A 72,089-nucleotide genomic window follows, 5' to 3' on the forward strand; every position below is an offset into this window, starting at 1 on the left:
TACTGTTGGCCACAGTCCATTGATCCAGCCTGTCCAGATCCCTCCGCAAACCTCCATATCCTTCAGCAGATCAACACTCACAGCCAGCTTGGTGTCTGCAAATTTACTGAGGGTGCACTCAATCCCCTCATCCAGATCATCAATGAGGACATTAAACAACACTGGCTCTAACACTGAGCCCTGAGGTACGCCACTAGTGACAGGTTGCCAGCTAGATGTGATGCCATTTACCACAACTCTTTGGTCTCTGCCATCCAGCCCAGCAAAGAATACACCTATCCAGGCCCTGAGCAGCCAGTTTCTCCAGGATAACACCATGGGAGACAGTGTCAAATGCTTTACTAAAGTCCAAGTAGACAATGTCCACAGCCCTTCCCTCATGAACCAGGTAGGTCACATTGTCGTAGAAGGAGATCAGGTTGGTCAAGCAGGACCTGCCCTTCATGAAGCCGTACTGACTAGGCCTGATCCTGAGGTTAACCATGTGGCAGTTTATGATCTAAAGAGCGAGAGAAGCTCTGAAGTTCACATCGTATTGTTAGTGTCGAGTGTTTTTTTTTTGCTGTGGATGTATTGAGTGCTCCTCTGAAGTTAAGAAACTATATTAAAAATTACTATTCGGTTCTTCTGTATTTCAGAATTTTGGCTTGGTTGGGAGGGAGGTAGCAGAATTCTTGTCACTTTCTTGTGCTGATATCGGCTCTGATGCAAGGACCAGCACAGTTGGGACTGAATTCCCATTGTCTGCAGGCTCAGAAGAGATCAATGATATTCAGTTACGCTAGGCTGAAGACACTGCAGTTTGTTCTATGATGTATATGTCACTTTTCATTAATTCTGAGAGACCTGCTACTTTAGAATCCAGGGTAAACAGAGTCATGTATTGGATTAGATCTCTGCCGTGAATAAATTTAGTTCCCAGCAAGTATAAAAAATGAGCAAGGCCAAAACCCCTCAGAGCAGAAAATGTCACAGTGATTGCTAATACATTACTTTATTAGGCAGAGAAATGCCTAATAAAACCCCTATTAGGATGTCATACCTGCTTATTACTGAATTCTCTAGAAAGTTTATTTGATATGCCCAAGCCAATTATCAAAGTCCTGGTGATAAGAAGCAGCTCACTGGGCCTGAATATATCAGATCAGAATGACTAAATTGTGGGAATTCATGGGCTTTGAATAATTAACTTGACTCTTTGTAGAAAGCACACACCTTGGAAACTAATTTCCTGTTTGGACAAAGCAATTTGTCCTTGTGTTGCCTTTGAAAAGTAAACTGTTTGACTGTGAGGCTATTCTCATCTTCTTTTTATTCATCTCTGAGCTTTCTTCCTCATTTTCTCTTGTTACATTTTGCGTTGCTGCTCTTGCACTGACAAAGCTCTGATCTTGCTAAAAACTGAAATGTGAGATTGTGTCATTTCCCACCAAATGGAGCAGGTGTATCCTATCTGCATTAGTTTTGTGGCACATGGCCTTTTTCCCCTCCATGATGCTGATTATGTTTAAAGAAAAGCTTTGCACTGGACCAATAACAGAAATAAACAGCTGCTGGTATGCACAGGGGGTACAGCTGACTTCACAGGAGGGAGCTGTGAAAGAAGCTCCTGCATTCCCTGGGTGAAAACCTGACTGTACTCAAATTAACGTCAAACCCTTGCTGATACCTGTGAGACTGGGATTGCATCGTTTGGATCACAGGTATGTTTCTGTTCCTGGTGGGTCACCCTTGACAAGAAAAACATTTACTATGTGACTGCTTGGTTGAAGGGAATGGTTTCCAGTCTGCTCCCTAGTGAACTCTTATGTCCAAATTTCAGAAATCACTATTGTGTTTGCCAGTTTCAGTGTAAGAATTATGCTTGGAGGCCGACCAGTTTTTTCGTCTTTGGTCTTCCCCTCTTAGAATTAAAGAATAATAAGGCTGCCAATGACAAATTTTAGTACTCGGCCTCTCCATTTACAGGTCACTCAGATCATGCTTGAGGGAAACAAGGAGGACTGCAAAGTGTCTTGACTGTACAACAACCTCCTTGCCTGTGACCGCGTGACCATCACTTGTAACCCATGGGCTCTTTGGTCTCTTGGTTTCCTTAAATGTGGAGAAGTCTGTGTTTTGAATAGACCTGACTGATTCAAATGCAGGAAAGAGCAATAATGTTTGCAGGTGAGGATTTATCTCTTACAGTCAGAACAGTCGCACATCCTTACAGAAAGAAATGTTAGTGCATTACAGGCTTTTGCTCAGATTGTTTTCTGAAATCATAACGTACCTCAGTGTATTCTGAGCTGTCCCTAGTGGGAGATTACCATAGCACTATTCCTCTGTTCTGTTATTTTGGAAGACACATTTTTCCTTAAGTCCTGATGGAATACATTATGAATAGGAGCTAATAAATCTCTGGTGCCAGCACTGTGCCTCTGGGAAATGCTAGATGTGCTTGTCATTCCAAACACTTCCTCAGCTCCCTGGTTCCCTTGTACTCTGTGAAATTCAACAGGCATCCTTCTTTGCCACCTCAGTGATGATACTTTCAAGACAATGAGCATGGCCTTCCACAGCCTTTCTTTAAGATTTTCATTAAGATTTTCAGCTCTAGTTTTGATTAAAAAGAGACAAGGGAGATGTAAAGATATCTTAAAGCACTTTATTTGGTTTGTTCTGGACCTTACCTGTAGTTATTGTGGTTTAAAATTTTCTCAAATTACGTTAAACTATGGGAAAAGTTTACTGTTGCTAAGGATAAGATGGCGTCCAGATTGCCTGTACCAGAACTCATACAGTAGACATAACTATAACATTATGTTCTGTAGCACATCCCTCAAAATTGCAAGCAACCAGGGAAAACCCCTAGGTGTAGTTTGGTCCACAAAAAAACCTGCTTTGTAAGAAAAGGCATGCTCCTAATAAGGTATGGCTAAAGGAGACTGTTTACAACACAAGCACAAATCATCACCCTCAGTGTGAGCAGGGAATTTGTCCACTGCTCAAAATGTCCTTCCCAAAACTGTTGTTTCCACACTGCTACAGGCTGGACAGACTGAAACCCACCTCCTTTTCTTATGCTGCTTTTAGAAGCACTGTTAACAGTTGCTGTGAATAATGAGTCTAGATAAATCTTGTTCCTTTCAGATCTTGAGGTTCCTTCTCTAAAATCTTGACTGGTGTGAGTGGGGTCTCACAGTTTATCATTATAATTCTGTCTTACTATTTAGGAAGGTTTAACAGAAAGTAATAAGTATTTCTTTCTATAGGGGAAAATGGTAAAATTTGCAAAATATTCAGTGGTTGTGCCAAAAGTTATCTGTGAAAAACATCACATGAACTTCAGGGACCATTGGTAAATTAAGCAGGAACAGTATCTTTTGCCTTGTTTTGTTTTGCTTTGGATGTGAAATGAAGTTCATCCAAAACACATCAAAACATATGGGATTTATCCATGCATCTGATCCTTTTAATGGAAATCTCTTTTCTCACACCAAGTTGTAGAAAACTAATGTATCCAAGGAAACTATATCTTGAAGAGTTCTGTTCCTCTTTCAGTCCTCAGTCATAGATAAGTGGTGCTGCGAGAGTACACTGGTAAGGCATCAGTGTTATGTTTGCCCTAATAAAAATTTTTTACCTTGTCTGCAGCTGCTGGAAAAGGTCAGCAAAAGTAATAATGCAAATTAATTTTTTGCATGATCACAGAATCATGGAACAGTTTGGGTTGGAAGGGGTGTTTGAGATCATCTAGTTCTGACCATCCTGCCATGACGAAGGACACCTTCCACTAGATCAGGTTCCTCGAAGTCCTGTCTGACCTGGCCTCAAACACTTCCAGAATGGGGCATCCGCAACTTCTCTGGGCAACCTGCGCCAGTGCCTCACCGCCCTCATAATGAAGACCTTCTTCTTTGTCTCTAACCTAAATCTACCCTTTTTCAGTTCAAAGCCATTCCCACTTTGTGTCTTGTCACTACATGCCCTTGTAAAAAGTCCCCCTACAGATTTCTTGTATGCCCCCGTTGTTTTCCTCAAAGGTCTCCCTAGAGTCTTCTCCTCTCCAGGCTGAATAAGCTCAACTCAGCCTGTCAGCAGCTCTCTCAGACTGTTAAGGTGTGGTGCTGGATAATGTTTATGCCACGTCTGCTGTGCAAAACCAAACTTTTGAAAACAGTGCTTTGAATCAGAGCAGAGCAATCACATATAAAACTTTCTCACCATTGAAGCTGCTGAGCATTTGATTGGTGGTGCTGAAGTTATTTATTCAACTAAATCAAAACCTTCATTTTCCATGGAACAAAATCATTCTTCATTTTTTTTATCGTATCCTGTATATGAAATAAATATAAAAGAAGCTTCAAAAATTAACTGAGATTTTTCAACTGAAATGTATCAAAAACTTTATTCCAGGCTTTTTCAAAGACATATATTTTCTTCATTGATTAATAGTTCTTGAATATTTATAGGTGGTTTTTTTTCCCCCTTTGAGAAATATTTCAATAGAGAAAAACACCTGATTTTAATCGTGAATGTCTGATAAATTACTTTATAGCAGAAGTAGTTATGTTCAAAAAGGGAAAGAAAAATGCTGAAATAAATTTTGCATCTGATGTTAGCTTTGTGGCCAGCTTCTAGACAAGCCTTGTTTTTGTGTGAATACAAGTCCTGTTTTTGTTTAAATGGGATAAAATTTACATGTTTTAAGATTCTTTAGTAAGCAGTAAGTTTCAAAAAAAACAGTATTGTTGTAATTAGACATATATTTGTGCTTAATAGAAGCTCCTTCTCAGCTTTATTTACTGATAGTAAATTTAAATAAATAGACTTTTGCGTAGCTTGCTTAATTGATCCCTTATTTTCATTATAATTTTTAAAATCAGCTCTTCAACGTAGTGTGGTGAGTAGGGTCGCTTTCAGAACTATATGAATTTTACTCATTTCCGGGAAAAAAATGTATCTGTAGGCTTTTATATTAACAGTCTGACTCTGGATCTAACCCCAGTGTGTCTCTGCTTTCCTTTTTTGCTGCATAGGCCAAAAAGACCAAGTTGAGTAAAGGGAAAGAGAGATTGACAATATGAAGTTTTTAGATTTCTACTCTGATATCTTGGTTTGGGTGCATTTTTACATTTGCTTTGTGCTAGCAGGCATGATTATTTAAATGATTATTTAAGTGAGAATATCACAGTGAATAAAAACTTACATGACTTGAACATAGAAGATGACCCAGAAATTACCAGCCAAAACTGTCTGGTAAATTATGACAGCTGTCTGAGGACAAATGTTATGAAACTGAGACGATAAAATGGTTTTGCAAATTTTTTCCTGGTTGCAGTAGCAAGAAAACCCAAACAAACAAACAAACAAACCAACCACAGGGTTGGGAGGTTTGTTTGTTTGTTGTTTTTTTTTCTTTATTTCTTTTTTATCCCTTTCCCTTTCTGTTTATCTACTATTGATGACTCAAAGAATGAGTTTTTGATATGGAAGTCTTTCTGAGCTGCCTGGTTTTCATTCTGTTTTGTGGGTTGATTTTTTTTTGTTTCTTTGTTTGTTTTGTTTAGAAGGAAGAAACCCCTTGAATTGAACTTTTATAGAGCAGAATTCTGGTTTACAGAAAGCATTTCCATGCCAGGAAAATTAAAACCCAGCCTCTAATGTATTTTGTCCAGCTCCAGCGGCTGTGTGGCTCTGGGACTTTTCCACTGGGATGGTGACAGGCTGAGTGCTTTGTTTCTCAGCAGAAGTTGTGTGTGCCCTCCATAGCTCAATATACCTGAATTAAACCTATAATGTTGACTTTGTACTCCAAATATCAACACAGTGAAACCTACCTTTTCCCTCATGTAAATGAATTTCTGCCAATTTCACCAGAAAGCTGTGAATTGTTCTATAAAGACAAAGCCAGAGACATTTCAGATGTTTTTACCTTTTGAAAATTCAAGGCTTTGTAGGAACTCCGTGTTTGTGACAAGATCCAAAGTCCCATGAGTTTTGTACAGTTACTGGTTTTGCTGCCAATATGTTTAAACGCCTCCAGATTGCAAGTATTTTCAGGCTTTTTAGTGTTCTGTCCCTATACCACCTGAATAACTAGACCTAATCTAGTGTGCCATATGGAGCATAGGCTGCCTCATCAGAGGGAAGGTGGATTTAGGTTGAAGACAGTGTGAAGACAGCTTATAGATGTGCTTCTAGGTTGTAAGGGCTTTTGCTATGAAGAAAAGTTATAAAAGGATTTTTTTTAATGACTTGACAAGGCAACACTCTCCAGTACAGTCAGCAGTGCTTGAATATTGCTGGGGATGAGAAAAGGCTGATATACGTAAGAGTGAATAATAGCAAAAGACATATTTTAGGAAGGAGGAAATAAGACACTGTATCAGCAGGAGATGGTTCATGTATTGCGGCCATTGTAAAGCAAGTGAGTCGCCCAAACAAATGAGGTCAGGTGAAGGTCTGCCTCCAGCAGTGAGATCAACATGGAGCTGCATCTTTGTGTTGGATTTATGTGGCAAGGTTTTGGCATAGAGGGGACAAAAAGGTGGCTTCTGTAAGAAGCAGCCAGAAGCTTCCTCCGTGTTTGATAGAGCCAATGTCAGCCAGTGCCAAGATGGACCAGCTGCTGGCCAAGGATGAGCCCATCAGCTTGATGGTGGGAGCACCTCTGGGATAACAGAGTTAAGAAGGGGGGGAAAAAAACCCTGTGCAGCTGCTGCTGCAGAAAGGTATGAGAATATGTGAATAAAAGAATCAAAAATTTCATTAACCAAAAAGAAGAGGAAAGTAAAAATGAGGAAAAAAGTCAAACATTGTCATAACACAGTTGTGCTATTTTTTAAGCTTCTATAAAAAATAACCCTAGGACCTCGGGGCTGGTATCAGATTAGATTGCAGAGAACACTTACTTGTTCTTTTTTAAAAAAATTCTGGGTATAAATGCTTATAATGGAGGCTATATTTAGCTGTCAAATAATGTTGTTAATAATAATAAAAATGTAGGATAATTTAGGTTGGAAAAGACCATTAAGATCATCAAGTCCAACCATTAGCCTAGCACTGCCAAGTTCACCACTAAAGCATATTCATAAGTAACACATCTGCACATCTTTTAAATACCCCCAAGGATGGTGACTCCACCACTTCCCTTGGTAGCCTGTTCCAGTTCTTGATTATCCTTTCAGTAAAGAAATTTTTCCTAATATCCAATAAAAACAACTTAAGACCATTTCGTCTCATTCTATCACTTGTCACTTGGGGGAAGAAACCAACAGCTACCTCACTGCAATCTCTTTTCAGATAGCTGCAGGGAGCAATGAGGTCTCAAGATGTTAGAAGAGAAGAAAATTTGGTATAATTTTCATGAACTTGGTGTTTTTTAGGTAAAAAATAAAAAAACAGTTTCCAATAAGAGGGTAATTTGAGAAGGAATGTAGTCTAATCCTTGTGGAAATTGAAATATTAATGTCCAGTACTGCCTGCTGCTTTCTGACTGTACTTCAGCAACCTTGATCCATTTGGAAGGTGCACTCTATCCCACCTTCCATGTCACTGACAAAGATGTTAAACAGCACTAGTCTCAGTACTGACCCCTGGGGAGCACCACTTGTGACTGGTCTTCCCTTGGGCATTGAGATGTTGACCACAACTTTCTGAGAGCAACCATCAAGCCAATTCTGTACTGCCACAGAGTGGTCCACCCATCAAATCCATACCTCTCCTGTTTAGAGACAAGGACAGTGTCAAATGCTTTGCCTAAGTCCAGGTATATAATTTCAGTTTCTCTTATCTCATCCACCAACACTGTGGTCCTATTACAGGCCACCAGATTTGTCAGGCACAATTTGCCCTTGCTGAAGCCATCTGGTTCTTCATCATGTTCTGTGATGATTATTTTTTTGCCTCTCTTTGGACTAGAAAACTACGTATCTGTGTGACTTGGGCTGGCTTATGGCCATAAATAATAAGACACTACAAAAATAACATCAACGTCTAGAGGTAACTCTGGTTAGACATAGTGTCCTATTGAAAACTTAAAGCAACATAGAAATTGTCATGAATATGGAAATGCATATATATTTTACATTTGTTTACATTAATACAATATTCTGATCTTTGAAACTATTTTGTATGTCTCCGAACAAGAAAGCTGTGAGTTTAGTATTTTCTTTTTTATTTTTTTTAATATCTTTCCCTACTAAACTGTTAAATTCCCACCTCTTTCTCTGTCCTTTTTTCACTGAAGTATGTCAAAGCAGTTGCAGTCTGGTGACACAAGATATAATAAGTTTTAGGATTGCAGCTTGCCTGAAAACACATCCTTTCCTCCTTCTCTCTTTCTTTTTTACAGGAAGTTTTACCTTCAGTGACCTGAACAAATTCTCCTTTAGAAGCAACGTTAATTTTATATTCTGCAGATAATTCTTCTGTGTGCATGCCAGTGTTTGTGCACTCACATGCATACTGCATTCAAGTCACCGCTCTTTTCCCTATGATTCTTTCCCAATCTTTCTTGTGAAGAGGATATAAATGACTTCTAGATTAAAATACAGTTATTACCTTTTGATGTAATGGCTCAGATTAAAAGCACTCGAATATAGCCAAGTTGCAATAGACACAGGTGGAAAAACTTCATCACTCTTGTGCTGTCTTTAAAGGTAATGATTAATGTACCATTGCAGGATGATACAAATTCCCCTAGATTACTTTTTAAATTATTGTGCATGCTTTATGACTTACTGTTTGCCAGATATCTCTGAACATTTCATCCAGATATCTCTGAACATTTCATTTAAGGATCAGAGAAGAATTAAAGCATTTTCTTTTTCTTCACAGCAAGGCTTAGAAAATAATAAATAAAAATTAAAAGGGGTGGGATAGGGGAAGATGGATGACTCATTCTGGCCTGAAATTAAGCACCTGGAATCACATCAATCACTTGCCATTGAAGCTCACAGAGACTTAAACACCCAATTACTGGAAAACAGATTCAAGGAATAAATAAAGATATTTACTGCATGTAGTGCTGTATCTGGACATAGGGCCCTATGTTGTTAGATTTGCTGGCATGTTTTCAAATGGATCTTCTCATGCAACAGAAGTCACACTGACACAAACAGAAGGAATAAAATGTGTATGCTGTTTGTTTTTTTAATGCTAATTTTCTGGCCATTATTGATGTGACAGTGGAGTCCACTGATGACTGGAGCCCATTTCCTTGGGGAATGCAGGTCTCTTTTCCCAGAATCTGTTTGTAAAACAAACCAGCCGGGATAATGCAGCTCCTCTGGGAAGGATGGAGTTTTGAACTTTGGATTTTCAGTCTGCTTTGGTGAAACTGGCTAGTAATCCTGTCCTAGCACTGACAGAAACATTAAGAGATGTTTTTTACTCTTTGTTTCTGTGGTATTTTGCTCCTGTCGAGGTTTCTACCTTTGTTGCAGGACATGGAATAGAAGTAAAAGGACAACTTGTGAAGGTAATGGCTTTAAGAAAAAGAGTTGTAAAGAGACTGTCTTGAAAATTATATATTTTTTTTTTAATTGATATTTTACAGGATGTATTTCTAATGTTTAGTGGGGGAACTGAACAGTTAAGTTACTGGCACTGTATGTCCCAGAAGAATCAGGTTTCACAGCTTCAGAAAGCTTAAGTCACTGTGTAGCTGCCCATTAATGCTCAAATTATAGCAACTATTACTGCCATATTCACTACTGCCACATGAAGAATTACCACTCCTCTCTGCCACCCAAGATTATTTAAAAATTGTTTTGGTGTAGAACGAAAAAAAGAAAAAAACAAACAATATTTTTATACTTAGTTTTAAAAGGTTGCTTCTTATGAAGAACATAAAATTTAAAAAATATATTTTGTCATGCAACATTTGCCTCGTGCAGTGGAGGTGAAATTACATATCCACAATATTTTGTTTACTATTGTCCTTCAGTGTTAAGGTATGGCATCTTATGTATGACTCCTGTGATACCAGTGGTGAGTCTGAAAAGAGAAAATAAATCACTAAAAGTGCTATAAACTGTATGCTGAAGCCATATTGGGTGAAAAAACTTTCACTGAGAAGAAGCAGCAATTTTAATTTCAAAATCAGGAAATTGTTACTTGAGTAAGTGCCAGATTTTTTTCTTTTTTTTTTTGACTAAAAGGTTTTGTTTTTTGTTTGTGGGCTTTTTCTTTTTTTTTTCATTTTGCTGTCCTTTGACTTTTCCTCTTTGATTCACTTTGTCAGTTAGTTCCCAGTGTGACTGATACAGGGAAAAAAAAAGTGGAGGTACCAATAGATATTTCTTTTGCTTTTCCTTTCTTATTAGAACTTAGTTTTCCACATTTCCTAAAATTTCAAGTGGCTGTTCAAGCATGAGAATGTACATACACATGGGTACACATATGCAAGAGCAAACACACACACACACACACAAACACGTATGTGCGCACACAAGTATGCAAACACAAACAAATAGCTTCTCATAAATGGGAGGGAAAAACTGGCTTAATTTTGCAGATGTAAATGTGTAGATCATCTGATATGCAGATCATGTAATAAAGCTGTTCTGCTTAGCTCTAATTCCATCAGGATCATTTACATTTTGAAGGATAGGAAGAATGAATTGAAGATCAAAATCATCAGTCTTATTTGGCTTCATCCAAGATTTATGGCAGTTGCTTTCAAGGGCAACTAAGACCAGCTACAGAATTCATATCCATATCGCTTTCTTTCTTCTCTTTCAATATTTTATAAATGTTACAGGCAAAGTCAGCCTCTGGAGACTTTAAAATTAAACATTCTTTTCCCTTCTGGTACTCCTGACACTTCAGGAAGATCTTCTGTGTTTAGCAGCTTTCCTGACATCATCCCTCTATGCTTCTTACTTTTTTCTATAGTCTTAAAGTTTTAAATATATTTTTTTCTTGTCTGCTTACCAATCAGGATTATGGTACTTAGATTTTTCCAGTGTTTCACATTGGAAAACATTATGGTTTTGTTTAGATTATTAATGATACAGTATCCATTCCTATTGGCTTTTTACTCAAATTCATTTTTTGAAAAAATATTTCAGTCAGATCTGTCAAATAAAGAACATAGCCAGTTTAATTATGGACATGCAAGACTGAAATAAAGGAGTTATTCTCTGGATGTATAAGAAGGAAAATGCTTTTTCTGTGATGTCCTTGTACATAAATAAGATTCTTTGATTTCTTTTAGATTCTTTGATTAAATTTGACAGCAACAAATATGTCTCCCATTCATATGATAAAGGAGGACAATACATGTGAGGCTGATACAGTAACTCTCAAATTATCCTGAAGATCAAGAACACTGTGTAAGAATCGATAAAGCAAATTAATTTTCTGCTTGTAAGTTGTTCTAAACTTTTTTTATTTGTAGCAGTTTCTCTGAAATTCCAAGGTTGGGCAAGTTTTTGGAATAATGTTTATTAAACTGGTCAGCACCATACTCAGAATGGCAAGAGGTTTATGTAGTAATGCTTAGGAGACTTTGGAATTAGTTGAGTGAAACATGCTGTTCATAACCCCTAGTCATTCCATCAGCCTTCTTGAACTGAATGAGAGAAATCTATTATGCACAATTGAAGGAGAATAAAAGTATGGGGTAACTTAGCATTAAGTCTCACATTCACTGTCTTAGATTCTGATGTCCATTCACTATTTCATCCAAGCTTAGAAGTGTTTTTCACTGCCTTGCTCAAGAACAGAAATCTTTTCGAGCTGGCATAAACCAATAGGAGGAGCTACTTTCTCTCAGGTGATAAAAAACCCTAAGGTGATTCAAAAACTTTTGAATCCCTACAAGGGGTTGGAACTATTGTTATGTTGACAATGCATGGTCTATTGTACTAGTAGTCATCATAATTCTTGTAAGAATGGATGATGTTTGGTTTTTCTGAGTTGGCTGTGTCAGCCAGGATATTAAGATAAAAAGTTAGTTAAGATCAAAATAAAACAAAGAGACAGACTAGAAATACACTATGTGGCTAAGGAAAAATTATATTGGTAGGACATTAGGTAGGGCAGCCAATAAAATGACTTAATTATATCTACAATATATTCCTAATAGATGTTACAATAATAACTGTGATATTAACATTTCCAGTTATTCCCGTTGCCTTACTGGGAATAAGCATTCTTCAGGATCTATATCTTGCCAACCCTATTTTAAGTAGGTCTTTTCAAGAACTGCTAGGGCTTGGTGTGTTCTCCGCAGATTCCCTAGATCTCAGAACGTTAATGGATTGTCACAGGGAAACTTTTTTCTTTCATTATCCTGCAGGGATTTGCCTTGTAACCCTTTGGGGGAGACATAGGAACAACTTTTCTACATTAAACAGCTTGACATACAGCTTTAACTCCAAATTCATATGATGTAACCTGTAGGACACTCACAGAGGGGTCAGTCCTTTCAAGGGAATCTGCTAGACCTATTTTTAGATTTGCCACCTGAAGGGAGTAGAATTACTTAAGATTCTGGAAATGTTATATAAACAAATCAGATTAAGCAGAAAGAAAACAGAATTTTTTTAGTTTTGCCTAGGTTGTCAATCTTACCTTTTGGGAAGTCCACAGAAACAGGTGAATGGAAATGAACAGAAAAATTCCAACCAGGATCATATCTAGTTTGATACGTAAAATGCTCTGTCACTAATTGTAATTGTGTTAGGAAGCTGGGGGAAGCTTCATACATTAGTGGATAATTATTTTGTTCCTTCTGTGTTCATAGACTGTACATGTGAGAAGTGTGTCTGGTGCGTGGGTGATACAGACACTAGGTGGAAAGATAAGGAAAAGCTAGGAATGGTGGTTTAGTGTTGGGGTCCAGTCAGAAAAAGAAAACCATATGTCATGGTTTAAACCCTAGCCAGACAGCTTGTTCAGTGACTGGTGCCGGGCTGAGAGCAATCGAGGCCCCCCCCCACCCCCTGAGGCTCTCCCCTTCCCCGCTCCCGGAGGAATGGGGAGGAGGATTGAAAGAGTGCAACTCCCACGGGTTGAGACAAGAACAGTCCAGCAACCAATGTACAACACAAACCACCACCGCTACCACCAACGACAACAATGATAAGAGAAAATAACAAGGGAAGAGAATACGATACCACTGGCCAAGAAACGAGTCCCACCCAGAAACCCGTGTCCTTCTGTGTAACTCCCAGTTACCCCCCACCCCGGCCATGACGTGCTGTGGTATGGAATACCTCTTTGGCTAGCCTGGGTCAGGCGCCCCGTCTCTGCTTCCTCCCGGCTTCCCCTCCTCCCTGGCAGAGCATGAGCCTCACAAAGTCCTTGGTCAGGGTAAGCATCACTTAGCAACAACCGAAAACATCGGCTTCACCAACACTGTTCCCAGGCTGGAAGTCAAAACACAGCACTGCACCAGCTACCACGAAAGAGAAACATGACTGTTACTGCTGAACCCAGGACACCATATTAATAAAAAATTGCAGACAGTGGAAGGCACAGAGTACCTAAGACTCTCAAGTACTAAAGCCATGGAAAACATTTGCTCAGATCTTCTTGTCTTCTACTGATGTGGTTTTACAAACTGTTCTAAATGTTTTGGAGCTTTATAACAGTTTATAAGGATTTAATGAGAAAATGAACATGGGCTGGCAGTGTGCGCTTGCAGCCCAGAAAGCCAACCGTATCCTGGGCTGCATCAAAAGGAGCGTGACCAGCAGGTCAAAGGAGGTGATCCTGCCCCTCTACTCTGCTCTTGTGAGACCTCACCTGGAGTATTGTGTGCAGTTCTGGTGTCCTCAACATAAAAAGGACATGGAGCTGTTGGAACAAGACCAGAGAAGGGCCACGAGGATGATCAGGGGACTGGAGCACCTCCCATATGAAGACAGGCTGAGGAAGTTGGGTCTGTTCAACCTGGAGAAGAGAAGGCTGTGTGGAGACCTCATAGCAGCCTTCCAGTATCTGAAGGGGGCCTATAGGGATGCTGGAGAAGGACTTTTCATTAGAGACTGCAGAGACAGGACAAGGGGTAATGGGTTAAAACTTAAACAGGGGAAGTTTAGATTGGGTATAAGAAGGAAATTCTTTCCTGTTAGGGTGGTGAGGCACCGGGATAGGTTGCTCAGGGAGGTTGTGACTGCTCCATCCCTGGCAGTGTTCAAGACCAGGTTGGATGAGGCCTTGGGTGATATGATTTAGTGTGAGGTGTTCCTGCCCACAGCAGGGGGGTCGGAACTAGATGATCTTAAGGTCCTTTCCAACCCTAATTATTCTATGATTCTATGACTCTATGATTGCTCTCAAAGTCATTGTCTAGTCTTACAATGCAGAGAACATTGCTCCAGTTAAGTTTCTTTACCAAGCCACTCAGATACATCAGGTTTGGAAAATAAACAGGGAAAGTGAAGGTATAAATTGAGGGATGAATAGGTGACATTATGGAAAGAATACACTGTCAAGAGCAGAACAACGGGAAAGAAGTGGAAAGAACTGTGAGAAGAAAATACCAGGGGGAGAAAAGTTAATTCAGTTATTCTGCCAAAACCAGATCTCAGCAGAAACATTACCATATGATTAGAAAGATCCTGCTTTTCCGTCCCAGCCTTACCTTGTTTTGATAAGAAATAGGTATCTGACAAAACATACTTAAGCTTTTGCTTCCTTTACTAAGAGGTGCTAACAGAGACCTTGCTTTGTGCTTGTTGAAAAGTGAGATTTTTCATTGGTGGTAGCTGCAGAGCTAAACACTCAAGGACCAAACAGTTTTGAAAAACTATAAACTGGAGAAATTGCAGGTAAAAAAAGAGAAGTAAAATAACTGAGTCCCTTTCATATTTTGAATCTGCTGATTTTGATGGTATAGATTACGTTTCAGCTCTTACTTCTGAGGAAAGAGATGACGTAGTTAAACTTCATTATTTACCCCCATGTAGCAGTGGTTGAAGAAGAAGGTCCCCTAATACTTACAAATTGGAGAGCTACCTGAAAATATATCTAGTTTCTGCCTATAGTCTGCTGTGCAAGAAAAATTGCATAGTATGCAAAAGACAATCAGTGTAGTAAGATCCTCTGACCATGGTAAAATGCTAATTCTTTCTGTGTTGACTTTTTCAGACACCATATGGGTTATTCTATTCTATAGTTTGGCAAGTTGGATAAAGGGGAGAATGAATTCCTTTCAATTTCCATACATAACAGGTATCTGAAAAGCCTTTAAATCTTTGGTTATCTAATATGCCGCCCCCAGAACAGGCTTATTTTTCAGAGACTGCAGAAGACCTGCACTCAGGCATTTTCCACTGTGATTCATATTTCTGTGGATGAACTGTAGGTATTAATTTGGAAAATAATCCCCTTACAACATTGTCTGGCATGATGTGAAAATTGCATAAAAGGTGCTTTTTATAAAAAAGGTTAAATGCCCACAGTGACCAAGACAGGAACAATCCGCTGAGTGGAAAAGAGAACTGGTAAAATTAAAATGATTAAGCAAAGATGATTTTACATAAGAGTACCTGCCTCAAGTCTCCAAGGCAAGTATAAAGGCTATATTAGTGAATTCCTCATTAGAGGGACTCCACAGAGGGAGGGAGGTGGGACATATCTTTCGAAGATCTGTTTGGATGTGAAATGTTCTACACAGCAGTGCAGTCACTGTTTGGTTTCAATGAGTCACATTTCAAGAATTAGTTGCAGGAATTTTTCACAACATAACTTGAGGTAATGAATGTGGTGGAAAACAAAAATATCATTAAACATTTGTAGAAATTTCCACTGAAGAAAAAGTAGTTCATGTTTATTGAGGAAAAGAGAAGTAAATCAATATAGATCATCTACTTTGCCGTTGAATCCAGTTCTGTATTGTCTACCATTCTAGCAGCATAGCAGATTAAGAGAATGGGAATTTAAATTGAGAAAGTAACTACAGCTTATTGTTTGTAACAGTCAAAGGTTCCATTAAAAAATAACTAGAAACTTTGTCATATTCAGTTGCACAACATTATTAAAACATATGAATGATTTCATCACATGAATATTTCCTTACCACTTTCAAACTATGGTATCTTTGAATTCCATTTTTGCTGATATATAACTTAGCTGATGATTCAGAGTATGTTGTTGTGAACATAAACTGAAATAAAAGAATTCTAGACATATCTAAGACAAGCATATCCTATGAATGAAGACTATATCTTACTTTTTCAAGTAAAGAATGGATTATGACTTTGCTTCGATAAACAAAAGTGGTTAATGTTTTGATATCACACAAAACTAAATTCTGGATGGTCTATGCAGAAAGCATTCATCTTCTGTTATCACAAACACTCAACTAATTTGACTTAGAATCTAAGATGAAACTTACAAAAATTTATTATTTTTGATAGGAGACCATCCATTTAGTACAGTTAACAATAAATGTATGGCTTTGATGTATAAGCTCACCTATAATATGTATATACACTTTCTATCAGAACAGAATCCCATTACAGGTCTCACTTTGCCCCTTTAGAAAGGTACTTCATTATGTGAAATATGCAGTTTCCTTCAGTTTGAGGAATAGATTTTTACGCAGAATCTGTGAATGTCAAACAAGGACAAAAAGTTTATTTCATTAGAAATTTTCTCCTGACTCTTTCAGAAACTGTGCGTGTTCTCTGAAAGTCCTTCCAGGCCCTTTAGGAAGATGTCTCGAGCATATTTGTTATATCCCCTTGATTGCATTTAGGTGCTCAGAAACCTTCATGCCGAGTGCTGTGTGAGATAGGCAGTCAACATAATAAATGAGATTGCACGATAGTGGCATCTGCTACATTTAAGAGTCTGTCAGTGTTTCCACAGCACTCTGTGGTATATCCACTGACACGCTGATGTGTCGTTGAAAAACATATCACTTCAGGGCATCATAGTCGCCCTAGCATATGCAATGAGTACACTGCACAGCCTAAGAAGCAGACAAAAATCTTCACCCAGCAACACTATTGTGGAGTAAGCTGTTAGAGCTCATGGTGGAATTCATTTTGAGGAGACATGATCTGTGATCATACTTCTGAAAATATAAAAGCAATACATGCTCACAATGCCAAACTGGGATATTTTGTAGAAAGGTATGACTTTTTAAACATGGATTTCTTTGCTCTCACATAACAATGGATTTGCCAAGTTAATTTAAATGCAGAATTTCTAACTTTTTTTCTTCACCAAAAATAATCCAGAATAAGTCAATGTAAATAACTTTGTTAATTGTGCACCATAATGTGGCATTTAAATGCACTGAAGTCTGAAAGGAGGAGGTTAAGCAATGCCATATATACTGTGTGGTATTGAAAGGAATAATCAAAATCTAGTAAAAATGAACTACACCACAAATAAGCATAACTTGGTGACTTCAATGTGAGATTTGCCTAAGTAAATATTTGAAGGACAGATTTCTTTTCCATGAATATATTATTAGAAAGCATTTTGATACCTATCTATGGTACCCAAAGGAAACATAAGGTGGTTGTTGTATAAAATAATTTTAAAAATATTTATTTATATATATTTATATATATTTACAGACCAGTCAGTCTCATCTCCGTGCCTGGCAAAATCTTGGAGCAGATTCTCCTGGAAGGCATGCTAAGGCACATGAAAATCAACAAGGTGCTTGGTGACAGCCAGCATGGCTTCACTAAGGGGAAATCCTGCCTGACCAATTTGGTGGCCTTCTATGATGGGGCTACAGAACTGATGGACAGGGGTAGAGCTGTTGATGTCATCTACCTGGACTTGTGTAACGCGTTTGACACTGTCCCACATGACATCCTTGTCTCTAAATTGGAACAGCATCAATTTGATGGATGGACCACTTGGTGAATAAAGAACTGGCTGGATGGCCGCACTCGAAGAGTTGTCGTCAATGGTTCAATGTCCGGCTGGAGACCAGTAATAAGTGTTGTCCCTCGGGGATCAGTGTTGGTTCCGGTCTTGTTTAACATCTTCGTCACTGACATGGACAGTGGGATTGAGTGTGCCCTCAGCAAGTTTGCCAATGCCACCAAGCTGTGTGGTTCAGTTGATACCCTGGAGGGAAGGAATGCCATCCAGAGGGACCTTGACATGCTTGTGAGGTGGGCTGATGGCAGCCTTATGAAGTTTGACCATGCCAAGTGCAAGGTCCTACACCTGGGTCGGAGCAATCCCAGGCACAGCTACAGGTTGGGCAGAGAAGAGATTCAGAGCAGCCCTGTGGAGAATGACTTGGGGGTGTTGGTCGATGAGAAAATGAACATGAGCAGGCAGCGTGCGCTTGCAGCCCAGAAAGCTGCATCAAAAAGAGCGTGGCCAGCAGGTCGAAGGAGGTGATCCTGCCCCTCTACTCTGCTCTTGTGAGACCTCACCTGGAGTATTGTGTGCAGTTCTGGTGTCCTCAACATAAAAAGGACGTGGAACTGATGGAACAAGTCCAGAGAAGGGCCACGAGGATGATCAGGGGACTGGAGCACCTCCTGTATGAAGACAGGCTGAGGAAGTTGGGTCTGTTCAGCCTGGAGAAGAGAAGGCTGTGTGGAGACCTCATAGCAGCCTTCCAGTATCTGAAGGGGGCCTATAGGGATGCTGGAGAAGGACTCTTCATTAGAGACTGTAGAGATAGGACAAGGGGTAATGGGTTAAAACTTAAACAGGGGAAGTTTAGATTGGGTATAAGAAGGAAATTCTTTCCTGTTAGGGTGGCGAGGCACTGGAATAGGTTGCCCTGGGAGGTTGTGACTGCTCCATCCCTGGCAGTGTTCAAGACCAGGTTGGACGAGGCCTTGGGTGATATGGTTTAGTGTGAGGTGTCCCTTCCCATGGGAGGGGGGGTTGGAACTAGATGATCTTAAGGTCCTTTCCAACTCTAACTATTCTATGATTCTATGATTCTATATAGCTTAATTATTTTAATAATCACACATGTATAATTTTATATAGATATATTACTTCCTCCTTGATGTAAATGTGGGGACAAATATAACTAGGGCTGCTTAGAACCTGAAATGAAATCAGTGTTTCTCAGTGCTCTAACCAAAAGGCTTAGCACAGTGGACCTCACATTACAGTTTGTATTTCTTCTACTATATTGCACTTTATTTGAATTATTAAACTGTTATCTCAAAGCACGTGTTTTACTTCTTACAATTCTTTTCCCCATCCCACTGTAAGGCTGAGTGAGCAAGCAGCTCCGTGGTACTTAGTTGGTATCTGGAGTTAAACAATGACAAGCTCTCTTGGACTCAGAGTGATGATTTTGTGGCTTTTTCTTTTTTTTTGGTTTTAAATGACCTGTTGAAAACTGCCACTATATCACATATACAAACCAGAAGCAGTGAAGGGCACACAGATAATGAGCTGCATGGGATATTACTCTGGCAAAATAGCACTGAGGAAAGAACACCAGAAAACAGTATGCAGGACTTTTTCGTTATTTTCTGTCTTTCAAATACTGGCCAGTTTTGGAGGAAATTATTTCTTTGATTGCCAAGTAATCAAGTTTCTCTTTGGAGGAATGAAAATGCAGCTGGTAATTGCCCTTCTTTTCTCCAGGTGTTTGAATTCTGGATCTTTGCACTAAGAAGGTAGCTTCTTTTCACTCTTTCTCATCATTGTGGACTAGTCATGTGACTCAGAGAGAAACTTCATACAGTAACTTTGTTCAAGGAGATGGATGAGCTCACAAGTTTGATTTTGCTGTGCCAATGAATTCCAGTTCATATTTCTTTTTGGGTGAAGTTGCCTTTTATTTTATTTTATTTTATTTTATTTTATTTTATTTTATTTTATTTTATTTTATTTTATTTTATTTTATTTTATTTTATTTTATATATATATATATATTTGTTAAGCTGATCAAGCAGTTCAGGCAAAAATAATTCATGTATATATGATAGATTTAGAGAACCTTTCATTGGCTCTGAGCTCCATTAATGTTTTTCTGTCATCACTATAGCAACATTTCTCAGTTTTTGTTTACTGCATTTGTATTTCTCTAGTACCAGGCAGAAAGAGAAAATACAGATTTCACTTGGTTGTGATTCATGAAAACATTCAAAATCTCAAGTTCCCTTTCCTGAAAGCTGGAGCATACAGACCAGCACCCTATCAGTCTAGGACAAGCTGTAAGGTTACGAGTGTTTGATAATGTTTTAATGGAAAGAGTTAAGTTTTTCATTGTCACTAAACATGAAGTCATTGTGTTGCTGTGGTAGGCTTCTTTGGTTTTTGTGTCTTCTGTGACTTACATGCCTGTACTATTGCAAAGCCGTAATGGGCTGCAAAATAAAAATTAATGACCTGAGTTTTAAATATTTTTTTAAATAACTGTTATAAAATCAAATATTACCTGGACCATGCTTGGTTTTCTGTCACTTTCTGGTGTATTTTGAACATCATTAATCTGGATGTATAAGTCTTTGAATCAAAACTAGTGAGTACACACATGAATGACAAGAGAATTGTGCCCTACCAGAGTAATTTGAGCAACGTACTTCACAACCATTTAACTTGACAACATAGGTTAGAAAATAACTGCTAAATCCATTTTGTATGTTGAGGAGCTCGGGTGCAGGTTAAAGGTCACTTTTTTCCTCACAGTAAGAGTTTATTCAAGAACCCACTCTTACTCTCCTACGTCCTTATATTAAGCTCTGACAATTCCATCCTCTTCACTTTTATCTGGTGAGCACACATTTGCCAATCAGTTTTTCTTTTCCCTTTTCTCCTTCTTAACCTTTCCAAAGTGCTGATCCCAGGATAGCTGTATCCATGTATGTGCCAGCAATTTGAATGGGAAACAAAGCCTCCTTGTAAAACACTGTGCTGTCCTGAACCCAACAGAGCACTCAAGCAGGCACTTAAATTTAATCAAGTGCTTGGACATACTTTGGAAATTTAGTGTGTCAATTGATAAGCACACAGAATTCCTACTTATGTAGCTAAATACCACTTTCCTTTTCCAGTGTGCAATTTCTTTTTGAAGGTGCTAATCTGAGGCTGATTAGGACATCCAAACATAAATATTTGGAGACAGGAGAGAAATCTTTATAAAATAGCGTGCAAGTTAACAAAAATATGCAATTTGTGAGATTATAACTTTAAAATACTCTTATTATTGCAGATTTTATTATTCTGGAGGTTCTAAGCATTGTACAATGATGTGGTGGGTTATCCTTTTTTGGCCACCAGATGCCTACCTTGCTGCTCTCTGTCACTCCCACTCACCAGGACAAGGGCAGAAAATACAAATAAAAATATGTACAGGGAGATCACTTGCCAATTATGTTCATGGGAAAAAACAAGCTTGACTTGGGAAAATTATTTTACTTTATTCCCAGTTAAATGAAGTGGGATAATGAGAAATAAGAATGACCTTCAAAAAATTTCACTCCACCCTCTTCCTTCTTTCTAGGTTTAAGTTCATTTCCAATTTTCTCTACCTCTTCGCCTCCAGCAGCTAAGGGGAAAGTGAATGGGGGTGGTGGTCAGTTCACCGCAAGTTGGTTTTGCTGCTCCTTCCTCCTCAGGGCAGGACTCCTCACACTCTTCCCTGATCCTGCGTGGGGTCCCTCCCACAGGAGACAGCCCTCCATGAACTTCTTCAATGTGAGTCCTTCCCATAGGTTCCAGTGTGGGTCCCTTCCATGGGGTACGTTCTTCAGGAACAGACTGCTCCAGCGTAGGTTCCCTGAGGGTCACAAGTCCTGCAGCAAACCTGCTCCAGTGCGGGCTCCTCTCTCAATGGGCTCCAGTTTTCTCCTTTAGGCTGTGGCCCCTTAATGCAGTATGGGGTCTTTCACAGGTTACAGGTGACTATCTGCTCCACCGTTGTCCTCCACGGCCTGTAGGGGGACAACTTATATCACTGAGGTCTTCTCCAGGGATTGAATCTCTGCTCCAGTGGCTGAAACACATCCTCCTCCTCCTTCTTCAGTATGACCTTGCTGTTTGCAGGGATTTTTTTTTTTCACGTATTTCAATAACCTCTCTTCCAGCTGCTGCTTTGTGGCAGTTTTTACCCTTTCTTAAATATACCATCACAGAGGCGCTACTAACGCTGATGGGCTCAGATTCTGCCAGCAGGGGGTTCATCTTGGAGCCAGCTAGCAATGGTTCCATCTGACATGGGGACAGCTCCTGATCTCTTCTCATAGAAGCCATCTCTGCATTCCCCCTGCCAGTACTGAAACCATGCTACATAAGCCCAGTGAAATAACAGGAGTCAGAACTCGACCAAAAAGCATAAAATCACACACACAGAAAAGAAAAATAAAAAAAACCCACCAAAACCAAACAACAAAAAAAAAAAGAGGAAAAACATCTGATAGTTCATATGTATTCTCATTTTTGTGTAAATACTCCAGAAACTGCCTTAAATATTATTTTTCCAAGATACCTGTGGAGAAGAAGATTGTTCTCATCTGAAACACATCTAATTTACTCAGGGCACCCCTTACCTATAGAGTGAGTCATAAACCTTTCTTTTGGTGTTGGATAGAGGGTGGTTGCCACTGTTAAAATCAGCTATTTTCTTTATAAATTGCTATGTTTATCATAAGTGGCTGATTTTAACTTTCCCTCAGCAATCTTTATTTGAAACATTAGTTTTAGCAAATAATTCAGTCAATCCATTTTTCTGCTATGAAAATAGCACAGGGGCAACAGAAAATGTTACTAAATTGTGATTAAAAACGTGACTATCACTTGATTGCTGTCAAGTTTCTGCTTTTTTTTTTTATGGGATAAAGCAAGTCATATTTGGCATGGGTCTACATGCATAATGTACAACAATTCACAATGTTACTGTTAATACAGGAGTTCATCTTCCCTTTTAGCTGTATTTTTGTTCATAGAAAATTCTAACTTTACAAAAAAGGCATTTCAAAATGATGGTATCATTGACACTGGATTTGAGGAACTAATCATAATATTTACACACAGAATTTAAAATAAATGGAGTGGCTTTTCAGAGTTAGTAGCTAGAGAAGGTTTGGTTTGATGTAGACATCTCTTAATTCTGACCTAGAAATTTCCCCAGATGCTCAGAGCCTGTGTGGACAACAGTACTTGGAATAAAGAGAGGAAAAATCTGATTCATTAAGTAGCCTATGTACTGCAACAGCTGCATTAATCAGAGCACATAAGCCATACCCCTACATGTAGTGTTACTCTAATTGAGTGTTGCTATATTTGACCTGACAGTCTGGATCCACAATGTCTGGCAAGAGTCTGGAGGCTCCTGATACGTGTGATATGTGATATGCGGTATGTGTGACACAGGTATTTTGTGGTTAAAATAGCCCAAAGTCAAGGAAATTAAATAAGAACAGCATAAGTCTTACTTTTATGGCATGACTGAAAGAATTGTTTTTGCAGATCTTTGTAGGTTGTCAGTCCTGTGGTAGCCAATTTGATCATATCTGCAGCTCACCCAAGTTGGTACAAAGTCTTGAACATACAGGCAGGGTGGAGCCTAGAATGACTTGATTATCTGGCTCAGATAATTTCTTTTATTGACATTAATTTTAGTTCAAGCTGTGCCATCTTATAACAAAAGTTTGTATTGGCTTTAGCAGTGATCTTGTGTAAGAAAAGAAATAGGACTGAGGTTTTTGTAACGTATAAACAATTTCCTTCCCATAAACACACACACACACAGACTCAAACACACACACATACACACATCTGTGTGTCTTCTTCTTCCCTGTAGAGATGAATTATAGATTCGCTCTGTTATTTTAGATAACCTTGACAAGAATGTACAAAAGGGACCTTACTTTCTTCTCAGAAGGCAAACTCACTCAGCAGTCTTGGCTTTAATCATTGGTAGCACTAGGTTACTAGTGGGTCACTGTGGCTAAATGCATTTTACAAATGACTATATTTTATCTACAGGGAGACCTAAAGATTTTATGACAGCAGACTCTCTTCTTTCTGGAACATAAATATTCACCCCAAATTTATAAAACCAGAATCATAAAAGAATGGGGGGTTGCATTTATTTATTATTTAGCAGAAGACATTTTTATGAGGTAATAAACTCCTTTTTAGCCAAAGGTGTATTGTACAGACAGACCCTGTTGATGGCAAACACTAAAACAAGAAATAGCTTAAACCCATTAAACTAAGATAATTATCAACTGTAAATCAATGCTATAACATCAAAAGGGACCATTTAATGCATAAAGGACAGAAAGGGCAAAAAGTTGCAAGGAGAAGAGCGTAACATTTGAAAAAGTCAATAAAATTCATTTAGAAGCAAAAAAGCTCTGTCTAACTGTAATTCTGTTGTGTTCTCTCCTTTCACTCCTGCATTTGAAAAATGTGACCATTTGTTTGCTCTAGATTTTGCAATTGCTGTAAGCATCTGCATGTCTGTAGTCAGTTTATTTTGTAGGTCCATTATGTCCTGCACCGTGCACTATAAACTCTGACTCAAAATCTGTCCAGGTCAGTAGAAAGATTATTCTTGACTCTAATAAGCTTTAAAGAGGCAGTTTTTCATTAGGGCTAGTGCTTATTTTATTACTCTGGAAAGCAAGAGCAAAATGGCCAAGTGTCTGAGCTGTACAGCTGTTCCCTTTTGCTTTGGTTAAAAGCAGTAAAGGGCAGTGGAGAGAAAACAAATAGATGTTGCATATGTAAGAACTAAATTGGCTTTGATCTCCAGTGCTACCTCTGCTCTGCGAGGCATACCCATGTCTGTATTTGACTGTTGGCCCCTGGGAAGGATGGAGCTGACCCCCAGAGGAAAGGCAACACAGCACTGAGTTGCTTCATCTGGTTGAAAAGGAATGAAAACATAAAACTTGGAGTCATGAAACTGGACACTAAATGAGCCAGAATTTCCTAAAACAGAAAGGGAAGATCAAAAGGCTGTATAGCAGTAAAATCATGGCAGAGATGCAAACTCTGCTGAACCTAGCAGGCAGATGGCTATGGCCTATGAAATGTGTAAAAAACCATAAAAATTACACTCAGCACAAAAATTCTGAGCCTTCCAGTGATTCCAGGTTGCTGGGAGTCATCAAAGTATTCATAGCACAGGGATAATATGGCTTCATTCACAGCTTTATTCCACATAAATCTTCAGAATCAAGCATAAAATAAAGTTTCCCTTGCTCAGTCACCAAAATCTTGTAGTTATGAACTCATTTTAAAGTCATTGAATTTATCTGCACTGTTAAAATATTTCTAAGTTACCCAAAACTATTAATGGACCTCCATTTAATCTACTAAAACATTTGCTATCATAATTTTGAGACAGTTTATGTATCTTCTGTGGTTTTATTGAACAGAAAATAGTACATCAAGAGGAAGGTGGAACCTATTTCTGCATAACTGCAAAGGAAAGCCTCTAAAGGCATGAAAGGTTCACAAGCAAGCTTTGCCATTGGTGGGATTTGTGACTTTGCTTGCTTTGATTTTATCTATGCGAATTTTAAATCTCTATTCTGAAGGGAATATGGCACTTTGATACAATGGAGTGAATTCATGTTTTGAACTTTACACATTCAACTCAAACACCCCAAGCAACAGACTATCATATGCTATTGCTTTCTTCCACAGTATGCCTACAGGTCACAATTATAGGTCAAACTTCTCTAGATAGCTAACAGTTATTGAACAAATAGTTGTCCCCTTTTCTGAATTTGAGTAAATCAGAGCTTAAACCATAGAATGGTTTGGCTTGGAAGGGACATTTAAAGATCATCTAGTCAACCCCACAGCAATAAGCAGGGCTATCTTCAACTACATCAGGTTGCTCAGATCCCCATCCAACCTTCCAGCGATGGAGTGCCACCTCTCTGGGCAACCTGTTCCAATATTTCAGTACACTCATCATAAAAAAAATTCTACTTTATATCTTTCAGGGCTATGAGCACACATTGCTGGCACATGTCCAGCTTTTCATCCACCAGTTCCCCACCCTTAGGGTTACTCTCAATCCCTTCATCCCCTAACCAGTACTGATACTGGGGATTACCTTGACCCAGGTGGCTGGACCTTGCACTTGGCCTTGTTGACCCTCATTACGTACATATGGGCCAAATTCTCCAGCTTTCCCAGGTCCTTCTGGATAGCATATTGTCCCTCAGGTGTGTCAACTGCACCGCATAGCTTGGTGTTGTTTGTAAACTTGCTGAGGGGGTAGAGCACTTACATCCACCACGTTACTCTGCTGCTTGCTACAGGGCATTATCCACCTCAGGTAAATGAGGCAGCTGTCTCTGTGGTACCCATATTATGGGGTACTCTGTGTGAATAACAGCCAAAGGTGCAATGCTTGCTGCAACATGTTGCATGTCACTGGCCTTCCTAAGAGCAATACTGGAGCAAGAATCTGCGTGGCAATTTTGGTGGGATTATTTACAAACCAATACTTTTTTTTTCTGCTCTGATTAAGTTGCTCAGAGTTTTGCTTTTAAAAAGTATTTTTTTCCTAGTTGACAGTAAAATAATAGGTTACTTCTTTGAGTATTATAGCCTTTTGGCCTTACTTAGAGCTACCTCTGAACCCCGTGTGACTGGGCTCTCATCAAAAACTCCTCAAAGAAGTGCTTAGGGCATTACTGGAGGCTAAAATCATATGGTGCCAGGAGTAACTGTGATGTTTACCTGTGAAATTAGAGTGTTTACACTTAGGATGAGCTATAACATTCTGAATAAAAGAAAGATGCAAAGCTTTCAGTGCTATTGGTCTCAGGTGTGTGCTGCCCTTACAAGGGAAGTAAGGACTGACATCGCTTCTGTTACATCAGGTTGCAGGCTATTAACATTGCAGAAAGTAGTGTGGATAGAGAAAGTAGTGATACTTTTTAAATGGCTTTTTATTATCATTGGCTTCCAACACCCCAACAAAAGTACCCACAGAAAAAGGCTATGAGAAGTGAACCGTAGAGTCAGAATGGACTGTTGTTCTCACAGGAGGCTAAAATCATATGATGCCAGAAGTAACTTTGTGATGCTTACCTGTGAAATTAGCATAGTGTAAGGGCTACCATACTACCTAGTTCAGATAGGAAATGGTAGCCTAACTATGGGGGAGGAAAATTCACCCATCTCAAAATTGAGGCAGCTGCTGCTTGGGTGGTTCCCATAGCTGGGGTAATTTAAAGACAGCTCTGATGACTTGACATAAGGAAGGAGTCTCTAAATGTATAGGTACCTAATGAAGATTGCATCTTCCTTTCTTGTCTGCTTTAGTGGCAGTGTGTAGAGCTTATGGAAAAGTGTGGAACTAGACCTATTGATTTTCTGTTTTCTTGGAAAACAAGGTAATAAACAATGGATTAGCTGAAGAAACAAAATTTGCTATTGTTACAGTTTTGATATGTTATGTAGGAGAAGAGGGTGAGGGCTTAATGAGAAATAAAATAAATATTAAAATAATCCTTGAAGGAAAAAGAGAGAAGACTCATGGGAAAGGTTTAAAACTCTTCAAATAAAAATTAAATTTTTATTAAGTTAGCCAGTTACTTCAATATTATTTAAGGATTAGTTGCTGAAATGCTTAAAAATTAAGCAATGAGTATGTATCTGTTACATTTAGAATTCTGTTTTCCCAGCTGTATGTTGTAAAGCTATAATTCAGATGGGATATTTTAGTGATATGAGATACAGGCACACAGGCCAAGTAATTTGATCAAGTCACTAATACCCATGGGTGGAATTGAAAGGAAACAGCTCCTGACAACCTGGATCTCTTCATTTTCCTGCAAGCTTGCTGCCCTTCTCCAGCAATGGGTGACTCCTGAGGCTTAAAGAGAGATAAAATCATCTACAGGATAAACACTACCTGTTCTAGAGTACTATGCTGTATTTTTTAAATTAATTTCTTTCTTCTTTTTAACAGTAAGAACTACATATTGTTGTCAGTTTGTACCTATTCCTAGTAACCCTGGTGGGAGATAGTATGGGGTTTTCTGATGGTAATTCCTTACACAGCTGTGGTATTTTTGTGACTGCCTGTCGTCCCGTGGCAGTCTTGGTTTCTGTGTAGAGGTATCAGCTTGTCCCGATGAATGATACATGACATATTATGCAGCCTCTTGATCTTTCTTCCTACCTTGTGCTGTGAAGTGCTTTAAGATAAGCAGTGTTACCTGTTCTTAGTTTTCGAGTACTGCACTTCTGAGAGATTCAAGAATATTTTTAGATTCCTGCTAATGTAATTATGATGCTTTTCATCTGCACAATATAATCATATAATATTATGAATCTCTAATCCTGTTAATCACTTTGCTCTATTGCCTGTAGCTTATTCGCCTCCCTCGTTGTCATTGTATCTTATCTTATCTTAATCTCTGCATTAGGAGATGGAACAGAACATTTAGTTGACTGAAGACAAATTAGATACCCATCAATATCAGAAGTAATTTAATAATATTCTATTTATATGAAAAAAAAATAAAAAAGGAAAACAAAATCATTAATCCTAGCCTAATTTGATGTTAATGCTGACCAGGAATTTCCCATAGGTTCCTTGCTTTTTTCTTGTGACATGTGGTTTTGGAAGAAAAGTTTGATGTTGTCAAGACTTGATGTTTTCTGAACAGTTGGGACAAAAGCTATAAATTTTTAACGCAAGTGTCTAGTCATAAGGACTGTGAACAAGAAAAATATGAATATATGATTTGGGGGCATCTTAACAGCCTGATATAAAGAAATGAAAGATATAAAATTATTCTTAGTATTATGACTGTTTCTCTTTCCTCAGTTATCATACATACTGTATTCTACCTTACATACAAAATTGTATGTGTGCTTTTGGTGAATCCTTATATTTTATGTAATGAAAACTGGTCCTTGGAATTATTTATGACCATTTTTGTCCTGAATTCCAGAGCATAGTTCAATGTTGCTGCAATTTGCTGTTTGAAACAGTTGTATCTACCTGGTGAGTGAATACTCCATGTGCTCCAGAGTCATATTGGTTAAAACAGACTTTGTAAATTTGCAGTAGATGTGGTTTTATATTTTGATAGTCACAGTGGGTGATGTTTAAAACTTCCAGATAGAAAGAGGTTTACCAAACACTGTATGCAAGTTGGATAGTACTCTAGCTAATTTATATGTGGTGGCTCTGTGCAGCTTGGAATCAGTTCATCGGGGAAACAAGGAAATAACCTCCTCCTATCCCCACTTCCATTCCCTACCCCTGACAAGGGAAAACAGGTCTGTCCAGTTCTTCCTGGGAAAAATAAAAATATAGTTTCTGTTTTGCACCATATAATCAGATTGTGATATCAAATTCACACTTCATGGAAAGAACATAAGGGCATTTTGGATACCACAGGGACCTTTATCTTCTCCAGCCTGAAGAAAATGATGCTTTTATTATCTTTTGAAATAGCTCATCTTTCTTATGTAGCAAAGCATTTACTTTTCTCCTCAAAACGACATGCAAGTTCCCAGGGAAGCAGTCATACTGCAAAAACAGGCTGCACTGCATACGATAGATATGATACCAATCATGGCTTGATAGGACCTTAAAGAGAGAAAAATGAACTGGAAAGCGTACTGTATGCTAATGCTTGACAGCAGAAACCCCCACTGTGACCCTATTTGGGGTTTTTGAATCATATACCGTGCATCTCTGATGACAAAGTATGTTAAGGAAATGTTAAGCTTCTCTGGTTGTGCATTCAGAAGTTCAGAAATGTAGAAGGCTGGTATTGCAACCTTGATTCTTTCCATCTATACTTGTTCACTGTAACACACATCTAATTTTAGGTTTACACAATATTTCTTAAAAATGTCAGCAGATCTACTACCTTTCTAAAATCTCAGGTACACATTGTACTCGTAGTTTTTAGTAATATGTTTTCCATTCTGGATTATTCATCCATTTAGGTTTTGTCACTACAGCATAGTATAGCTGTAATATATTCTTGCATTGTCTTTTGTGTTTGTGGCCAATTTTAAAAAGAAGTCTGGAACATTCTTTTCCCAACTTGTGGGCTGCTTTAATTTACTGCAAACTAATATAAGCAGTTTTGAAGTTATGGTTAATTTACTGCTATGTGTTAAGAACATACTGTCTCTAACATGCAAACCTGTTTCAGGTCCTGCAAGGAAGGATCTGCTTATGAACGTCTATGTCAAAATAAATATTTCTGGGGTCATTGCAGTGTTTTTATAGTCCATACATATTGCTACATGTTATGTGAAGTTTCTACCTCACACTCTCAACTAAAGAACTGGCATTTTTCTGACATAAGTGTTTATTAATGATTTCAGGTGTGGTTAGGTGTGCAATACATAAATATATGTAATAATAGTAACAATAACAATATATTGTTACCTCAGTCATGATGATAAATAAAAATAAAGGCTTTGTCATCAGACTGCACTCGCAATGGTTTATTTTCTAAAACATCCCAAAAGATGCTTGTCTTTAATCCCTTCCCAGATAAGATTCTCCCAACATCTTCTAACACCATACTGGAGTGTTGTTTGGCGTTGGTGAGAAGGAGCTGCTGGGAAGCAGCTTGGACACTTTTTTTGGTTTGTATGAGTGGGTCCTTATGGCTCCTGGCCTAACTTGTGAGGTTTGGCGAACAGAAGGAAAATGCCATCTAATTATAGGTTGATGTTTTTATCGACTTGAAAAAAATAGGCTTTTTGCACTTGATAGACCTGGAATCAAAAAAGACATCTTTTCCCTACAGGGCTTTTTAGCATAAGATTTCACACATATGTCTGCTATCTTCAATGATATTTGCAAAGACAAGGGAAATCAATTTCAATTCAAAATTCCATTCTTATTGCTACTGGGGAGAAGGACTAAATTTCTTCCTGGAGTTTGTGGCCCCTCTCATGAGGGGCATATGGTTGTTCCCCTAACAAAAGACATAGTTAAAAAGACATAGTTTCAGACCATTCTGAGGTCTGAAAGACATCTATTTGCTGGTAGTCATACTGTCTTTGTAAAGGTTGGTCATTTTTAGCTGTTAGTTTTAACATAGTTCTTTGCTACGCACTCAGTTTTCTCCCCAGCCTGGAGCTTTTATAAAAAGCAGCTTGAGACTTGTGTCACTTGGCCCTATGACTGTTATGAGATGACACTTGCCTGTGCTGTGGAAGAGCTGCTTTTCTTCTAGTTTTGTGGCTGCTGATGTTTAGCACTGAAATAGCAAAAGTAGTAATAGTATAACTCCCCTTTCCTGTGTAAAGATGATTTTTCCTGCACAGAAAAGCTTGAAATATGGCCACCTGCTGTAGGAGCAATGCTTAGTATTAGCTTTCATACTGAAGTGAGCCCCCAGGTCCCTAAATGAATTGCCATTACTAAAGGCAGTACTACTAAAGGCAGTACTATTTCCCTATGTGTGACATTAAATCAGGTGATGAATCAGGTACTCCTTCTGCAGCTGAATTCTGTTTGCATTTACTTGCTGTTCCCTGTTTCATCTCCTAATCTTATCGAATGATTCCTGTGCTTGCTCCATTTCTGAAATGTGTCACTTTTTCCTATCTTTTCCGTGGTCTTTCCATTTCTTTGCATTGATCATTTTGTTGTGGAAATTGACAAGTTGCTGGAAGAAGAATCTTCTTGAGGAAGTGCTCTGCATGCTGTAACTTAGTGCTGAAGTAGGTTTTCCCATTTACCACCTCAAGCTTCACCTCACATCCACATCAGTGTACAGGCATTACTCTCCTGTCACAGCACACAGAAGTGAAACCTTGCTTAAATCCCAAGGAGTATCTGTAAAATTTGTCATTATCAGTACAGCAGTGAATATATTAGGAAGCTTCTAAAAATTCTTATGTGTGGAACAGATGGTTTATATCAGGAAGTATTTATTATTGCTTCCTTATAATGGTCAGATCTATTCTTTGTTTTTAATATGAGTAATTATCTTGTATATCTCCATATAACTATTGCGTTGGAAATGGTAACCATTGTTAATTTATGGTGGTCATCTTTGTCACATTATTGACTAGACAGCATCCAAGAGCAGGGTCTCAAGGTGTTGAACATGGGGTAAACTGAGGCTAAATGTCCCTATCTTGCAAGTCCAATTGTGCCTGAGTCCTAGGCTGTCCTCTGGTTTGAATAAGCCTCATCCAAATATGACACCAGCTGACATAAACCAAAGTAACGGGACTCCTCTGCAGTTTAGAGAAGTCTCTTGGTTTTGAATTACTGGTAGAGAGAAAATCTCATCAGCTCTGGAGAATTCATTAGCCTGAAGTGACAGGTCCTAGTTTTGCATAAGTAAGGCTATTAAGGAAACGCCGAAATTGCCAGAGTTAGACTGTTAGCATAAAGCCAGAATATTAGAAAATAAATAAAAAATTAAAGAACCCAGAGTGCTTAAGACACCATGAAAGTCCTGTAGCGTGTTGATCAGAGGTTGAATCTAGCTAGTCTAAGGAATGCAGATTAAGGTAAAACATGGAGATGCAGTACCTTGAGCAGAGCATCATTGCTGCCGGCTCTTAATATATTGAGGGTAAACTATTTGTTTTCATTTAAATCCTGCTTTTTGTCTGTATAATTTGGATGGGTTTTTAGTTCACAATGGACTTTAACCTGTAGTATACTCTTGGGAGTTTTGCTAACTCTTATAATGACCTGCAATGCTTTTCTCTACCACACTGGAGTTCTTTACATGCCACCTGTGTTTAGCGTTTTCAAGACCAGCCACTGCTCAGGAACTGCTTTGTTATGTCCACAAAGGTGTATCCACAAGGTACCTTTTTGTGCTATCATGAAGATGTCCTGGGTTCATCTGTAAGTTATTTTTCTCCTTAGTAGCTGGTGCAGTGCTGTGTTTTTGACTTTAGTCTGAGAACAACGCTGATAACACACCAATGTTTTTAGTGGTTGCTAAGTAATGCTTAGTCTGATCAAAGACTTTTCAGTCTCATGCTCTACCAGTGAGGAGGGGCATGGGAATCTGGGAGGAAGCAGAGACAGGACACCTGACCCAAACTAGCCAGAGGGGTATTCCATATCACAGTGCATCGTGCCCAGTATATAAATGGGGAGAGTTACTCGAAAAGCCCAGATTGCTGCTTGGGTCGGGCTGGGTATTGGTGAGGGCGTGGGGAGCAATTGCATCTTGCATCAGTTGTGTTTTTTTTACTTTCCCCTTTTAGTTTTATATTCTCTTCCTTTGTTATTTCCTTATCATCATTATTATTGGTGGTAGCAGTAGCAGTTTTCTATTATGGCTTAGTTACCCGACTGTTCTTCTCTCAAACCATGGGATTTACATTCCATTAATTCTCCTCCCCATCCCTCTGGGAGTGGAAGGGAGGGAAAAAAGAAGGGGGGAGTGAGCAAGCCGCTGTGTGGTTCTGAGCTGCCAACTGGGCTTGAACCATGACAGAAGACCTGCAGAAAGACATGATACATTATTTACCAAAAGAATAGCACTTGTTCTGACAACAAAGTGACAGAAGAGGCAGGATACAATGACTGGAGTGTTCCTGGGTATAAAAACCAGAAAAGGCTAGGCTGTGCCCTGAAAATCTTAGAGTCTTAAGGCAGATAACAGACAAATTGTGGCAGCAAGGGAGATTTATGCATTTCATAGATGCAGAAATGATGCCCAGAGCAAGATAATAATTTGTTCAAAAGAGTATTTAGAAAGCTGGAAATCTGACTTATGCACAGGATCTTTTCTTCCGCTGTGGTTTCCATTTCTGCTTGGACCATTTCTTCAGAAGTACAGATGTTTTCCTGAGTTTTCTGCAGGTGTTCAAGTCATGAAGGTATTGTTCAAATAATCTGAAATTTTATCATCTTTCTTCATTGTGACTATTGACCAATAAATAATGAGACCTTTTGATATCTTTATTCTATGAAACTATTCTGTGCTTAAATAGCAACAGTTTTAGCAGATAGACTGAGTCTTACTGTTGGTCATAAGTTCCTTGGGCAGTGATGTTACCATTTGGGCCTTTTTTCAGGAGTATAAAAAATCTGCAACTTCAGTTAGAGAACATGAAGATGAAATGTCTCTAAACCCCAATTTCTCCAAAGAAGACCTCTGGCCACCAGTGTAGAATTTGCCTTTTTGCAGCTTTTGCTCCAGATGCCCCACTGTCAGAAAGTGACAGACTTTAAAGCATACTAATTGGAAGGACAGCTGTCTTTTAAAGACTGTGGGAAGATGGGGTTGGAGGAAGGGAGTCCTGCAAAGAGCTAAAGGTTACTTTCTACCTATTTCTTTATAGTCTATGGTTCAAGACCATGTGTTGGAAGGACAGTTCTGTAGCAATACAAGGTTATGTGTCATGAGCATTTGGCATAACAGTCCAAGTATTGTTACTTCGTATTGTTTGAAATGGCAAAGACTGCACCACGTATCAGTAGCCTCATAATACATAATGATGTGCCCTGAAAAGGAGTGGAAAATTTGAATCTCTTGACTAGTGTTCTCTTTTCTAAGTGCATCAGGTTTCATTGTTTCAGATGCATGGAAATTAACATCCAATGCCTCCTGCAGGTTGTCTTCATGTACACTAGTTCACTGAGCACATCTGTGCATGGAATTTGTAAGTCATGCTCACACTGAAAGTAGCTTTTCACCTTTGTTGCCAGTTATGAAAAAGGAATCATGCAGCTCCCACAGCTGTATTGCAGTGTTGTTAAAAGACCACTGTTCGTAATAAAAAAAATCCCTCAGAGAAAGGGAGAAGCTTTCTTTCCCCAGACTCGGGGAGCATGAAACAGCATCTGAAGCAGTTTCATTTGACCATGAGTTTTGTTTTATTTCTGTCATAACAGAGAAGTAATAGTTCCCTAAGGTACATCACAGCTTTAAGGTTTACAATCCAGTCTCTGCAAGGTTGAGCTGTGACATTGATGTCAGATGGTGTCCACTAAATTGCTGTCAACATTAGCACATTTGTGAATTATCTGTTGCTTTTGGAGGCAGGCAACAGAAGCTTTGATATGTTCTGAAGTCCAGCTACTACACTGGCAACGTTTTCTTTGGTTTATTTGTCTATTTTTAGTGAATGAAAGGTCACCACTTGGTAGTTCAATTTCATAATGCAGTCAGCAAATACATTACTCTTCTTTCTCTCTCTCTCCTTTTCTTTCTCTCACTCCTTCTCACTTTTTAAAACACCAATCTGATCTGGGTAGTAACTCACACACCCATAAGAAATGTCTTGTTCACAGCCCAGCTGAAGGGGTAACATCAATCAATCACTTTCTCTGTACTTCTAAGTTAGCAAAGAGGTAGGCATGCATGCGTAAAAATGAATAATGCCCAATTTAGGGTGCTCATCCTAGACCCTACTCTCATTATTTTTTAGCCCACCTGCAGGCTACCCGACAGAGATGGCTTATTTGTGCTGTGGTTACAACAAAGTTATAGCTCTGTACAGTTTCAGATCTCTTGTGGTATTTAAATAATGTAGACAATGGAAATAATATTAATAATCCTACTAATTAAGGAATAAACTGTGCAGAGATTTAATGGCTGAAAATGTGCTCAGAAAGCTTGTCATGAAACTGGGTCTTGATGCCAAATTTCCTTAACCCTGTGGTGTATTCTTGGAGAAAAATCATGCTTTTCTCCTATGTCACCATAATGTAAAGTGAGAAACAAAGCTGCATTGAGTCAGAGTTTCATCCTGCTGCCCTTCCCTGGCAATTTTTTAAAAACATTACAGAAAATCATGAAATGTGATGTATTTGTTGCTATGCCTACTTTCTTCAACATTGCTGATAAATGAAGGCCATTTTAAAATAATTTTTTGCTTGTTTGGGTGCAGACTTTCCTCATGTGCAAAATATTCAAAGTGTTTGAACTGACTTTAACTACCAGAGTAAAAAAAATTCAAGAAATCCACTGTAGTCTAGTGTGCTGTGCAGAGCTGCCACATCATTCACCTCCTTGGTACCTCTTTTCCTTTTCTCTGTGCATCTCGCTTGACTTCATCATGGTTTACAGGATCATGTATACTTATTTTACAATAAGGTGGTAACTAAGAGTTTAACAAGAAGCTAGATCATTTTCAGGGAGTTTATAAAAAGGGTAAAAAGTTGTGTATTTTTCAGTTTTCAAATATACTGCAAGAGACAGTAATTTTTTATTTTTGAAGCACACTAGGTTCAAGATAAACAAATCTGGTTATTTTCCTTTCCTTCACACCACAGTCTTTGCCTATAGGCATCTGGGATGCTGGAGAGGGACTCTTCATCAGGGACTGAAGTTATAAGACAAGGAGTAATCAGTTCAAACTCAAACAGGACAAGTTCAGGTTATGTATAAGGAAGAAGATCTTCACTGTGAGGTTGGTGAGGCACTGAACAGGTTGTTCAAAGAAGTGGTAAATGTTCCATCCCTGGCAGTGTTCAAGACCAGGCTGGACAGAACTTTGGGTGACATCATTTAGTGTGAAACATCTCTGCCCGTGGCAGGGGGGTTGGAACTTGATGATCTTAAGGTCCTTTCCAGTCCTAACTGTTCTATGATTCTGGGATTGACTGAGAAGCTGAAGGTCTGATCCTGTAGTCTGATGCATTCTTACATCTCTCCCTGGCTGCACAATACACAGCATCAAGAAAGATTAATCTCTTAATTCTTTACTGTTTCAGGAAGGTTCACTTCTCAGGTACATTAGTGTAATTTTGACAGCTGAATTGCTCAGAACTTAGTCTTCTCCATAAAAGTCAGCCCAATTTACCTCTTTCCTCAATACTTCAATATTTCAGGCTTAAATGTATGAGACCATCCTTGGCTTTGGTGTGTGGTTTTTTTTTTTTTTTAAGCTAATAAACAAGAATTAGCCACATTATAGGTATTTTCTGTGTTTGGCTTCACAGAAACGTTTTGTTTGATAGCAAAGAAGGTACAGATAACATATTTCTAACTGTGCAAAACGTACCTAGTATGTGGAAGTAACTGTGCAGAAGAAGAATCTCGAAGTCTGTTTCAGAAACTGGGGTAAGCATTATGGAAACCACAATCACATGGCAATTTTTCCTGCATGTCAGAATGTAACTATGAGTACTTTATCTTCTTGATGAAATCACCATTTATAAGACATTTTTCATCAAAACTGTATGAATGGTAGTTGATCACTGCAAATGACTTTGTCATTAGGACCATAGCTTTAGTATTTTTCTTTCTTTTTCAGTATTAAAACTGCTTTGGAAGGCAGTGTAGAGGAGCCTGGATGAATCAATAAGTGATTAAACTCAACTTTACATAGATACATGCATTTGCAAAAGCTCCATACATTGGTTTCTTTGTTAAATTATTTTTAACAATGAAGGAAACATTCATCAGAGTCAAAAAAAATACCACAAAATATTCTAAAATATGAGTCAAAACACCTCTGGAAATAAATGCAAACTAATCTTTGTTTCCAAGAAGGAATCCCACAGGGGAATTTTGCATTGATTTTGGACTGACAACTTGATGTTAAGGGGTAACACACACGCCAATTACGTATAAGAATAATTTATTCCATTATAGTTGGCATTGTGGAAGTATCTAGATGCCTACAAAAATGAAATTGTGCCATACCCAACTCCAAAACTACCTGAAAATTGTCCTTTTATTTGGTCTAAAATTTCTCAATATAATTAGACTAGTTTTTCTTGTTACTCTATGTTATACAAATGGCAACACAGCAATTTAGGGCAAAGCCTATTTCAAGATTTGTATAATCAACAGTAGTAGTGCACTCCGGTTATTTTGTTTTGAAACCAGAAGAGGTAGATCTTTTCTCTCTAGAAGACCAAAGAATGGATATCAAAACCTGAAAAGCTCATGCTGAATTTCTGCATATTGAATTTCTATCAGGCTTTCTTATGGAAAGTACTTCAGTGGTACTGCAAGCATGGGTCAAAAGGTCCTGTAAAATTTTTGCTTACCTATCACTGGAGCCTGGAGATAGGAATTTCTTTACCTTCCTGGTGTGTGCATTGTCCATGCATTATCAAAAGTTACTAAAATGCCTGCGAATATTTGAGAATGTGTGATCTAGCAAAGATAGCAGTAGTCAGTACTGAATATGTGAGATTTGATTCAGTGATAACTTGGATGTGTACTGTAGGACTGCATTTTTTCCTGTATATCTGATATGAACCATTGTGCTTGTTTTAGCTTATTTGTCAGTGGTCTGATATCAGTTGAATCTTTCTGATATAAAATTAGCACTGTTGTCCAGGTAGAATATTGGAGCAGATCCCAAGCTTATGTAAATTTCTTCATAAAACAGCCACACAAATTTGTAGAGGTTTTTAAAGGTACCTAACACCTTTCCAAGAGCTAAAGCTGATCTCTGTCTTCTCACCTTTTCTTATAAAGCTCTAGGTGTACCTTGCACTACCAAAATCCCAGTCAGTTTAGCACCACTAATAGCGTAAACATGAGTTTCTCCACAAGTCCATTTCAGTATTTGCTGTTTCTGAGAACATAGTAATGTGAAAGGATAAGATTTCGCTTGTCTTTTCCATCACTGTTAGCAAGGATTTTTTAAAGGTTAAGAGATTCAACTTCTGTTTGACTGCATGTGTGGACAGAACTGAGTGTAGGTAGAACACATTAAACTTTATAGCATTCAGGTTGCCTTCTGCACATTGATAGAAATGAATAATAGATGGATCATTTTGAATGATATGTTTGGATCAACTTGCCTCAACATCACATAAAAATTTTAATTTATTTTTTAATTTTAAAACTGCATTTCATGAAATTTCCACTACTACAACGTGAAGAAGCAGGCAATTCAGCTGGGCAAAAACCAAAACCAATCACCTGAGCTTATATCAGAGTCACCTTTCACTCTTTGTAATGAAGAGTTGGGCTGGGGAAGGTATGCTTTGCATTTCAGTTTTTTTTTTAAGCACAAATAGAGAAAAAAAAAATCATATCTGGAAGTGAAATTCAGTGGGTAGATGAGCCTACCTGTGCAAAATAGGAGTGGTTAGTCCTGAGTTTATTTAGGCTTGACTTGAACTTTATTATATCCTGGAGATAAAGTAAAAGGGCTTGGAGGGCTGTCCATCAAGAAAACAAAATCAGAAGCTAAAAAGTGGGATAATTCAGGCAAATAGGGATCCATTTTAACTGACAGTAGTAAGAGAATCTACTAATATGTTTAGCCACTTTAGTCCTTCATATACTGTTCCCAGTTCCATAGTTCTCTCAATTCATATAAGTCATTTATACAATGTATAGTGCAAACTGGGCTGTATTGTACAAGGGAAGATAAAGTCTGCTTGCAGAAGTAAGATTATCAGCAAATACCTTTTTCCATCTCTTCAGAACTAAAGTTCATAGTGCCTATTTGTTGTTTACTAATATTTTTATTTCTAAGGATAACTTTTTTGCCTCCTCTTCACCCGTGATGCCTGTTTAAACCAAACAACAATCACAAAACTTACCTGCTGAGCACTGCACTATCACGTACTGTTTTGTATGGTAATGTTCAGAGGTGTTAACGGTGCCATGGGAACACAGTCTCTGGAAATGGGTTTGACTTTACAGATACAAGGAGGATACAACTGAGCCATTCAGAGGTGAACAGCTGATCTGACACATTAACTGAAATTCATGCTAGTTTATTAAAAGTACCAGTGGAAACAGTGTAAGTGAAGCTGTGTAAGGCGCCACTTACCATGTCACTCCACTGCTGCTCTTACATGAATTCAGTGCTGGAATTAACCCTTTCAATCACCTGATTCTTCTTGTAACCCCACGGCAGGAAAAGAGTATCTCCGGTGCTTTGTTTGCCTGTTTGAAACTTGCAATTCATCTCATTTGATCTCAGGGTTAGTCCTGACATGATCAATCACTCTGCTTTCTGAGCACCTACAGCAAGAAGCTGTGCCCTCCCTTGCTGCTATCTCCATGTTATACATTTTCCTCTCACTGCTTGTTTTTAATGATTAATAAAATTAGTGCTGTTTTCTCTCTCATTCTTCTCCAGAGGAGAAGCTTTGAACTGCTTCTTCCTTCCCATGCTGCCTCTCATGTGCCCTGTTATGGGCTACAGCCCTGATTATGCCTCTTGTGGTGGAGAAGGTGGTTCATTCTCTAGTGCCTCCACAGTTCTTGTACTGCGCTGCTCTGTATCTCAACCCTGTTTGCTGCTGCTGGCCTGCATACTGGGTAAAAGCAATAGTACTTTTATGCTGCACCTCTTTTCCCATTGATTAACGCTAAATTCTTCTGCAGTGGAGTTTTATTTCCCTAAGTTTGTTCCATGCTTTTAACTTTTATAATTTACAGGCACTCCTTTTCCAGAAATTTCTCAGCCCTCCAAATCACTCTTCTTTTTGTGTCTGCCTATCCAACAATTTCTGAGCAAAGCCAGTGGAGATAATATGGTGACCCTCTCTACACTGCAGGCTTTATGCTGATGTCAATGTTACCACTTAGCAATTGCCCGGCTGTAGTGAACACATGGTCATGGGGTTCTCAGAAGGCTGAGTTAAATGTTATAACCTCTTCCAGAGAAATGGCATCAAATCGCCTGCAGTCATTTCTCTTCCACAGCACTGTTGTCATGGCTGTGCTTGTCCGCTTTGCAGCTGCTTTGTCTTTTTCCCATTCCTGGAGTCTGCTTCTCAAGAAGGTCCAGTGATTTCCAGTTTCATGGGGGGACAGTGACTCCTAGAAAACAAAACAGGGGCTGACTGGGAAACTGTGCTGGAAATTAGCTGTGCGCATTACAACAGAAAGGAGAGAATCTTAATGGTAGTTTGAGTGATAATTATTGAAAAGTTTCCTCCTAAAGAAAATTCTCACTAATTTCAGTCAAACTGATACTTGTCTCTCAGTCTAAGTTCATATGTTGCTCCTCTTGTGATAGCCATGCAGAGCCAATTTGTAATGGTATTTAGGTAGAGGTTGCAAAAGCGTCTAGGTGTCTCCTATTCAATAAAATTAAGAGCCTGCTATGTGCCATTTTGCATTTTTTGAATTGTCTGGATACCTCTAAAACCTGTCCACCAGATATTAAAAGTGAATGAAAAGTAGTGTTAGTTTTTGTTTATTTCTCCCCCTTTCCCTCCTCCATTTTTTTTGCAGTGACCAGTTTGCTATAAATACAGTAACATGTTAATTACTATTTCAGTAACACTGATTTACTTACTGCCTTGCGAAATGTGTCTAGACAGCTAGAATAAAAGTATTGTGCATGTTTATTTACTTTCTTGCAGTTTTTTTTTGTATTTAGATTATAATCTTACGTTATCATCAAAAAGCTGCAAAGAAATCACAATGCAGTTTTGCGTTTAAGATGTTCTTTGAAAACAAATTCCTTCTTAAAACACATTTTTGCTTTGATTTTGCAATAGAAATAAAATTATTTGTTGCTCTAAAATGTGTAGTTACTGTAAAAATATCAGAAACATATAGAATCAGGCATGTGGATTCAGAGGTTTTTATATTATTACTGAATTTGTCCGGATTTCACTGTCGTATGTTCCATCATTACAGGCTATTCAAGAAATTTAATAAATTTGTGACAAGATAGCTCAACTTGTTATGTCACCTGACTGATAAATGTTTGTTTTCTGCATTTGATATTTATTGCCCAATGTTATTTATATACTTTGAATGATGATATAACTCTAAAAATTATTTTTTTTTTTCTTTCCCAGGAAATGGTTAAGAGGTGATGTTTAAGGTCCCTTCCAACCCTAGCTATTCTGTGATTCCATGATCCTATGATGATTTTGGTGATAAACTTTCTGAGATCTAGCTAGATAATTGTCCTGATAGGACATTTTATTTCAATTAATTTTATTATGGCACTGGATATCAGGCCACAAGGAATATTAAATTCCTAATGAGTAGTAATTTAGTAGATTACTTTTTAAATGGCTCCCAACTGAAATAGTTACCATGTCTTCTTTCACACAAGAAAAACCAAGAAAACCCCAGCAGCATTAACTTCACTGAGCTTGCTTTTCTTTTGAAGTTGTTCATGTGATTTTGAGGGAGGAGTGTGAGGGAATGACTGTTAGTGGTAAAATCACATCTTCACCTGATGGGGTTTGAATTTTGAGCACCATACAATAATGAGAAAAAAGATATTTAATAGGATTTGTACCCAGCTTTGAAACCCTTCTCATTTTCATATTTATACTCTTAAGCCTTTTCTGGACAGAAGGGAAAAAAAAAAAGGTGTGGCTTGGTCTGTCACTGTAGATAACTTCAGCAGGAGCAAGGTAGATGTATTTAGAAAATTAAAGAAGTTTAAAGGGAAAACAATATGGACTTGAGAACCAGATTGCTGCTTACTGGTGTTTTAAAGGGCAGAATGACAAATCCATCTAGGGAAATGGTGCTTACTATGGAGTTGTTTTTTTTTCCTTTTTTGTTTAAATCTGCATCCCCAAACTTACCAGGATATGAGCTCTTCATCTTTGTTTTATGCTGGCAAACTTTTCTAAATTTAGTGGGCAAGGCAGAATACTTGATTAAAGTGCTCTGTAGAAGACAAGTGTAAGGACCCAACAAGTTGAAGAAGATTGTATTTTAATATGGTCAATTTCCTTTGCTCTACAAAGAAAATGGAAAGGTGACAGAAGCGGTTGATTTCATTTGTCCCTACCCTAGTTGGTTCCAGTGATGCATTCTTCCATCAAAGAGTTTTGGAATAATTTACATTGGAAAAGACCTTTAAGAACATCAAGTCCAACCATGAACCTGGTGCTGCCAAGTCCACCACTAAACCATGTCCCTAAGTGCCACATTTACACATCTTTTAAATACCTTTTAAATACCACCACTTCCCTGGGCAGCCTGTTCCAATGCTTGACAGCCCTTTCGGTGAAGAATTTTTTCCTAATATCCAGTCTAAACGCCCCCTGCACAACTTGAGGTTGTTTCTTTTCATCCTGTCACTTGTTACCTGGGAAAAGAGATCAACCCCCATGTCACTACAACCTCCTTTCAGGTTGTTGTAGAAAGCAATAAGGTCCCCTCTGGGCCTTCTCTTCTCCAGTCTAAGCAATCCTAGTTCCCTCACCCATTCCTCATCACAACTGCATTCCAAGCCCTTCACCAGCTTTGCTGCCCTTCTCTGGACCCTCTCCAGCACCTCAATGTCTCTCTTGTAGTGAGGGGCCCAGAGCTGAACACAGGATTTGAGGTGCAGCCTCACCAATGCCCAGGACAGGGGGATGATCACTGCCCTGGCCCTGCTGGCCTCACTGCTGCTGACACAGGCCAGGATACCGCTGGTCTTATTGGCTGCCTGGGCACAAGCTGGCTCACGTCTTTTTCCACAAGCAGCTTTCCAGCCACGATTCCCCAAGGCTGGAGCCTTGCATGGAGTTGTTGTGGCCCAAGTACGGGACCTGGCACTTTGCCTTATTCAACGTCATACCATTGCCCACAGCCCATTGATCCAGCCTGTCCAGATCCCTCTGCAGAGCCTTCCTACCCTCAAGCAGGTCAACACTCCCGCCTAACTTGATGCCAACTGCAAACTTATCTAGAGTGCAGTTGATTCTGTCATCCAAATCACTGACAAAGATATTAAATAGAATTGGGCCTAATACTGAGCCCTAGGGAACACCATTTGTGATCAGCCACCAACTGGATTTAACTCCATTCACCACATTCTTTGACATAAAAAAGTATCTCACCTCTCACCTCAAAATTGGAATTTTCTCTAATTAATCAGACATCTGATCAAACATATTGGGTTATCCTTTTGTGAGGCAAGAGCAGGACGATTTGCAAGGCAGATAAATTCCAGTTTATTTTTGAAAGTTAATTACTGAAAGCAATAAAATATATTTGTACCACTGAATGATTTTTATGAACCAGTATCCTCCATATTCTGCTTGGTAAGTGACTTTGTGTGAGACTGCCCTGCTTAGGTAAATTTTGTGAGTAATTGCTAACAAAAAGCCAGGACAGCAGCAAACACAGATGGATGAAATAGCCGTAAATAGAAATGTGCTTGAAAAAGTTAATTACGATCCTACATGTAGTTTTACAATTGTTCACTTTTCTCCAGAAACAGATTTTGAGAAATGTGTAATATTTCAGATGTTGCTACCTGAACAACTGCAGAGTTGTTTGCCCTTTAACTGTGGTCATCGTTGACTGCATCTGATTAAGTATAAAATGGAACTGTTCCATTGGGTAAATGGCTTGATGTAAGACAATCTATGCTTTATGCTGACCAAAAGCCTACTGATGCATACTTAGCATGCAAATAATAGATACAAGTACAAATCAGTTGAAGGGACCTAAAGTAATATTGTTTTGTAAGATATCTTTATATCTTATAAACATATGTTAAAAAACTCAATTAAAAAGTAAATTGGGAAGCTATAAAGTACCTACCTAGAATACAAGGTTTAGTTTTATGGATGCAATAAATGTTTAACAGTTCACTTCTGTTTTTTTAATGAGTTTTAATTTTTGATTTTCACTTGACTCTCAGTTTTTAAATGAATTGTGATCTATTCCAAGAGAACTATTAGTTTTACTGGAACCATTCTATTAGCTGAATATAGAATTATAGGATCATAGAATGGTTTGTGTTGGAAGTGACCTTAAAGATCACCTAGTTCCAGCCAGAGGGAGATGTCCCTGCCCATGACCAGGTTGCTCAAAGTGCCATCCAACAAGGGTAAGGCTACACCAATTGCAGTTTGTTTTAAATAGGAAAATATGTTTTAAATGGGAAAATAGGAAATATGTTTTAAGTGCGTAAAGAGTTTCCACACTTACCTGCGTAGAGCAAAGTCTTTCCAACAGAATCTACAGATTTGTTTGTCACAGATTGTTGTGGTTTAACTCTGCCTGGCAACTAAGCACCACACAGTTGTTCACTCACTAAGTTGAGTTTCTGGTAGATTTGGATGGGTAAATTTGAGAGAAAACCTTGTGGGTGGAGATAACGACACATTAATAATAATAATAATAACAACATGTAATAATAGTAAAATAATAATAATAATAGAAAAAGTAACGAAAAGAGGAAAAAAGCCCCCAAACCCAACCCACAAAGAAGAGGAAAATAAGCTCCCCAAAAGACAAGTGGTGTAAATGAAAACAAGTGCTACGTCATCCACTGACCAATGCCCAGCCATCTTTTCTGCAGCTCTATATGCTAAGCATGATGCCATATGATATGGAATATCCAGAACAGCCCTGTGGAAAAGGACTTGGGAGTGTTGGTTGATGAGAAAATGAACATGAGCTGGCAGTGTGTGCTTGCAGCCCAGAAAGCCAACCATATCCTGGGCTGCATCAAAAGAAGCATGACCAGCAGGTCAAAGGAGGTGATCCTGCCCCTCTACTCTGCTCTTGTGAGACCTCACCTGGAGTATTGTGTGCAGTTCTGGTGTCCTCAACATAAAAAGGACATGGAACAGTTGGAACAAGTCCAGAGGAGGGCCAGGAGGATGATCAGGGGACTGGAGCACCTCCCATATGAAGACAGGCTGAGAAAGTTGGGTCTGTTCAGCCTGGAGAAGAGAAGGCTGCTTGAAGACCTCATAGCAGCCTTCCAGTATCTGAAGGGTGCTGGAGACAAACTCTTCATCAGGGACTATAGTGACAGGACAAGTTAAACAGGAGAAGCTTAGGTTACATATAGTAAAGAAGTTCTTTACCATGAGGGCGGTCAGGCACTGGAATGGGTTGCCCAGGGAAGTTGTGAGTGCTCCATACCTGGCAGTGTTCAAGGCCAGGTTGGACAGAGCCTTGGGTTTAGTGTGAGGCATCCCTGCCCACAGGAGGGGGTTTGGAACTTGATGATCTTAAGGTGCTTTCTAACCCTAAGCATTCTGTGGCTCTGTGATGCCTTGGGTCAGCTGTGTCCCCTTCCCAGCTTCATGCACCCCCAGCCTCCTTGCTGGAGGGGCAGTGTGAGAAGCAGAAAATTCCTTGACTCTGTGTTATCAACACTATTTTCAGCACAGATTGAAAACATAACTTCATACAAGCTACCCTGAAGAAATTTAAATCTATACCAGCCAAAACCAGTAAAAAGTTTATCTGTGGAATTGGCTCATCGTGGCACAAGACACTTCAGCAGTTTTAATTCTCTGAAAGTGTCTTTTCTTTTTTACAGTTTTATTAATTTGTACTGCTGTACATAATTTACTATAAAATCAAACACCTTGAAGTTCCATACTCATTTCCACAATAATCCTCCTCTGAGTCACCAGTTTGTCTTATCATATTCTCTCATATAGATGCACAAAGAGTAGTATCACAGCTTGCATGATAGAGGTACTATGGTTATTATGGGGGTCCACAGTTGAAAATGACTTTTGCCTTGTTAAGTCAGGACTTAGAAGGATAGCAACATGTGCAGCACTGCCTGTTTTTAATATTCTTTATCTTAATGCTTATTCTCAGTGTTTCACCCCCCACCCCTTCATGGCCGACCACTCCCTAAGAGCAAGGTATTTTCTCTGCTCTCTCAACATGAAGAAGAGATGGGCGTATGTAACTTTAACTGTTCAACTGTCCATGTAGCTAATAAAACATGAAAAAAAGATATTTTTGGGTTTTGAGTAACAAACAATGGTCAAAAGGAAATGAGATGATACAGACTAGAGTCATAAAATAGCATGATGCTGAGGCTTTAGGTTGTTTGAAGCTTCTTAAGCAAAGAAGGGAAATAAGAATATCCCGTAAGGTGATATTCAGTTCTCCAGGGTTGATGCCCTTACTTATCATTTATACTATTTCATAATTTCTGAATAAGTAATTGAAATTGTAAAGTGAATATTTTTAAAATACAAAAGGAAATGCTTTCATGCAGCTGATTGCTAATTTACGGGACAAAAGCCTTGGTGGTCTTTATGCAAGGGGTACCTGTTTGTAGAGGTAATGAGAATATGCAATTGTGTTTATATAGAAAGAATTGGTGTAGGAATACTCCTGACTGAGCCTATAAGTCTGCTTGTACTCCTAAATTGTACAAATTAAGTCATTTTTTAACAAAACTGTGGATTTAATTTCACTAATGGACATATTTGCACATGCCTGTTTCGCCTGGCTGCTGAGGGCAGGAGAGCAGAGTTTATTTTTATATCCTGCTGAAGTGTAACATCATGCAAGGCACAAAGGTTTTGGGACCTTCATCTGGTGCCCCCATGCATGTATTCTTGCACTTCTGAAGAAAAGAATCTACATATCATTCCATTCCCCCCACACCTGCAGTGCTAGCAAAAGGTTATTGGTATGTATTAGGGTGAGCTGCGCAACTTAGGTATATCAAGCAGGAAGTGTTGGCTCAGGACATTGTTTTGGCCCTCAGTCAAGACAGAGAAGTACTGTGTATTGTGCAGAACAAAAAAAAATTTTTTTTTTTTTTTGTGGTAATCTATAATATTCCTTCCAGGAAGACTGTATTACCTGTTGTTTTTAAATTGAATATTTTTGGCCATTTTTTCCCTGAAAATGTGTTAAATGCCAACACTCTTTACTTTCAGCTAATTCTCATAATGCCTGCCTCAGTTCTTTCATTCTGTTTTCTTACCTAAAGCAAATTCTTTGAATGTCTATCCACATTTTTCACACTGATCTTTTGCACTCAGTTTCTTTTTCAAATATTTTTTACTGTGCATACCTCTGAATAACAATGCAAAGTGACCTCTTTTGCTTTTCATTGTTTGACAAAGTGGTGCTGCATTTCTCAGACTGAGAAGAGGCAGAAAAAAAAAATCATTAGCTCCTTGTACTCTGCAGATTTTAGAAGATATTTTTCTTTAACTTGTTGGCTTAGTATAGGTGAGTCTATGAAGGATTTATGTCTCTGCCAAAGTCCATTTGCAGTGCAAAAAAGGAGTAAGACGTTAATGAATATAAAACTCAGGGGTTGTTTTCATATTACTTTTCATGAAAAACTTTAATTTAGTCTGCACTGAAATTCTTTCATTTGTGAGATTAAAAATTTGTAACATATTCACCATGTATTCAGATGAAATACACCTTAAATGTGAATTGTCATTTCTGCCCTAGAATTATGACTGCACATTTGCTGAGATTGTATGTATTGTTTTACTTGAAACTTATTAAAATCTAAAGAAAATGTAAATCTGAAGATGCACTATTTTATCTCTCATATTTCCTTTTGAAAACCTTGTAGCCTTGGAGGGAACTCCCAGTTTTGCCACTGATTTCAGTCAGTGTAGGCTTCAAATAGGTTTATTTGTCTGCTAACTTGGACAGACCTGACATGGGATCAAAGCAGGTTTTTTAGAGAGAGAAAAACAATACAGCTATTTAAGAAGTTCTTTAAAGGTCCCTACTGAATCCTGTGACAGCCTGAGTTCTAGAATCAGACTATAGTTTTGTGTAGTTAATGGAACTGGTGTTTTCCTGTGAGGAAATGATGTTATTGGTTTGAGGCTTTAATGTTTGTGGCTGATAATAGAAATGAAAATACATCTTTCTGGACTTCTAAGGTAGGAAAATACAGAGGAAGGTCAAAAGATGCTTCTAATATTTGATCTACTATATAATGTTTGATCATACACTAAAAGTGCTTTTTAAAACTGCAATATCCATTAGCTTTAAGATATAACATGTTTCATAAGGGTGGCACAATTATTGTACCTGTTATAAGCATGGTCTGTTTACCATTTGTTTAGATGTGTTTAATAATCTGTATGCACCTGTATTTATACACACACACACTCACTCACATGCACATCTTTTTACATTGTTCCTTTTCAATACAAAGTTAATCATGCTGTGAAACATGCCTGTATGCTATGTTAATAAAGGAGAAATAAAGCCCCTTAAAGAGGGAACCTGAATTAAAATTTAATCCAAATGAACATTTTAGATTATAGAACTGTTGCAATTTAGTATAATGAATTAATAAAGAATTGAAAATATATCTGTATCCCTTTTCTATGTCTTCCAGTTTTCTCTAAAGCATAAGCACTCAATTGTTCCGGTCCTGTTGAAATTGGATATTTGTGCAATAATGGTTATGAAAGACTGCATCTAAAAACCATCAATGACTCTGAATCATACACTGAGAACAGTGCCAGCTAGCACAATTCAGTTGCTTCTTTCTGTTTGGGAAAGAAACCCAACACAATAACATAGAAAAACCCTCTCTCTGTTGTACTGTTCTTCTACTTTAAGGTTTGAAATATGCTTCTGAGAAGTTGGTTCTGGCTGGAAATATATCTAGCATATGAATAAGGCTAAGTATTCTTGAATATTAGCTATACTGGACTTTTGTGACTAGCTAGCATAACAAATATGGGAAAAGTGTTGAAAGTAATGCTCTTAACCAGCACATTTTTATGCTGGGCTTAAGTCCAGTTTGAATATTAATACCAGAGTTATCAGTCTCTTAATTGAAAATATGGGCTTATCCTAGAAATGCTGATTCAACTTAACAACAGCAATGCAAATATTACTATTCTAATAAAAGAAGCAAAAGAGTTTTCAATCTGTTGCCTAGGAGCCCTGAGCACATACATGATGATTTACGACCAAGCAGACTACCAAACTAAGTGCCTTTTCTAGCAAAGGTACATTTATCAATACAACAGTTGCCCCATAAATGATTCTGCATTCTGCCACTGTGCCTATTGGGAAAATACAAACTTTTTCTGATAGAGTAACATTGCAATCCAAGATTAAAATCTAGGAAATCTGTCAACAAAAAATAATGATAGTATGATGGAAAATACAGCTATCAAATGAAAATGCCTTGGAAGTAATTTTTATAATGGTCAATTCCATGTAATTTCCTGTTTCTTTTTTCTCCTCCTAGTGAATGGGGTGGCACAGAGGTCATTTTAATGCTTAGGGTAAGTATAGCAGGAAAGTAGGTATTTGAAACTAAAAGCAAAAGTGAGTCCTTTAGCACAACTGTGACCAGACTGTGACCTCATACTCTTGCTCCTGTAAGTAACTGGCTGCTGTGAACAGTTTTAATTCAGTGTATGAGAAAAGGCTGCTTGCATTAAATTGGGAATATGCTCTTGCTCCTTGAATCAGACTTTTAAAACTAGAAAAGCTCAGTAAGAACATACAGATACTTTCCTCCAGCTACTGAGAAAATATTCAGGTGTGGGCTTTTCTGAGCCAGAAATGGCATTTTATACTTAGGAGCATACTAGGAACTTCTTTTCATCAATATGCCCAGTTATTTTTAACCAATATAAGTTTCAGTCTTTAAAACAACTTGCAGGGAGAGAAACCATTGCATGTCAGCTGCAAGCACATGTCCTTTTCCTTGTTTTGAATCTATACCATCAGAACTTGAGTTAAAGTTACCTGTTTAGGAAAGAAATTCAATGTCCCTAAAAGGAGGTATAGGTTATACCTATCGTGATTTGTTCAAGTAGGTGCTCAGAGGTCATTCAGGTATTTCTTAAGTTATATATTTTTAGATAATTCATAACATTTTAGCCCAGGTTAGAAGGAACAGCTGTGAAAAGATTCACCTCCTGCATTTAAAAGCTTAGGCTTAAGCCCTGTCTTCAGCAATGGGTTCTCTTCTTTTTTCCTTTCAAATTTATTTTTTCTGTTTGTTTTTCTTTGGGTTTTATTTTTATTTTTGTTTTTTTTCTTCCCTGAATTTAGAATTAAAGCAGTTTTGATTTTCAAATAGACATTATAATTCAAGCAGATACTATATTTGAATATTTTTTTCCAGTCTTCTTTTCAGCTTTGAAATACAAAAGATTGATTACAGTTTTCTTGCCCCTTTCTTTTTCTTATTTCCCTTTCCAGTGTGGCTGTAGCTCTTGCTAGCGAAGACCGAGGCAAAAAAATTGTTGAGTACTTCAGCCTTCTCCATGTCCCAGGTAACCATGACTCCTGTTTCCTACTGGAGGGGGCACAGATTTTCATTTATCTTCCTTTTATCCCAGTGAATCTTACAGATTAGACACCAGGTCTGGGGCTCGTATTCTTGCAGTTATCTTCTAGATAAATAAAGCTGACATGTTTATAGTGCATTATGGGTAAGTCATTATATATGTTGTCATCCAAAGGTTTTGGAGAAGTTTATAGCATAAACAATTTGGTGCTGTCACAGTATCAATAAAGTTTCACTAATAAGGGAGGGTTGTTTTACAGAAAATCAGTTTGTTTTTCTAGGGCAGTAGTGGAAATCAGTAGTAATAGGACTTCTGATGAAATTTTGGCTTTGTAGAACCTATTATCATAGTCCTTATTGTTGTCAAAAAGTAGTATTTCATGCTGTTGGAATAACTGACGCCTTTGCTAACTGTTAAAGCTTGACTGCAGTAATTGCCATTAACAACTTAGTTCCTCAGAACCAGGCTGTAAAGATTTATCAATATGTTTACAATCAGACAACACATATTGTAACATGGTAACTCATTATTTTTTAACAATGAGAAAACCAGACACTGCTACAAATACTTTGATTTTTTTTGAAGGTTAGGTCTTTCATAATTACTATTTTCTTGAATATTTCTCAGCCAGTTAAACATGCTGCTTTCAAAACAGAATACAATACATTTGCAGAGGTGGCTGTTCCCTCATAACTGCTCTGTCCTCTAAATACAGTGTAAATTATATAGCTACAGCATGTTTATAAATGTATTTATTACTCCCTGTAAGACATTGATAGGTAGTCATTGTAAAAGATGGAAACATCTTAGGGTTTGGCTCCTATTGTGTTGCCTTCTAATATGGCAACACACTGAGAAACACAAGGCAATAAAGCTTGTTATTTACAAGGCTATGTCAAGCCTCAACTCAGATAAATACTTTTATAAAGTTTGTGGATACAATTTAGTCATTCTACTATTAAAACAGTGCCCTCTTCCTGACAGATGAATCAGCTTCTAATTTCTTCAAGAATTCTTTTAATTCTTCAAGAAATTAGAGGCTGAATGAGCACATCTGTGATGTGTTTGCTCAGTTTGCAGCATCATCTAAAAAGGGATGTTTTTTACCTTAGTGCAAATCAACAGGTCAGACCCATAACAAACATCATATTGAAAGGTATAGCCAAGAAAATGGTAGTCCTCAATCAATGGTACCCTAAAGTACTTAACCTGATGTAAAAGCATTTGTCACACTTAATTATGTAGGAAATGAGAAATTAGTGGAGAAAACCTGTTTTCTGACTCTCCCTTGTTTCAAGGTTGGGCAGAATTTTGACATTTTACTGTAAAATGCCATTGAAAGCAAAGAATTGGATTGTCTTAATCAAATCCAGTAAAGATCAGAATTTTTTATATAAAATTGGATTTCAACAATTCATGGGCTTTTTATTCAGTAAAGGATATACCCAATTTGCATATTCAGTTACACAGCAAACAGAACTGATAATGATACACTTTTCCTTAAAATTTTTAAGTGGACTTAACTAGAACTTGTTCATATATTTTTACATTCATCATCATTTAAACTTAAGTTGATGTGGCACTGTGTAGGCCATCTTTGCTCTAACATCATGAAGATTTTGTGGTCACAATGAAACTAAACTGTAGGTCTTATACTATCACAGTGCAACCAACATACAACTTTCACTCAGAAAAATGGTGCTTAAAATTTTCATTTTGCGCTTCATTTGCACATAATAGAACATAAGTTCTATTTTTGACAGAGGAACATTGAAAGCTATTTTTGAAAGAGTAATTATTTATTAAAGACAGCTAATCTAATTGTATCTCTTCAGATGACTTTAACTTGCTAGCATGAAAGAAATTTATTTACAGTAAATCATGACGTGGTGGAAATGCTGTACCCATAAGACATGACTGATATATATTGTGAATTTCTTCTCTTTGCACATTAAAAGCTCATGAGGATATCACATATTGCCAAGTTTTCATATCTGTATTACTCCAAATACAAAGCACAGTAGAGGTACAGTTCACTTGTAGCTTTGCATTTGTTTTCCACTTGGGATTTCTAAAGATCATGTCAGCATAACTTCAGCTTCCTTGAATATCCCAAGCTGTGTCAAAAAGTTATACAGCTACATTTTCAAACTTCTGTACCTGTAGTTAAAGTTTATCAGTCACAGAGGACTCAAAGATTATTTTTTTTCAAGTTTTCATTAAAAATACATCCAGTCTAAGTGCATCCTTATCCAACTGAAAGAGGAAGTCTTGCAACAATTTGTCCTGTAATGTATTTCTGACTAACTGCTGCATTCAGTATATGCGTATATTTCCCAAAGGCTTTCATTCACTTCCAACCATGAGTAAGTTTATATTTATGTTAAAATAAGGCTTCAGACTATTCTTCCCCCCGCCACTTTAATATGAATTTGTCCCATAGCATTTTTGAAGCCCTGCTTTGTCTCTTATGTCTACCCCTTTATAAGTAAAATTGGATCAGTAGTAAACAGCAACTTAATAGTGTTTGTCCTTGTTGCTCAGAAGTAGATCAAGACAGATTGCTTTCTGCCTGACCTCATTGGATTGCAGGAATAAAATCCCCAGCTTCATAATTGTTATTAGACCTATGCTATAACTATATTTGATGCACATCTGCTTTATTAGCTGCCCAAATAATTACATTTTTTCATTTTTTATCTTTTAGTCTATAAGCTAAAAAATGTTTTTCTTTTGGTGTATAGATGGCAGATAACTATTCAAAATGTCAGAAAATACAAACTTCTAGAAAAAGATACATTGAAAGAAATAGATAATAAACAGGTTGAACAGCAGGAGGAGAAAATATGAGACCCAGTTCCTTAAATACTTGCATATATATGTTAAAGAATGCATTAAAGAAACTAATGTGGCAGCTGTCAAGGCAGGAATCAAAACTAGATAAGTGCACAGCATTTGTGCAGCACAATAATTCTTATTTCAGTTCCTTAAATGAAAAAGCCCACACATTTCAAAATGTGTTTCAATTTCTATGTAGAATTAATGATTCTTTAAGGTATTGTGTTGTGCAAATTCTACATGTTTGGTCTTGGAAATATCATTTTTTTGGGGGTAGGTATTTCAAAAATTATGTCATTTTGGCAACACGCTTTTTTGATGTGTGTAGTTAATATAAAGACAAACAAACCAAAACTTAGTAAAAAAGATCTATTTTTTCAGGTGAGTAAATGAAAAAATCTCAATTTTTAAATTGAAATTAGTATTTTCAGTGAAATTAATATTTTTCTAACAAAAATAACAACCAGGCTGTGTGAAAAATATTATTTACTTGGTTTTACTTTTTCACTAGCTAATCCTTTTATTTTTTTTGTGTGGAGAGGTGAGATCATCATCACCTAGGATATTTAGGTAACATGAGGAGCATCCTAGTTTCTTTGCAAGCCACAAATATGAGTGATTTGACCTGTGTGACAATTCACCAGAAATATCTGCTCAACTAACTCTTTTGTGTTCTTATATTTGTCTTGTTTTCTAAGTATGCCGATCCATTCCTTAAAAAGAGAGTAGTTATGTTATATATCCTAAATAAAACTATTTTTGTGGATGCTTATAGCTGTAAACCTGCAGGTGTATAATTGAAGATACAGTTTCTAGTTTACTTATGTATTTGCTCTCTAACTGTAGGACAGAAAGATACTTTTGTCTACTTTTTCTTTTTTTTTTTAGCTGCATTTATTTTCAGCATAGTATTGGACATAGTGTGGCCTGCCTAACTTAACCCAACTTGTCCAAGCAATATGTTGGAAAAGGGAATGTAACATAATTATTCCCACCTAATTAATGTTAACCTGGATTTTGTGCAAAATAATGACTGTTAAAATAATAACTGTAAAAATACCAATCTCTAAACCATGACAAGTTTAGCATATCTTTTGAATGATGTGAAAGCTTAGAGAGAGATGATAATGCCCTGGAGATAAATTTTATATTTCTTTTTAAAAGGAAGATAAAAAGCACATGCAGTGTCTTGATGAAACAAAAATGGAGGAGGAAAGCAACTGAATGAGTTTGATCACTATATACTGAAGTTTTCTAAAGAGCAATAGGAAATATTGTGTCTCTGTGGAAAAAAACTTACTCTTCCATTTCTTCCAAACACAAAACCCCTTGTACTCCTTGAAGAAGGCAAGCTGTAATTGTGTCCTCCCTCCTTTTCATCTGCTCTTGTCTTCCTACACTTCCCAGACATACAATGAAATGCCTGCAACACAATTCAGCCTGTCGTGATTTTTTTCCTGGAATATGGAACACAAGGTCAACTTGAAATTCAGATTGTAGCTGCTCAGCACTAGCAATTTCTGACCAAGGAACAACCTAGCATGGAGGGCAAGAAGGTCCAACTGCAGAAGGGGTTAACTGGTTGGGTGCAGAAGCGGCAGGGCAGGACTCCCTGTAGGGAAGTGAAGTTTCTCTTGGTGATGAGACAAAAAATGCAACAATATAGTCCTGTAGCAATCCATCAGTTGTGGAAGGTGAGTGCTCAGGGGCCACCTTTGGGCAGCAGAGCCAGGCTGGGGGCTGGACCCCGTGCTGGCTCAGGTGCCTCATTCTGATGCTCATGGGGTTGGTGCCCATGCAAGTGTACATAAGAAGTTGACTTATGGCATACCATTACAGCTTCCCTGTAGAACTGGAAATCTGTCCAATCATTGTCCGTTAAAGCACTTATATTTAAGCATAAATACGTGCCAATTCTCCAACACTGTCACTCAAGTTTCTATCTTTTCTCCTTTTCTATGCTTTCCCACCTACCATTTTGTTAAAGTGTAACACAAAGTACCTGAAGAAAGTAAGCAGGAAGGACCTAAGGGAGATTCAAGCAATGCATGAGAAGATGCGTCGAAACACAGGATTTTAAGAGCCAGTCTGAATATTAATCTTCCAGGTTTAGCTCATAGACAGTTGCAGTATTGGTTAGGTTTGTTTGTCTTTTTTTTTTTTCCCATTTATTGATGACAGACCAGGGTTATTAGATCTTGCACACAGCTGTCAGAGATTTAAAAGCTGAATATCTGCCTGTAGCTATTCTTTTGGAAGATGTAGTTTCTTGTTAGTGGTCGTAGGTACAGTATTCTTCTGAGAGGTAGTTGGGAGAGGAAGGATTGACAAGATGATTTTATATACTTTCAGTTAACAGCTTCTCAAGAACAAGAAATTGTCAGAAGAGATTGGTGTTGGATTAGGGATGGTGTTTTGTGTCTTTCTGAAATAGCAAACAATTACTTCCTTTCTTTGATAGTTATATAGGTTTTGGAGCAGCTGGATTAAAAAAAAAAAAAAAGATGTCTTCAAATGATGATGGGTCCAAGTATGTTTGCTTTGCTAGTTCTTGAGTAAGTTAAGTTCACTTCACATGGGACTGCAATGAGTAAATTTTAGTAACAGCTTAGGGTTCTCTGTTTTTTTTAATGCTCAATATTGTCTTCTGTTGATAGTTTTCTTACCATTTTTACATTTTACGTGAGGTGACTTGGGAGGATAATCAAGATTTTTGAGGTTTATCTTGAAGTTGCTCAGTCTATTAGGAGGATCTGTTCTGTAGAGAGAGGAATTAGTAGTCTTCTCATGCAAAAAGTTTGGAAATAGGTTCTTCATAGTGCTGGCTCACTTTGCACAAGCTGTGTGTCTGGGAAGAGCAGAAAGATGTATTCCATAGATTTTGTAAAAGCAGAAATTACATATTCTGCCCACTGAAATTCAAACTATTAGTGACTATTAATATTGAATGCTAGATCTTACATTTAGTGGCGGTGAGCACATTACAAAAAATCAGAATACTATCAAGAAAAATAAAGGTTTAGATAAAAAAAAGATGTATTGATGGTTTGGAACAGCCTAATTAGTAGTGATAATTGCATTTCACTTCTGCTGCATTTTTCATGTCAACATTTTATTGTGCTTTTTTCTATGTAGTTATATATTGTTATCTCAATTTTAATTTGAGGAATTTGATCTCCAGAGAAAATGTGATAAGAAATTGCCTGTTTGTATGCATGAGACCTTCTGCATAGCTGTAGAGCATCTGACTTGCAGTGCAGCGGACAAAACATAACCATGATGGGTACTACTGAAGGAAGGATAGCGCTACATCTCTCTCTCTCTCTCTGTTCCTCTTTAAAACACCTTTTGTTGAGTAATCATAGTTTGACAATGGCCTCATCATTTTGAGTTGCCAGGTTTCCCAAGTTCTGGGGCTCTCACCTTCACTAGCTGTAGCTCCACCAGCATAACCCTTAAGGAAGGCTGTATGAAGAAAACAAAAGCAGATTCCTTTAGGGGAGCTTAATTTCAGGAAGTGTTCCATAATATCATTATGTTTTATTTCAGACGCTTTTAATTTGGATGTAAGCTATTGATTACTAAAAGAGCTTAGAAGACACCATGTAATAGAAATGAGAAAAAAAGGAAAGAGATTCATAGCTGAAAGACATGAGAAGAGGGGAAGAAATAATGAAGACAATTGGTACAAATCATATCTCTATTCTGGAGAATAAGAAATACAATACAGAGAGCCTTTCACTTCATTATTGATTCACATGCAAAGTTAATTCCTTACCCCTGTCTAGCGTCTACTGGGCAAACTGCCTGTCTCAGAAAAGCAATGCCTCCAACTGCATCCGTTCTTTTCTAAGAAGATGCCTTAGCTATAATGGTTCAAAGATTTTCTGTAGGCACACAGTTTAGTAAGTGGCCTCAAGATACTCTAACAAAAATTTGTTTTTTTTGTAGATTAGTGAAAGGAAAATGACTCAGTGCTGTAGTCAGCAGTAACCTGCCATCTGTAAAATACACTAGGTTAAAAGGAGAAATTAGGGGTTTGGCAATGTGTCTGAAGTAGTCTTCCATACTGACTGATTAGGCAGTTGTTAGGCTTAAATTCAGATTGAGATTCATGTACTAGTGCAAAAAATATGGAAATTGAATAGAAAGATGACCTGATGGCTAGGACACCAGTCTGGAAGTTAAAAAAATATAAAAATTACTGTGGGTATTTGCTACAGTTTATTAATATAACCCATGACTTGTTCGCTAATAAATTTCTCCTAATTATTCTGTTATTGATTATTTCTAGATAAGCACCTTAAGTAATGAAGCTCTTCTTACTCATTACCATATTACAAAATAATGTTACTACATAAATTTCAGATCTGTTGTTGTCGTGGTTTAAACCCAGTCAGGCAATTCGTTCACTCACTCCCCCCCCCCCTTCTTGCCCTCCCCCTGCTCCCGGAGGGACGGAAAGGAGAGTCAAAAAGAATGCAACTCCCATGGGTTGAGATAAGAACAGTTTAGTAACTAAGGTATAACACAAATCACTACTGCTACCACCAATGATAATAATGATAAAGGAAATAACAAGGGAAGAGAATACAACACCTCACCACCAGCCAACCGATAACTCACCCCCCAGGCCCGACCAAGCACCGACCCATACCTCCTCCAACCCTGCAGACTCCCAGCCCTTCCGGCTAACTCCCAGTTACATCCTGGGCATGACGTGCTGTGGTATGGAATGCCTCTTTGGTCAGTTTGGGTCAGGTGTCCTGTCTCTGCTTCCTCCTGGCTTCCCCTCCTCCCTGGCAGAGCATGAGGCTCACAAAGTCCTTGGCCAAACCAAAACATCGCTATCAGCTCTGTTCCCAGGCCAAAAGTCAAAACACTGCACTGCACCAGCTACCAAGAAGGAGAAACATGACGGCTACTGCTGAACCCAGGACAGTTGTTCTATTGTATCAGAATAAAATTTCACACAGGAATGAAAGAAGAGGAGTCCTTATCTCCCTTGGTTGTAAGAGAAGGCTGGGTAACTCCTGAAAGTGCACTGCTTTACTCACCTGGGTACTGCTGGTCATTTGTGGGAAGGCATTGTTGCATGAATTTACTGGAAGGAAGGACTTTTTGGCATGAGCTGTGAAATTTTAGTGAAGAGAGAAGTTAAAGCTCCTTCAAGAATGCCAATGCCAGTATAAAGACAAGACGTAAAAATAATGAGGAGTTGTAAGGGAGCTTTTTCAACATCTGTTTAATTAGGCTTGGGATTGCATTCAATGAAGTCATCAATTTTAATTTTATGAATTCTACTCTAAAGGTGTCTGCATATCTCAAATGCCCAATTTCCTGCCTTAACATATTTCCATTTCTTTTATATTTCACCTAATACCCGTGCCTAATGCTTACTTAAATGTGAATAAAACATCTTCAGAATTGTTTTTACTTGGTATTTCCGATCAGTACTTAAATTTTGTTTCTTCTTAATCTCCTTTTTATTCAGTAGGTACTGCCTGTACCAACCTGTCTGGAAAAAAACAGGTGGACATCAGTCAGTGGGTGGTGAGCAATTGTATTTTGTGTCACTTGTGTTTTCTGAATTTTTATTTCTCCTTCTTTTTTTTGTTTTTCTCCATTATTATTATCAACGCTTTGTTAATACTGTTATTTTCATATATCTCTTGGTTTCAATTATTAAACTGTTTTTATCTCAACCCACAGGTTTTACATTCTTTCAATTCTCTCCCCATCCCACACAGGGCTGGGGTTGGGGGTTCAGTGAGGAAGCAGCTACATGGTACTTAATTGATGGCTGGGCCTAAGCCACAACAGTTCTTTTCGTGTGAAAAAAAAACACAAATCAGGCAGTAGGAAAGACCGAGTATGTTCCTACTGGAAGTTCTACCTTACCAATGATCTCATGGGTTTTTCCGTAAACAGCTGCGTGCTCAATCAGCTAGCACACCACTTTTATGATTTTGTCACCAAATATTCTGCATGTGTCAGTGGGCATCAGAAAAGCCCTGTTAACTGAACAGTGGAAATTCTTAGTTTGAGGCCAATGTGAAAGTCAGTGATGGATGAGGTATAAAAGAGGAGGAAAAAAGCGAGAAACCAAAGGCAATCACAGTCAAACTGTGACTGGAAGGTCAGATCTCACTGAAGTACCTCCCTTTGAGTTTAGTTCAGACATGTATTAGGTAAAGACAAATGTGAATTTTAAATCATACTTAATCTTCATTAAAGTAATTATCTCTCTTAATGAAGTATTTGCTAGGCAGTGGTTGTGCAATTGAATATGAAAGCCTAAGTGAATAAAATCAATTTAATTTTTTCAGCCTGGTTTTTCTATCCATTAAGAAACAAGGAAGAAAATATATTTTTTGGAGTAACGTGATGTGCTCCTAGCTCTTTCAAGATTAATATCACCTGAAATAATGAACAGAAACATTGTTTTGGGTCCCTCTCAACTGTTATTTTGATCCAAGCAGGCTGTTTCAACCTTGCTTCCTATCTTATTTCATTTCGTTAATTTTTCCCCCAGATGCCAAGTAAGGCACAATCTAGTATATTTCACACTTAAATGAATGGACTAATGGAATGGTGTTTATAAGTGAAGGTGTATTTTTTTTTCCAGGCATTCTGGACTATTAACCATGCAAACATGAATTAAGCTCTGACATGCCTACTTTTTGTAATATGTACAAAATTTGTTTATTTACTTCCATGCTGTTATAATGAAAAGAAACAGACCAGTTCTAAATGAAATGGCAATGTACTGTAGTATGAAGCAATTAACTAAGTTGTATGTCCCCTTCAGTCAGGATAATTTGTTATTAACTGTACATATTCATAGAGACAGGACAAAATAAACCTGAGCTGGTGAGCACCTCAGCCAGGAGTAGCAGCAATTAAACAAACACCCTCATAATAATGAAATGGAAATCTGGATGAAGTAGGTTGAACAAGAGACAGTAAACTGCCTGATGAATGTGTGACTGTAAGGGGAACTGAGGCTGGAAATTGAAGTGTACTGCCTGTAGTGGTGTCTCTGTGGTTTCTTTCTTAAAAAGGTGAGAGGGAAGAAGAATAGGCCTGTATAAGGTCATCTTTTTGCCTGCTGATGCAGAGCTGTTTTAACTGTAAAATAAGAATAAACTAATTTTCTTATCTGATGACCTATGACTTTTCTAGTATGTTCTGAGTGCTAGAAAGATTTTCTTAAGTCTGAGTTTTTCTGTAGTTGTATCAGGCTGAAAGGCTACACTCACTGGGGTTTATTTAATGAAACTCTAATGGCACAAAGTAAAATGCTGAGAATATCAGTATTTGGGATCTTAAGATCTTGGTAGGAAAGTAATTAACAGGAACAAAAAAATGGCAAGTAATGCTCCTGGAAAGGAAGCCCTGCCATGCGTGGGAATTTCAAAAGCTTTGAGACACTTTTCAAGTACTGCTAAGAATAATGTCAGGAAAAGAAAACTAACCAAACTATCACAAAAAAGTTGATGAAATATAATTTCTTGTCTTTAAGTTTAATTGTCCTATTTTCTCAAAGACACTAACATTTTTGCTCTTAAAGTAAAAACTCAAGGTGAGGATGTTCTGGCTAAACACCCCGGAGGTATCAGTAATATTTTCTGGAGGACCTTGGGATTATCTATCAAATTTTTGACGCAGAATTTGGTTGTAGTAACTTGATTTCGAGGTCAATTAATAGTGACAGAATTATTTACACAGAAAATATTCAGATTATGCATGGTTTCTTTAATATAATTGAACTTTATTTTGAAATGTTGGTCTAACCTGATCCTTTTATGGTTTTCGAAAATTCTGTTTCCAGCTGGCATAAAGCAGTCTCACTAGTGAATCTGAAAGCAGTACAACCAGATACTATTTTGCCAGCCGTAAATACTGATATTTTCCTTGAGAGATTGTCATGAAAAAAATTATGATAAATGAAAGAGATGATTAAAAAATATTTTTTTTTGTTGTCATGTGGCAAGGGGCCAGTCTGTGTATAAAATATGGAAGATGCAGTCTCTGCTCTAATGGACATCTTTGCTGGAGTGTGTGGAAGCATGAGAGACAGAAAGATCTTTGAAAAATAGAGAAAAATCGAAAAATAGGCTCAAGGAAATTGCCTCCGTCTGAAATGGGCTAGTTTTTGGCTTAAACACAATCTTTGAACAGACATGAATACATCTAGACCTTTATCCTCATGTGCAAGTGATGCGAGTTACATACATGCAAATGAAAGCAAATGCAGAAATAGAAGTAGAGAAAACAAGAAGACGGTAGTAACCTGTACTACAAAGGAAGGAAACAGTTTTTTTCTGAGTGAAGAATATACCTGTCCAACTAAATTTGTAATAAGCCAAGGTGATGTGGACTTGCTGAATTTTTCATGTGCAAAGGTAGGCTTTGAACTTGAGAAATTATGCCTTTGACTTGAGAAATTACGAAGAGTCAATCAAATGGTTTGATTTACATACAGCATTTTCTTTGGGGACACAAATGACATTCAGGGGAATTTGAGAATATATAATCATCTGACTGTTGATGAAATTTCTTATCAGCTGACAAAAAAATTCAAATGTTCTGGTCTGTATTTTTAATTAAAACCAAAATAATTTACAAAACTTTTTAAATATGCTTACAGAACAAGGGAAAGGATGAATTGAGAGGAATTGACTTTCTGTACTATATACACAACTCGCTGATACTGGTAGGATTTTTCTAAACCACATTTATGGCATATTCTGATTGTCACTGATGCACTGCACCTACTCTTTATGAATATAGATAACCTAAGAGGTAGCACAATTAATGGTGACCATAATAGTGGTCACTGTGTAAATATTATTAAATACTTTTTGTCAGTGTTTTTTGTTCTTAGTAAACCACTTGCAGTTTAAAGATCTTTGGATGCTTTACAATGCCTGGTTAAATGTAGTCTTATCCCAAACTGAAATACAGGAGCAAGAACTGATTCTTCAAACCATGTGTTTTCCAAGGCAGTTGTCAAAATCAAACTATTTAAATATTAAAAGTACCTTCATTATCTGTCTATCAAGAACAGATACAGAGTCATAACCAAGAAGGACTGTCTTCTTCATAGCCCTTTTGATCTCTCAGGATGGGAGAATTGAACATACAAAAAAGCCTTGAAACACTTTGGAAATTGCACTGCTGAACTTGATACACTGTCAGAAAGTCACCTTCACATCTCTGGGGAAAAAGGTGAACATGAATACAGGGTGATTGGTGTAGCACATAATCCTACGGTATCTTCTACTGAACTTTGAACAAGATCTGGTCTATGCCAGCTTTCCATTTTACATGTGTGGAAAAGTAGTCTTGCTGCACTTTTGCCATGTCCACCACCATGAAGTAGGTAGCTGAGGTGCCCAGACCTTGTGTGTGCTGCAGAGCACAACTTGCTCATCTCTTCATAGCTACTCATGAACTATGCCACAGGTTGTACCACTTTGTAAAAGTTGTGAGAGCACTCAAACATTCAAAGCAATCATGTTTATGGACAAAAAATAGTGGAGAAAAAAAATAATAGTAATATAAATGCAAAAAAAAAAAAAAGTTCCAGAGAAGTTGTTTTTTTTTTTTTGTTAAGTACAAATTCTTTAAAGTAGTCGATTATTTTGCATCAGGTGGCACACAGTGGGTAGTACTTTTTGAGACCACATTAAACATATGGGAAGTAAAACTGCAAGAGACATTGAGATGCTTTCGCTTGCTGTTCCCTAAAACAAAACAAGGTATAAGGAAAACCAGAAAGAGAACAGGGAATAAGGAAAAACAGAAAAAGGAAACAAACAAAAAGTTCTGGTTTTGTTGTTCTGCTCAAATATGTTCAGAGTCAACAGTTGTAACATTCATAGTTACGTGATTGTGAACATATTTGTGCAGAGTCTGCTCTTTGTCCTATAGGTTTTCATTTGTAGAATACCTAGAGGAGTGAGACCACCCCTCAGCCATTTTCAAGCCTTCCCTCATGAGAAGCATTCAGTAATGACATAGTACTCTTCCATGCTTGCTTTGTAACAGAGAAGGGTGGGTTTGTTCCAGAAACTGTGGTCAACATACCTTGGATTCTGAGGCAAAGACACTACTAATTTTAGCACATCTGATTTTCACTGAAGAGAGCATGTTCTGTATTTTTACCTGCAGTGCTAACTCATCAAAAAGGTGGAAAGGGAGGTGGGTAAATTGTCATTATTATTATTGGTAGTAATATTTATGTCAGAAACAAGTAGAATGATGTTAATGAGCATTTTAAGGTATTAATTTTCTTGAGACTAAATATTTATCTTTTCAAAATCAGTGGAAGATAAAACCTTTCTAGAAATCCTCAAGCCATTTGTCGTTATCAAGGATATTCTCTGGTTTTTGTTATGCGATTGTGAACATTGAAGAACACTGATGTGACTGGTGCATTTTAGTTCTCTGGGTCTTCCAATTGGCTATGTGTCAAGCTGAACCTTAGCAGAACCAAAGCAGGGGAGACTGAAACACTCCCCAAAAATGACAGAATTAAAACTTGTGGGGAGAAAGCCTGTTAGTGTTAGATATTTCAGGCTTTGCTTAGACTGCTTTCTGCAACAGTACGAAACTGTGGAGAGGTAAACACTCAACAGAAGTGGTTTGTTTTCTTGATACAATGAGGTCATCATCTGTGATCTACCTGTATGATCTGTATAAAGAAAGAATAAGTCAACGTATTTTGAATATACAGTTTTGACCTACAAATAAATTACTGTCTATTGGTAAAGCAGTTATAATTGCCAATGTACACCCTTAATTTGTAGTAGTGAAGAAAAAAAAAAGGATATTGTTGAGAGAATAGTTAAAGGCCTAGATAGTGTAAAAATCTAATTAATTTTATTTAGCTTACAGTCTTCAGTAACTGTGCTAGTGACAGATCTAGAAAGTATATAAAAAAAAAAAAGTCCAAAGAGAATACCTTCTCTTTTCCTGCAATCTCTCACCTGTTCTTGCTGTTTTCTTTTTATGAGGTACTTTTTTTCCAAGTCAGAGAGGGGCCTGGGAAGCTACAGTTACCAATAAGAGAATGATTATTTTTTTTTATTCTCTCCCAAAGGATTTAATCCACAGCCATCAGTCAAGCACTAATCATAACAAGTAATTAGGATTGTAGAAGAGGTTACTGGTAAAGTCAGGAAGAATAAGAATACTTCTGAATGGTGTCATTTTAAAGGACTTCTTGATTGTGGCTTGGCAGATGATAGTCATTAACAGAGTTTTCTCATTCTGTTTAAGGCACAGAGAATTTGGGTGCTTGAGGGGCCTGGCATAGTCTGAATGTCTGTTGCAGAAAGGAAGAGGCACCACAAATGTCTTCTTCCACAGAGCCACTTCATAAACTGTCACCAAGATGCCAGGAACCTGGCTTTGGGATCAACAGCATGAGGGTGATAGATAACTTCTACTGGGCAACCCTCAGCCTGACATACTTTGCTGACCCTTTCTAGTTTATGTAAAGTTGTTTGTTTTTTTTTTTATCCTTCTGTCTGAAATATTCATCTGGCACATGTGAATGAAGAGTTTAGGTCTTCAGTTACAGTCAGAAACAAAATAGATCTAAGAATTCTAAAAGCTTAATAATCACAAATTTTAGTTTTATCAAGTTTAACTTTGCTGAAGGCTTTTTCTACAATTAAAACCTGATGACTGCTAATTGCTATTTTTTTAATACAGTCTTGAATTTCTAATGATATTATTATAATTCAATACTGTTTCTTCAGGCACAGAGCTCTCGTGCTAAATCACATGCCTAAAGTTTACAAAGTATACTATCCCTTGAGCAATATTTATGGCTTTCTAAGCTATTATTGTGACCTCCTAGGTCTTTATTTCTTTCGTTAATGGAGTTGAACTGTAGTTGCAATGCACGTAACAAAGGAGTTGTAGTAGATGTAGATGCCAGCTACTTCTATTAATTATCTTTACCTTGCAAATGAGGGAGGGTATCCCACCTTCCGGGTCTAGAGATGGTCTATGCAGCACCAGCAGTAAAGTGGACTGGAGTCAAACAGCATAATGCGTGGCAGAAAAATCTTCATTTTTTTTTTAGACCTATGATCCCTCTGCCTTACAGGCTTTTGCTGCCTACAAATAAGTCTTGACAACTGGTGCGCATGCAGATTTCTGTATTTTAGAGACTGAAATTTGGACAGACAGGCCATTTGCACCCCTTCTTAAGTGAGCTGTCCCAGAGACACTGATAAGCAGCTGTTTCTATGAGAAAGAGCTTTGTGATGAAGAGTGACTGTCCATCTTTCTCACTCACCAAGCAGAGTTTTGAATTGAATTCTGGGATACTAGAAGTATGTTAGACAAATTATGAGGCAGTAGGTTAGGCATCACTGGTATTACCTGACAGGTCATCCTGTTCTGGAATATGAGAATTGCATGCCTAAGGGACTTACACGTATTCAATGTCTGTTTGCTTTTCTTTGATATTTAAATACTGCCTGATCCAAAACTGACTGTGAAATCTGGGTGAGACCGCCTGCATATCAGTAAGAGTGTTTGATGAAGAAGAGTGGGAAAATCTGTTGTACCATTTGAGGTACACTCAAAGCACTCATTTAGTTTTATTTTAAAGTCAGTATTTTTTTCCAGCATGAATTAATTTTGATAATAAAAAACTTGCCTAGCAGGACAACCTTTAATCCCACATTCTTAATATCTTTGGAAAAGTGTTAAAATTTGTGGAAAAGCTTGATAAAAAGTTAAGAAAACTGTAGAAGATTTTGTCTCCTTTTGATTCTGAAGTAATCTTCATCATTTTCCTTACAAGTGGAGGCTCATCAGAAAAAGAAGGCCCTTAGGAAGAGGATATTTTCATCAGTAGCTCACCATTTAGACTGAACAGGGTATGTAGTCAAGACTATAAAAATATTTCTGCTGCCAGTGGCATTACGGGACAGTAGAATATTTGACGTGTTATTAGAATGGGCAGTACTGTAGATGAATTGATGTTGTCTGTAGTACCTCTCAGGGACTGGCAGAAGAGTAAAGTTGCATTTGCTAGTTGTTTGCTGATCTTTGTCTTGTGTGTTGGGGCCACTTCCTGTATCAAAAGTCTGTGCTCATCACATGTGCATGAGGGATTGACACAGTGAGCAACCACAGAGACAATGGCAGCTTGTAACAGGGACTTGATGCAGACATATGAAAAACTCAAAAATCCATGTATTATTCAGGACTGAAAATGACTGCAGGCTCTTGGCAATAAATTGAGCAATTAAGTGATTATTTTCTAATGTAGCTTAGACAGAACTACGTGAGGTTGTCTTCGTTTCAAGCATCTTAATCATCTGCTGCCTTATCCTAGAAAATAAGTACAGATGATGACTCTGACAGGGCTGTCATAATTTTAAGTGCTCCCAGAAAATATACTGCAGATCTTGGCTTTTCTTTCCCGTTATATATGTGTGTTCTCATGAGTAATATTTATTCAGAACTCTGCTTAGACTTGAATTTTCATCTTCTTGAAGAAATCTCCATTAGAAAGGGAAGATAATCACAATCATCCTGAAGATTTTGTTACATAATTTCCTTTTATTTTCTCTCTGCTCATTTACAGAAAATAAAACCCTGTACAGCACAGAAATGAAGACATATTCCTCTGCTTATTCCATTCTCTTTCACCTAATTTCACTGTATCAGTTCCTCATTTTCAAAGTCAGAAAAGCTTTCCCTGAAGGTAGGTACTGTTCTGTGAGGTATCACTCAAAACTTTCCTGTGTCTCACCCTTATGTTGTTATGTTAAGGCCACAACTTCTGAACAATGAGTCAAATATTGGAAAATGTGTTTCCTATAATTTCATATTATTTCAGGAGAAGATATCAAGAATCTCCTTTAGGTTTCTTTTTAAAAATATATTTTCCCAACTGCAATTTTGAGTCCCTCTTCTTACAAGAATCAAGGCACAACTTTTGCTGTTATTCAGCCCTATTCCTCTATGCCATTATTGGTCCACCTTTGTTTTTGCTAAAAAGATTTTATTCAAAGTCCTTTGGGTTTGGCCAAAAAAGTTTCTAGGAGGAGAATGAGCATGCCATGTTTTTCTTTGTATTCACTACATTTGCTAGCCCAAGATTTTGAGATTTCACAAGAATTAGTAAGTTATCTTCACACAGTAAGCCCTAGCAATGCAAATATATCTCAATCATAAGCAGAGGAAATTCGTGAAACTTTCATTTTTAAAATCCTATTATGCGAGCTGCAGAAGTGCAAGCAAAACGAGACCTGGCAAAGACCCCTAGAGATGTGGCAGACTGAAGGAAATTGAAGGTAGCATACAAAGACTGCAGTACTTTTACAAATCCTGTCTATATCCAAGCAGGACTTCTGAAAGTATTTCTGAAGATAGAGACTGGAAGTGGCTCAGGTTGGGACCAGGTGATGGTGAAGAGGGGACAATTAAGTCTGCAAGGTACACAGGGGACTCCAAGCAAGCAGAATATCAGCTGTAAGGCTGCTGCAGGTGGAGAAAGCTGGCAGGTGTTGCAAGTCAGTATATCACAGTTGATATAGGTAAAATGCCAACAGGAAGCTGGACTTGATGATCTTTATGGATCCCTTCCTACTTGAGATGTTTTATGATTCTACAATTCTTCGTTGGCACTGGTACACAGAAAGTGAGGAATATCTTTTCCTTACTTTTATTCAGTTCTCATGCCCTTATTTGTTTTTCAAGAACTGCCAAATGAAGTGGTTTTTTTTGGAGATTTCAGATAAAGGTGATGAGAATGTTACCTAGCCAGGATTTGCCTGTTCTATTTCATGCAAGTGAGATTTGCTCCATTAGTTCATCAGTCAGCATAATAGTTTATAAATAATCTGTAGCCCAGCCTGAAGAATGGTGAAATTTGTTTTACACTATGTGGCTCAGTACTTTGGCCATGGTTGTCTGCCATTATACTTAGGATATTTGACTTTTGAAATACCACAGTATAAAGCTCCTATTCATGTTTTTAAACCCCAAACTAACAAGTTTTGCTGATTTGCTGTAGAGTGGTAGAGCTCAGTATTCAATTTATTAGTTCACTAAGCAAACACTAGCAGCAAATTGCGCCAAAAAAAAAAGGCAAGAAAATCAAACTACACAGAAGGCATTACCTCGCTGCTCTGGTTTGGCATAGGATGGTAGATTCTCAGACATCATCTTTGCTAAAGGGCGAAAAAAGTTCAGTTTCAAAATGTCCCTGACTTAGTGGGGAGGCCACAGGATACTATATTTGATATCTAAATAAGGGGAGGGGTGGGAAAAGAGAGAGAGAAGTACTGCATCATACATTACTATTTATACAAAAAGTGATATTGCATTCAAAGAAAAGTGAAGCTGTTAGCGTCGGGACAAACACATAACCACCGGGATGGTTATGAGGTGCTTTATTGAGGTGCCGGGTAGCAGGGGTAAGCACCCAAATCTCGTTCTGACTCCCGTCACATCGCGTTCGCAATTTATACAATAAAAATTTCGTCACTAATACATATTCAACACAGATTACATCACTGACTAATACATATGCACCAAGGATTGCTACATCAGTCTATTACGACATCAGCCTCCTTTGCGCTTGCGCAGCCCCCTCTGGTGGTCGCCCTGGTGAAGTAAGGAGTCTTCCTCAGGTGAAGTAAGAAGTCTTCCTCAGGTTGTCCTCTTCACCTTTTCTCTACTTGGCTAGGTCCCAATCGTCTTGCGGACGTTAGCATTCTCTTATCTTCACCAGGATGCTTCTGGTATGCCCTTTTTAGCTATCTTAAACTTAGGTTCTGCTTGGGTAGAGTTTTACAATACATACACCCATACTCCCCTCACCATATGCAGTTATGTTAGCTCTTGCTACCAAGACTACCATTGTAACATTTAGTTACAGAGTAACTATGATACAAAACGGCAGTTACGACGTCTTCTAATATACAAAGCCTCACTATTGATTTATAAATTTCTCAAATATAATCATTTTACTATTTTATATATTATTTTATTGTAAAAACTTCACCCTCTCTAACAAAGCTGCATGAAACACTGAAATTTGATAAACATTTTGAAATTCACTGTTTCATTACATTTACTAGCTACTGTCTGAGATAAGCAGACCTCAGACAGATGTTTTGCTATTCACCTAAACCCAAATCAAATTCACCTGAAGGATGTATGTTGATTGGATTCATCTGAGTGACAAAGAGCTCTGTTATAAATCTGAAATGGTGCAATGAAGACGAACATCGTATTCAAATAGAATATGGATTATAGAGAGGTACAGGATTCGCATGTCATTTTCTGGCAGATTTTTCATGTTTCTTCTAGTTTGCTCTCTAGTTGGCAAAACACACTAGGGAGGTCCTGCTATGGATCAAGCAGCTCTAGAAACAGTAAAATCGGAAATGGGAGTAAGCCCCCTTATTTCAAATACTACTCCTTTCTTTAAAGCAGTGCTCTCCGTTATAATTCTTCTTGTGCCTCCAGCTGTAGCCTTGGAGAGTGTACAGGAATTCAGGAGGGGGTTTGTCCTTAGTTCTTCAGAAGGACAGTGGATGGATCTAAAGTACACAGGCTGCCCGTTTTTGGCAAGCAAATGAGTTCATTTAACCAGGCAGGACAAGGACAAAGAAGGGTGGGTTGTATGGGCATAAAGGAAATAGGTAGTGTGCTTTAAGATATACAGATTGCATCCAAGAGAGAGAGCATTGAGAAGGTCTAGGGAGGGTTTGCTTGCAGGCACACTGAATGAAAATCTGTAAAAATTAACACCTCTCTGGTGAGGGTTTTGGGGGTTTTTAACATCAAAAGCTAGATGGCTCCTTTGAAAAATGCAGTTTTTGATTTTTGTTTTCCTGTTATGAAAACAGGCAACATTTTTTAGGGCAGGAGCAGAAGAAGAGATGGAAAGCTGATATTTCTAGACAGGGGAAAAAAACAGGACTAGGTACTTCTCTGCCAGCTTCACACTGCAATGTCAACTGCTGCCTAGATCCAGCTCCGCAAATCCTCTGAAAATCTTCTCCAGGTACAGAGCCTACAATTTTGCATATCAAATGCTTGGTACATTTAATTTTCCTACCATGTCCTTCTCCATGTTGAATTATATCTACATCTAGTTATACTGTTTGCATAGTAAGCCAAAATCTACTTTTCCTCAAATCTGCTAATTTAGGAAGTTCAAATGAAAATAACTGATGAGTGTATTCCTCTCCTTTTTTTTTTTGACTGAGCTCAGGCCTGTCATCAGGTATTTGCTCTGTCCCTTTAACCCTTAGCCTACACTCTCAGGTCAATAGTAAGCATGCTGAAGAATACCAGGCCAAGTTCCTCTGCTGCAAATAGAACTACACCAGGAACAGATCTGACCCTGTAGTTTTCAGTCTAAATGATCCACCAGTTTAATCTTCTATTTTTGAAGAACTTTTCCTCACGTACAGCCTTGCTGAGTAAGGAGTTACAGCTAGTTTCTACGAATCATTCTGACTGCTTGGGAAGGTAGGGAAAGCTTGACAGCTGTGACGGAATACTTATGGGATAAAATGCATGGAAGTTTTAGAAGGAGACGGGTAAAACCATCCTTCCAAACAATCAATATTTGTCAGTAACCTTAACCTCTTCTGCTAATCCTCTTCTTTCTGCAAGAATTTGATATGGAAAAAGAAAAAAAAACCCAAAAAGCTGACCTATGCAGTGGCAGAACTTCACCCTTTTCCTCTCAAATCAGTTGGAACATGAAGATCTGTACAATATAACATAGCTAAAAGAACCTCCTATTTAGAGGAATTATTCCTGAGAGTGGTTATGCACATTTGCTGACACCAGCTCATGGCCAGTTTGGGATTTTTCATCCAAGTCTAAAACAAATTCTCTGTAACAGTCTGGATGTTTCCCTGTGGTTCTGAAATGAATTTTTTCAGATAGCAAAACAGCTCACCTCATCACAAATTGAAGGAAGTGCCAGGTGACTGTTACTTAGCATTTCACATGGGGTAACTCAGTAAAGCTCAAATCAGAAGAAAATTCTCTTGAGTAAAGATTTAAGTCACATCAATTCTGAGAAAACTTAGTTGTGTAATGATTTCTGTGACTTGAAATGGACTTCTGCTGCCAAAAAGAAAAAAAAAATCAAAATACTTTAATTTTCTTTGATATATTTAATTAAAAAAAAATCTGCCATTTTTAAAAGAGAAGACTTAACTGCATGTGGCTTTAATCTTTGTTTCTCTGAGTACCTTATTCAAACTGTACTTGAGATCCATTTGGATAAAAACTGCTGGGTGAAAATATTATAACACAATAATATCTTTCTTTAATTATAATTTTTAAAATATTTGCAATATTCATAAGGTAGATTAGTTTTGAAGAAGATCTGATGGAATACTGTTATGATTTGATAGGAAGCTACATCTCATGAAATCCGCTGGGAATTTGCCAATCTTTCTCGCAGCTGCTGGCTTGACTT

This window comes from Pezoporus occidentalis, unplaced genomic scaffold (assembly GCF_034315485.1).
Source record: "Pezoporus occidentalis ecotype Australia unplaced genomic scaffold, CSIRO_AGI_Poc_V1 ctg86, whole genome shotgun sequence".
Lineage (NCBI taxonomy): Eukaryota > Metazoa > Chordata > Aves > Psittaciformes > Psittacidae > Pezoporus > Pezoporus occidentalis.